The 63,544-nt window shown below is 36.5% G+C and overlaps 2 protein-coding genes across 2 annotated transcripts; both read right to left on the bottom strand.

Annotated features, from left to right (window-relative positions):
* Positions 1-10,140: 10,140 nt before the first annotated feature.
* Positions 10,141-18,937, bottom strand: LOC105980266 (transmembrane protease serine 11B-like). Its single transcript, XM_013009004.1, has 9 exons — positions 18,886-18,937; positions 17,514-17,629; positions 17,356-17,423; positions 15,812-15,972; positions 15,190-15,228; positions 14,361-14,538; positions 12,144-12,403; positions 11,271-11,413; positions 10,141-10,302 (listed from the first exon to the last, which is right to left on the bottom strand). Exons 1-9 carry the CDS (start codon positions 18,935-18,937, stop codon positions 10,141-10,143), a joined length of 1,179 nt encoding a protein of 392 aa, XP_012864458.1.
* A 13,976-nt stretch (positions 18,938-32,913) lies between these two features.
* On the bottom strand, positions 32,914-56,981 carry LOC105980209 (transmembrane protease serine 11E-like). The gene is made up of 10 exons (XM_013008937.1): positions 56,941-56,981; positions 56,400-56,524; positions 50,823-50,944; positions 47,496-47,563; positions 45,507-45,670; positions 41,117-41,155; positions 38,951-39,128; positions 37,553-37,812; positions 36,643-36,785; positions 32,914-33,075 (listed from the first exon to the last, which is right to left on the bottom strand). The coding sequence occupies exons 1-10, from the start codon at positions 56,979-56,981 to the stop codon at positions 32,914-32,916; spliced, it is 1,302 nt and encodes a 433-aa protein (XP_012864391.1).
* Positions 56,982-63,544: the final 6,563 nt, after the last annotated feature.

A 63,544-nucleotide genomic window follows, 5' to 3' on the forward strand; every position in this document is an offset into this window, starting at 1 on the left:
GCTATGGTAAATAAGGCTGCAATAAACATTGTTGTGCTGGTAGCTTTAGTGTGGTCTTGTTTGTAAACATTTGGGTAAATGCCCAAAAGTGGAATTGCTGGGTCATAGGGGAGCTCTATGTGAAGTCTTTTGAGGAACCTCCATACTGCTTTCCAAAGTGGTTGAACAAGTTTACATTCCCACCAACAATGCAGTAAGGTTCCTTTCTGTCCACATCCCCTTCAGCATCTGTTGTTGTTAGAGTTCTTGATTTTTGCCATTCTAACTGGAGTGAGGTGATATCTCAAAAGCTCTCTCTTAATGGCAAGTGCTTCCCTCACATTGATATGTTATCCATCGTGCTCAAGGCCCGCATGATTACTATTTCTACCATCCAATATTCATTCTTGTCTCACGGTCCTGCCTAGCTGCATTTTTTTTCACCAAAGCTTCCTTGTAAATCTTTATTTTCTTTGATCTTTTATTCTCTCTGGTCTCTAACTATATAGAGCCATTGATACCAAATTCAGTTGTAATCATGTACTGTTATATTTATCTCCACTTAAATTATTTATTCCAAGTGCAGTGCTGCATCAGCTTGAAGGCAAAAACTTGTTTTTCATCCTTATGCTAAATATCTGGTAGATGTTAATAAAATTAGCTATACATATCAGATATATGAATAACATCCAAATATATATGTATATATGCCTTCTAACCTTAAGTAAAATACATTCAAACTCAATAATAATGCAGACTGCCAGTGGCTAATTAATGCCTGTAATCTCAGGAGGCTGAGATCTGAGCATCACAGTTTGAAGATAGCCTGGGCAGAAAATACTAAGAGACTCATTTCCAAAAAACTATAAAGATCCAGAAGTGGACATATGGCTCAAGTGATAGGGCCTTGAGCAAAAAAAAACAAAAAAGCTCAGGAACAGCACCCAGGCCCTAGGATCAGCACAAAAACAAACAAACAAAAAAACCCTCAATAATAACTATATGCAGGGTTCTACCAGGGTTCTAGAAGAAATACAAAATATCAATTAACATATATAATTGTGGTTAGGCATCTTTGTGGCTCAATCCTGTAATCCTACCTGAGGAAATTCCGTGAGATGCTCATCTCTGATTAACCACCAAAAATTCCCAAGTGGACCTGTGGCTCATGTAGTGGAGTGCTAGCCTTGAGCAAAATAAATAGAACTAAGGGATACTGCTCAAGCACTGAGTTCAATCCCAGTTTGCACACATACCTGCACGTGTGCACATGTGCGCATGCACACAACACAATAATTGTATAACAGTAATTATAAAAATGAAAATAGAACAATGATTTCACCACTAAAACTACAAGTATTTGCTATTCTATCATTTATTAAGAATGTGGAGAAATGCACTTTCATACATTGATGGTTGGAGATGGAATTGAGTTAGCAACATTGGAGGAAAGTAATGTGGAATTTTCCATTGTCTCTTTTTTTGTTTTGTTTTCTCTCTTTTTTTTTTTTGTTGGTCGTGCTTGAATTCTGGGCCTGAGCACTGTCCATGCGCTCTTCAGCTCAAGGCAAACACTCTACCACTTGAGCCACAGCCCCACTTTTGATTTTCTGGTGGTTCATGGGTGTTCCAGCCTGGGCTGGCTTTGAACCATGATCCTCAGATCTCAGCCTCCTGAATAGCTAGGATTACAAGTGTGAGCCACTGGAGCCTGGCTCAATTATCTCTCTTTAATCAATTATTTTCACTTCTAGTTACCTGCCCTAGCACAGGTACTCCAACAGGAATATATGATGATATTTACAACAAAATTCACAATAGCAAAAAATGAAATTAAATTAGTATTTAGTATAGGAGTAGCTAAAGAAATTATGACATAAGAAATGCTAAGCAGTTGTAAAAAGGAATGAAAGACTAGTAGATCTCATCTTGCCTTCTAACATCACTTTTTATGTTACAGAATTTGAGAAGCTAAGAACTACATTTAGGGTTCCGAATGCAAATTAAATTCTTCTTGTAGAAGAAATTAACCAAGTCAAGTGCCATTCAAAGAAGAAGTGAGGCTATTTGGGGATTTGTCTAGTGGAAGGCCACTGTCATGATGTTGACCTGCAACTGAGTTTACTATTCTTCAGCTTTCTAAAGATGAGAAATTTAGTGTCTGCAAAACTAGGCCAATTTGTGTGAGTCAGGAAACTGCAGTGCTAATAACAGTTATGTGGGATCATATCTGCTGATTTCCACAGATTTTAAGAAAAATTGGAGTTGGATGCCCATGGCTGACACCTATAATTCTAGCTACTCAAGAGGTGAATCACACTTCAAAGCCAGTCTTGGCAGGAAAGTCTATGAAACTCTTCTATTCAATAAACTACTCAGAAAAGCCAACTTGTTGTGGCTCAAGTGGTAGAGTGCTAGCCTTCAGCACAAAGAGGCTCAGTGACAGCACCAAGGCCCTGAACGCAAGCCCCAGGTCCAGAAGACAGATAGACCAGAAGAGAGAGGGGGAGGGAGAGGGAGGAAGGGAGGGAGGGAGGGAAGGAAGGAAGGAAGGAGAGAAGGAAGGAAGGAAGGAGGGAAGGAAGGAAGGAAGGAGGGAGGGAAGGAAGGAAAGAAGGAAGGAAGGAAATTTTTTTAATTGGGTAAGAAATGAGATGCAGAATGATAATACAGTGTGATAACATTGAAAGTTTTCTTAAGGATCTGATCACACAAAATAATATTTATCAAAATGAGCTCCAGGAATGAAAACAAGATGTTCTTTTTTCTCTTTTTTGCTATTTTTGTATTCTTTTATTTTTGTTCTTTTTGTTCATATATGTGTTTTGGGGCGTGTAAGGAGAGGCACAGACATGGAGGGACAAAGGCTGAACAAATGCAGCAATGCTACTCACTGGACACTATGTTGAAAATGAACTATATATCTTGTAGGTGGAGATGGGAGGGAAAGGCTGAGAGAGAGCCAGGGAAGGGGTGACATTGCCAAAAAGAAATGTACTCATTACTTAACCTATGTAATTGCAACCCCTCTGTACATGACCTTTATAAATAGCAATAATTTTTAATTAATGAAGTAGTTTTGCACTATTTAATAGAGTTCTAGTGTGCATAAATTATTTATTTATGGAAATATAAATGTATAGAAAAGATCACAGAGCATCTATAAAATAAGAATTACTATAAAGAAGGAAATAATAAGACTGGAAATAATGATAAAAACTTCCTGGTGATTTGTTATGGGTTTATTTTCTTCACAAGGATAACATGCTCTTCACAGGATAAATTAAATGTACCTATTGAAATAAGTTGTTCTTTATATGATTTAAGTAGAAAAAAAAGGGTTAGAAGTTAGCAGTAAAATATGGAATCTTGGAGAGTTGAGGCCAAACTATCTAGATAAAAAGAAACTATTTGTTCATTGTGTAGAACTTCCTAAGGGGAGATTGTAGCTTGATGATAAATGGCACAAAATTAATGAGAACACATTGCATAAAAAGTCTTGCAGGAAGTAGGGCTCTAGCTCAAAGAGGCAGAGTGCTAGCCTTAAGCAAAAATGCTCAGAAACAGCACCCAGGCCCCTAAATTCAAGCCCCATGACCAACAAAGAAGAAGGAGGAGGAGGAGGAGGAAAGAAGGAAAGAAAAAGAAAGAAAGAAAGAGAGAGAGAGAGGGAGGAGAGGGAGGGAGGGAGGGAGGAAGGAAGGAAGGAAGGAAAGGAAAAAGAGAAAAAGAAAAGGAAAGTATTCAAAAAGTCTGGCAAAGTTGTGACCTGACTTTTGAAAGCATGGCGGGAGTTTAGCAGAAAATAAAAAGTTCAGAAAAGTCTGCCCCAGACAAGAAGTTCACCATTTTAAAAGGCCCAGAATCATATACTTGGGAAACGAAGTAACAAGAGTGGTTGGAATATAGGTAACATGCAAGGGCATGACAGGATATAAAATAGACATAAGTAGCAGTAAGAGCATGATCGCATATTTGTTTTATTCCTTTTTACTCAGTGAGTTACAGGGATTAACCCAATTGAGCTTGCCACAAATCCATGAACACGGAGGTAATAACAAGCCCTTCAGGAATTCATGATCTCAGGAGAGACTCAGATACATAAGCAGTCATTCTTCCCTCTGTGGGAAGTGCAGTGACAGGTGACCGCCCCGGGCTCTCTGGAGTACATGCCTGGAACTGTCAAGGAGAGCTTCCGGGTGGAGATGACACCTGAGCTGTGTTTTAATGATGAGTAGGTGCTGTGAGTCAAGTTTTCATTACGGATTAGCAAGTCATAATTAAGACTTTAGATTTTCTTCTCTAAGGGTATTGACAGGGGGGTGGACCGAAGCATAGAATGTTTTTAAACAAGAGAGATAGGTGCTTGAAGAATAAGTTTCCCTTATTTCTGAAAGAATTCTGAACAATGCCATTATAGTACATTAAGGATAGGCAGGAGTGTCAACCATTTCTTTAAAAGGGGGTTTATTCGGAGTACTGAGTCTTTAAATTGTCTACTCTGAATCATGGCTCCATATGATCCTTACAGTCCTCTGTGTTTAAATCAAATGGTTGCGGGGATGGGGGCGGAGGAGGGGGTAACACAAGGAGAGGTGTTATGCTGTCTACTGATTCCTGTCTCAAGCCTTAGTCCTAGTTGTGTTCAATAACTTCATAAACATAAAGCCAGGCTTTAAAAAGCCTAAAGTATACATGGATAGAAAGTTAGGAACAGTAAAGGAAGGATTGGAAGGGGAGGGATGGGTAAGACTGTTGGAAAGGGTGACATTGATCCAGATGCACTGTATTCATAAACTGCTTAAATGGCAACTCCTTTGTACAACTATTTATAGATAATATTTTAAAAACTTAAAATTTATTTAGTGAAATTCTTATGCAGTGTATATCTCTATGTGTTGTAAAAATAAAGTCTTACTTATTTTAGCTTTGTGTACCTACTGTGACAAATTTTAGATATATATATATATATATAGTTTAATTTTTATGTATGTTCAAAGTATTTAATTTGTAACATTTTTTGAACTTTTATTTTTTTTACTTTCCTTTTCTTTTGCCAGGCCTGGGGCTTGAACTCAGGACCTGGGCATTGTCCCTGAGCTTCTTTTGCTCAAGGCTAGCACTCTACCACTTGAGCCATAGCATCACTTCTGGCTTTTTCTGTTTATGTGGTACTGAGGAATCAAACCCAGGACTTCATGCATGCTAGGCAAGCACTCTATCACTAAGCCACATTCCCAGCCCAATTTGTAATGTTTTTGTTATCCCCTCCAGTAAGAATACAGAAGTGACAGTAAGAAGAAGAAAGGAAATTTTAAGAGTTTTTTATTAGGAATCCGTTTATTTTTGAAATACCAGAGCAACAAAATTTACTTGAGAGTTGCTATTTGTTGGGTATTCTTTTACGTGCTAAGAATACACTGGTAGATAAAATTATAGTGGTCAGGAGCATGTACAATAATGACAAGAGCGCAGTAACTAAGTGAACACAAAATTAGACATTTTAACCTGTGTGTGTGTGTGTGTGTGTGTGTGTGTGTGTGTGTGTACTAAGTCTTCATTCAGGGCCTCATGCTTCTCTTTTTTTCCTACTCAAAGCTGGCACTCTTAACATTCCAGTCACACTTCCATTTATCACTTTTTGGTGTTTAATTGGAAATAAGAATCTCACAGACTCTCCTGTCTGTAGTGGTTTTAACCTTGATCCTCAAACCCTAGCCTCCAATAGCTGGGATAATAAGTGTAAGCCATCAGCACTTGACTTGGCATCTTAAATTTTTGATACATTGTATAAATGGAAAAAAAAACCAGAAAGCTATAGAATAACTGAATAAAGAATAGTTGGGCCGGGAGCCGGTGGCTCATGCCTGTAATCCTAGTTACTCAGGAGGCTGAGATCTGAGGATCTCTTTTCAAAGCCAGCCTGGGCAGGAAAGTCCGTGAAACTCTTATCTCCAATAAACCACTAGAAAACCGGAAGTGGCGCTATGGCTCAAGCGGTAGAGCAGTCGCCTTGAGCTGAAGAGTGCAGGGACAGTGACCAAGCCCAGAGTTCAAGCCCCTCAACCGACAAAAAAAAAAAAAGAATAGCTGGTGGCAGTAATAGTTAGAATGGGTGGATTCTAAAGACTAACTTAACTGTCTTCAAATGCTCCTAATTGGCATATAATATTTGGGATATATATATATATGGAGCATACCATGCAAATTAGATACATGTATATAATGTGCAATGACTAAATCAGGGAAACTAGCATTTCTACCTCCTGATATTTAACATTTCCATGTGTTAGGAATCTTCAATTCTTTTTAACCATATCATAAATTATTGTTGATCATTGTTACCATATGTTGTATACAACACTTAGATGAATCATTACTATCTATATTTCAGGACCCATTACCTCTCTATCTCTCCATTTACATATCTTTCTTACTGACCATTATTCTATTATCTCCTTTACTGAGATCAACATTTTTTTTAAAGACAAGTGTTCAGATTTATTTGGAAATTCACAGTTTCTAATGGTACTACAGCTCCGTAGTTACACATTGGAAATCTCCCTCCACAACACACAGATGGTGTCTCTTCCCCCTCTCCCTCTGTTTGTATCTGGACCTCTTTTCAAGGGCCTTCTATATAATCAGGCCCTTTCGCTCTGAATGGCTAACTTTGCAGACTGGAAAGAAAAAAATTAATCTTCTAAAACATACTGTTCCCCTAAAGCAGCAACTTCATACAAACAAAAAAAAACTTTAAATAAATCACATTAAATAATACCTTGAGAATGGTATTAGACAAGTTAAAAAAAAGTTATTACTAAAATTGCTTAATAAGTTATAACTTAAATCTCACATCACAAAATGTTCAATTCTCTCTCTTTCACAAAGAAACATTTTTCACTCACTGCACAATCACACATCAAGAAATAATTTTGCTCAAACACAGTCACTGTGCACTATTTTTTAAAGGAAAAAATGCAAAGACAGACAGACATACTGACAGCACACACGTGTAACTCTGCACACTGTAGCCAATATAAAGCAAACATCAAGGAATAATAACACCTTTGGACTGCCAAATAGATGAGGCTTGACAAACTCGCCACTGGTCTGTGCATCTACACACAGGCAGTGATTCTGTCATGAGACCTGGTCTCACGTTGGAGATCAACATTTTTTGACAATGTATTTTTTTTGTTGGTCATGGGGCTTGAACTCTGGGCCTGAGCACTGTCTCTCAGCTCTTCAGCTGAAGACAAGTGCTCTACCACTTGAGCTAGCACCACTTCTGAGATCAACATTTTTATTGTTACATTCAAATAGTTGTACAAAAAGATTTCTGCTTCATCTATCCATTTATGTTTACAATTGACCAGAGTCACCTTTTCCATCCTCTCACATTCCATATATAGTGTTTAAGGCAGTAATATGGAAATCAGTATAGAATTATTCTTTCATACAGAACAGTAATATGATTCTTTCTGCAATACCGTAATCACTATAAACTGAAATGTCTTTGACATATAAAAAATGTTTCAAGAGTAGACTCTGAAATTTCCTCATGCCTTGGTATTATAAAAAGAAATCCAGGTTAAAAAAAAAACCTTAAAAGTGGTGGAGTGGGCTCAAAGGGAGAGGAGTGGACAAGTGAAGAGTAGAGAAGGGGGAGAACACAGTCAAAAATCTAAGATATAGCCTACCAAATTAAGAATAATGAGGGAGGAGGTGGGTAGGGGAGGAATGAGTAAGTATGTTGAAAGGGGTGATACACACACACACACACACACACACACACACACACATATAGTATTCATAAACCTCTTTGTTAAATAGCAACTCTTGCACAACTACTTAAAGGTAATTTTTTTAACTTTCTTCAAAAAATTACGTACTGTAATCACTCATAGTCACTAGTACTTAGGACATGTAAGTACATTTAAGACACCAGGCAATGATCAAAAGATAGTCATGTCATGAAATAGAAAATGTACTCCAAATGCATCATCTTGTAACACATTCTTTTAAAAAAGTAAATGAGATTTAGTTATGTCTGTTGGCATATTGGTGTTTAACAATCAGATCTTGGATCCAGGGTCTTAATTCTAAGCAGAGAATTTGGCCTTAAATACATTAACAGCTAATCCATTTTTATAATATACAATGCAGGCATTGGAGGTATGGCTCCGGAAGGTGGGGCCAGCCAAGATGCAAAAGCATCAGATATGGAGTTTAAGCCCTGATCTTGGGCCAAAAAAAAACTCAAACAAAAAACAAAAACAGAAAGAAAGAAATATAGAGACAATAGCCATATATTTGTTATGTGTTCCAAATACATGACTTTGTGAACTGAACATAACACACCAGGAAGTGGACAGTATTCTATCCCTATGTGACATCAAGGAACTGAAGAATATTGATATCAAGTAATTGCCCAAATTCCCACATCTAGTAGACGTGGGGAAAGCAAACACAGGCTGTTTGGCTCCATGGTCCACTTACCTATATTCCTATAGAGAAGAAAGTTGATTGCTTGGTTTTCATAGTAAATACCAGTAGAAATTCTCATCTTACTGATTTCTTTTTTTAAAAAAATTGGTGAAATAATGAGCATGATCATCAAGAGAATGTAGGAGGGAGAAAAGAAATTGCTGAAGTCAAGGAGAGAGGAAGTGAATGAGTTATTTAGGAGAAGGACAAGTTGTGATGAATGGCACAGAAAAATACTCAAGGATACTAGGTTTTTTCACTGCTTGTTTGTTCTTTTCTATCCACTGAAAGTAGAATCCTTAAAGAAAGATACTGTTTCTATTCATGATGGTCCTAGATATATAGATGCTCAATAAATATTTGTGAGCTCCTTGAGTAAAGGATGGGAAAGTCTCCACTTTGTCACCTTTTGGGGTATGGATTTCCAGCAGAGTTCATACTTCACACCATAGAAAGCATGAAAATAGCAACACCACAGACAGATAAAATAATTTTTTTCAGTTTATGCTACCTGCCTTTAAATTTTTGATGCTACATATTTTTTTCATTTGAAAGAACTACAAAAGGCAAATTATTTGCAGGGATTACAAAGTCAACCTATCACACAATTGTACTTTCACCTTAAGGAGAGCTACTGAAATAGGTGTTTTATAGTTGCCTTGAAGGCAATATTTTGGATGAAAAAGGAAATAAACAAAGAACAATAAGATGGATATAATGATTTATATAAGAAAATGTAATTTAGAAATTATTCTCCCCCCAACAAGGGAAGTGATAACAATGATCAACAAGAAATGTACTCATTGCCTTACTCATGTAACTGTAATCCCGCTGTATAGCATCTTTACAATACAATAAAATTTAAAAAAAAAGAAATTATTCTTGGGTGGGCAACTGTAAGCCATTGAATTCAATATGCATTATGTACAAATGAACTCTGCAACTTGAAGATAAGCATGGGCCGGAAGAATGAAGGAGAAGGCAACATACATTGTAGTTACAGCCTGATTTATAGAAGTGTAACCGTCAGTACAATTATTTCATCACTAGAGGAAAGACAAGAGATCATTCTTTATTACTAACACATTTTGGATCTAAACTCAACAGGTTCAATTCACCTGGCTTATCAAAGATGAATAATATTAACTAGTGAATGATTTATTTTCTCTAGGTTTCAGTTTCTTAATCTATGAATGGAAAGAATTCATCTAGATCAACCTGTGACTGCCCTTCTCTCTCCCAACATCTGACTTTATGAGGTACATAGAAAAAAATAAATAAAAATGCAAATTATTTGTCTCCCACATTCCAGCTTAATAAGGTAAAATATAATTTATTTAATATAATGTATTTGATAGATCCTACATACTTGTTCTCATACTTACAGAATGTTTATTTCCTGTTAATTATGAAAAAAACAAAATCTGAACATAATTATAAGATTTAATTAAAGCTAGGTGATTACTAAAAATAGTGTTTGGGCTTTATTTCTTTTCTTTCTGTCTTCTGAATTAGCTAAATAGATAAATAATCAAATAGTGCTCTTGATATAATGATATATAGATATTTGTATTTTGTTACATAATAAAATGATCCATTTGTCATCATTTAAAAGAAAAAGAGGATCTTGATGCAATAGATAAGATATTCAATTTCATAATTACTTTTCTTTCAGAGTCCAGTCTTGGAGATGATCCAATCATGATAAGAAGACACTCGTGTATAGACACCTGGTTTATTCTTTTTAGCACATCCTTCACCCCAGCTTACTATTCCAACAATGTGCCAGATTTTCCTGGAGTCAATATAAGCTAATGGTCCACCGGAATCATTCTAGAAGAGAACAAGTATTCCTTATCTTTTTATAAAGTTTTCCTTTTGCCTCTGTTTTGTAATTTAGCCCCTGGGTAGTGAAACCAAATCATTTTCTTTTAGGATTCTGGACCAACTGGCATTACCAAAAACTCAGGATCATACAGACCACCATATATTACCCTCAGCTACCAAATATTGCATTGGGTAGACCAGAATTTGACTTAAGGGTTAGTCTTAAGCTGGGTGCTGGAGGCTCACGCCTGTAATCCTAGCTACTTGGGAGGCTGAGATCTGAGCATCACAGTTCAAAGCCAGCCAGGACAGGATCAAAGTTACCACTTTGAGCACTAGCCTTGAGCAAAAAGCTCAGGGACAGCTCCCAGGCCCCAAGTTCAAGCCTCACAACTGATAAATTTTTAAAAAATAAAAAGAGTCTTAAAACAAGAAGGCAACTCAGTGCTGTGAACTTGACAGTGTGTTTGTCTCCGTGAAATCCCTGGGGATAGGAACACAAGCTCAACTTTCCACCGTCTCTCTGGAGGAGGCTGCGATGCCTCGATCTGCAGGCTTCCCAAAACATAGGACTGTTTACTTTTATAAATGTCTAAGTACTTTAATTTGTGAGGGTCTTCTTTTATTTTTTTTCTTTTGGTGGTACTGAGATTTGAACTGAGAACCCTGTACTTACTAGACAAACATTCCATCACTTGTGGTATCTCTAAGCCCTCAAAGCATAATTATTTGTGAAGATTCTTACACTGAATACTTTTTGTTGGTAGAAATTAAGCTTATTCCATGAAAGAAGGATTTATGTTTTTCCCAAGCATCTAGACTGTACATAGGACATATCCATAGAACTGATCATTTTCAAGTGGATTTCTCTATCCGGATTAAAAATAATACATAGTGGGGGAAAGATATGTTAACAAAAACTCCCCGTTAATTAGCACTTTGGGAGAAAACATTTGAGTAATAGCTGCATGTACCTGGCAGGCATCAGCTTCTCCTGACAAGTATCCAGCACATAGCATGGTGTCTAGCACCAAGCCAGATAACACATGTGGGGCATTGCAAATTTCATTGTCAATAATCTTCAAAGGAGCTTCTTGGAGTATCACTGGTCGAGGACCTGAAGGGAAGAAAGGTTTGCATTACAGAAATCTCAGCCATGTTGGTTGCAATAAAGAAGATTAGACCCAAAATGGGGCTGTGGCTCAAGTGGTACAGTACTAGCCTTAAGCTAAAAGCTCAGGGACAGTGCCCAGGCCCTAAGTTCAAGTCCCAGGACTGGCCCAGAAAAAAAATTTAAAAAGCCATTTGGCATCATGTAGATTTTTTAAATTACCAAGATCCAGAAGAGACCTCAGATGCACTCACTGGTTCTTTTCAGATGTATATTATTATTGACTGCCTCATACATAATGATTTTTCCCAATTCTATTTCTAGAGATATTTCAGAAATTGAAGATAAGCCTTTGTGTCCTTGCTACTGCCTTGATTATCTTTTTAAAACAATATTTACTGATTAATGGATTACATGAGGGAATGACTAATTTTTGGATTGTTTAAGCTTCTATGATTTTCATTTGCTTGTTTTCGTTGGTCATGGGACTTGAACTTGCTACCTGGACTGTGTCCCTGAGCTTCTTATTGCTCAAGGCTAATGCTCTACCACTTGAGCCACAGTGCAACTTCTGGCTTTTTCTGAGTAATTTATTGGAGATAAGAGTCTCACGGACTTTCCTTTCCAGGCTGGCTTTGAAGTATGATCCTCAAATCTTGGCCTCCTCAGTAGCTAGGATTACAGGTATGTGCTACCAGTGCCTAGCTAGCTTCTCAGTTTTGATGGGAAAATTTACCATTCATAGAAAGTGCTCCCCATCCTGTTACCACAACTTTGTCCTGTTCAGAGAGCTTCATGCTGGCTTCAGGAAGGCAAATCTTCCTAATATACTTCGTAAAAGACACTTCATTAGCCAGTTCTACAAGTGCAATATCATTGTGAACCCCAGCAGATTTAAAATGTTCATGTAGAATGATCCTCCGCACTTTGTGTGTAATATATGGTTTATTTACTACAAGTCCAAAGTTGACAGTCCAATCTTTTAAACTTGTTTTCCTAGAAGACACAATTTAATTTAGATATATTCAGTTTTCTCAACAGTCAAGATCTCTTACCTTGAAGGCATGAAGTTCTCAAATGACACTACACAGCATTTAAATTCTTATTAAAAAGTATTTCTCAACCCTAAAGATGTTATAAGTTTGCAGTTTATAAAAAGAATGCTCAATCCCAGTGAGAGTCGTTGATAGATGTTTCCTGTGCAAATTTAATTCCACTTAGGCTTGTGGGCATAAAATGTTGCACATCTTTCTCATTGAATGCATCTTCAACTGTAATTTAGATTTCCTGATTAGCTCCACTTTCTCACAGAAACTCTCTAATTTAAGGCTATAACCACTCTGTATGTTTTCACCTCTCCCTCAAAGTTTCAGATGCCTTTTTTTTTTGTCAGTGGTGGGGTTTGGACTCTGGGCCTGGGTGCTGTCCCCAAGCTCTTCTGCTCAAGAATAGTGCTTTACCACTTGAGCCACAGTGCCACTTCCAGTTTTCTAGTGGTTAATTGGAGATAAGAGTCGCACAGATGTTCCTGTCCTGGCTGGCTTTGAACTGTAATCCTCAGATTCCAGCCTCCTAAATAGCTAGGATTACAAGTGTGAGCCACCAGCTCCAACCATTTTTTTTTTCAGGTGCCATTTTTTTTTCCTTAAAGCTTCAATGAATCCATGATTCAACAACAGCGGTTCTTTTTTTTTGGGGGGGGGGTCCGATCGTGGGGCCTGAACTCTGGGCCTGGGTGCTGTCTCTGAGCTCTTCAGCTTAAGGCTAGCACTCTACCACTTGAGCCACAGCACCACTTCCGACTTTTTTCTTTTTGTTTATGTGGTGCTGAGGAATCGAACCCAGGGCCTCAGTCATGCAAGGCAAGCATTCTACCACTGAGCCACCTTCCCAGCCCCCAACAACAGTGGTTCTTGCACTTCATTTCCTCCGAGTCAATTCAGGTTCCACTGCAGAGATTTATGTTTCATAAACCCACTGAGTTCTTAAAAGCTCTTTTAAAAAGTTCCCATGTAGTTCATGATCATGGGCTACTTTTTGAAAAAGTACAGTCCTATCAATGTAGTTTGCAAAATTATGTTACTTTCCTAAGTTTCTTATTCATTCTTCAGAGTTGTCCAAATCAATGTAACTAAAATTTTAAAACACATTTTCTAATATTTCATTTTACAAAATCATTTCTCCTTTGTTTATTTTCTGAAGAACACAACTCATGCTGTTCCCTTTCCACACGTTTAAAGAAGGAAGTTTTCTAAACTAGAAATACATGTGATGCCTTCTCATCCACCCACCCTTATCGATCAAATATTATATTCAAGTCAAATCTTATATCTTTATAGCACAGATAGATAAACTATCTTCTACTTTCCATAGTTCTTACTGTGAGTCACATGTGGGATTTTACCACATACCTGCTGCCTTCTATTCTTAGTATATAATGTTTTTGCTTTAATATATATTTTTTTTCTTCAGTGAGACTGAAAATTCCTAAAGGGCAAGACAAATGAGCTCCTGGTAATTTATATCAGATGTACCAGTGTCTGTATTCAATTTCTATCACAAAAGAGCTGTATGGTTTTTGGCAAGTTAACTATGCCAACTTTTCTGAGCTTTTATTTCCTCATCTTTAAATCGGTCAAGTCATATAAGATAGTAATCACTGTGTTTATTGTTGAGAATTATTGTGACTATGAAATAATATAAGTAAAATATTTACAACCCGGCCAAAGTAGCTATTGGGGCAAGTGTGACATTTTTCTGCTCAATTCCTCCCTCCTCTGTTCAAAGTTAAATACTTTTCTTGTCATTTAGTTATCCAGGAAATAATCAATTTTGTATGTTTATAAACTTTGTTTTGTCTTGGTGATCCCTCAAACATTTAGGTTTGCCCACGCACGTTACTCAGAATAAACCTGTACCCCAAATCCTACATTTCATCAAATTTTTAACTTACTTAACAAAGCAGTGAGCAGCAGACAATAACCACCTGCTGCTGATCAGTGAGGCTCCACAGAAGTGTGTGCCCCTCCATTGTATGCTGGCCATCCACGGCCATGCCCCTTCTTGGGCATTTTTCCCATTCACAACCCGGTTGCCAGTTGCAATGCTGTTGACCACTGGTCTTCCACAACCTAAAGAAAAGATTTGTTATCTTTGGTTATGCTTAAAAAGTGTTACCTTAAAAACATTAATTGAAACCCTTCTTCTAAGTGACTCGGCTCCTTTCTGCCATGTGCTGTTACCACATGACGGTTCCTTCTATCTTGCCTGAGAGACTCTGATTTACTCTTTTCCAGTCTTAACCATACTTTAACTACTGCCTTTTATTATACCTATGGGTTAAATTGCAAAGTTCTCTGCAGAATTTTGTCAAGAAGTAGATGTACTTTGCGTACAACATAATACCCCAGAGAGAATTTATTTTCCAAGGTAGAATTGTATTTATAATGGAATAAATATTTGATTTATTTCATCTGTTACATTTTCTTTTCAAAATTATCCTTTTTCACTTCAGTCTTATTAATTTTGTTCTTTACATATGATAGCCTCTACTCATAATTCCATTATTTAGAATTCATTCTCATTTCACCCTTTGTACCAATCTTTATGAATATTAAAGTCAGTCCAATGGTTTCCAAAGGATCTCCAGATTTATATCTGGCATATTCAATAATTTTGAAAAAGTAATGTAAACTTCCACATTAAGATCTTTTCATGAAAAACATTTGTAGAAACTTGTGAACATATTAAAATTTACATTAAATTTAAATTTCTTAACTTACAGTTGTTGACAAGCATGTCAGACTTAAACTTGCTGATTTCTGAAAGTGAGAAATTGGTAAAAAAAAAAAAAATTGTAAAAATATCACCAACAAGTTGATTCAAGTTCAAAAGATAAATACTAACTTTAATGGCCCAATTATGCCCAACATTGAACTACTTAGATTTGTAAATGTGTTGGTTATCAAATTCTCTGATTCTTACTTATCAAAAATCTCTTCAAATCATCATCACGTGATAGAGGAAAAGAGAAAAGGAAATAAAAACAAAGCTCTCCTGTTTGTGATTTGTTTCAAATTAGTTTCTTTGTAATAGATATGTGCACAGTGCCTTTGAATATATTCATGGTCCTCCAGTGCATTTTCATTTTGTCCTTCCCTCTCCAGTCTTCTTGAAAACAATGTGTGGAGGATTTCATTATGTTATTGCTGATGTTGCCAATAGTATTTTAATTGTCATACTTGCAATAAGGCATTCAAAGAAGTTAAAAAGCAGATGCATATATTTGCTGAACGTTATCTACATTTTAAGAAAAAACAATCTTTGCGAATTCCAGAAACTGTTAGTTCATTTTCCTCTACTACTTTTCTTAAACAATTATAAAAACAGAAATCAGTAAAATACCGATAATTTTAATGGAAGTGGGAACTGCTTTCCAGGTTGCCATGTTGTCTTTCAACATCTGCTGTAAGATAGCTCTGATTTTACTCCTCATGCTCTGACTCTTTCCTGGAGGGAACTTGAATGTCATATGTAATTGTACCCTCGACCCATTTGGATGAGGCCTAGAAACAACAGAAATGTTCTAAAATGCCACTTCCCGATTCTTTTTGATAGTTTAAGAGTATTTTGAATGGCCAATACGTTCATTACCACATTTATCTCTTTACATTTATTAACAATAATATGCAGATAATAGCCCAATATAAAGTACAAGTGTTCCTAAAAGTTTTCTGGTACTGTTGGTGAAAGAAGTTATGAACTCACAAATTAGAACTTAGAATTTCAGACACATATGAAAAACTGAATCTTAGCCAGTCAATGATTCTCAAAATTTATTATAATGCAATAGACACCAGAATTTTCATGCAGAATGTTTTTCTGTAATTAATTTTGAAAAAGAAGTCAATCAGGAAGTTAAGAAAGGGCAGGGAAGAATTTTAAAACATACACCCAGCATCTACACTGGAGCTTTTGTTGGCTTCTTGGGCAGGAGTGGTCTGCTCCAATATAAATAAACACTGAGAAAGCTCATTGTAAAAATACAAAATCATAAAACAATCTTGGTTATGTACATATTGTATGCCTATTTATTAACCAGAAAAGAAGCTGATTCAGGAGTTTGAATCCAGGGCCTGGATGCTGTCCTTGAGCATTTTTTTTTTTTTTTTTTTTGCTCAAGGCTAATATTCTACCACTTGAGCCACAGCTCTGCTTCTGGCTTTTTTGTGGTTAATTGGAGATAACAGTCTTGCAGACTTTCTTGCCCATGCTGCCTTTGAATGTGAACCTCAGATCTCAGCCTCCTGAGTAGCTAAGATGAAGGGCATAAGTCACTGGTTCCTGGCCACGAATCACAATTGTTTGGGGGGGGGTCCGGTCATGGGGCCTGAACTCTGGGCCTGGGCACTGTCCCTCAGCTCTTCAGCTCAAGGCTAGCGCTCTACCACTTGAGCCACAGTGCCACTTCCGGCTTTTTTCTTTTTGCTTATGCTGAGGAATAGAACCCAGGGCCTCATGCATGCAAGTCAAGCGCTCTACCACTGAGCCACCTTCCCAGCCTGATGAATCACAATTTTTAAATATGCAATTCTATGTCCAAATAATTTGACTCGCTGAAAGATAACTGAAGGTGCTTGTTTATAATAGGCAAGTTGGTTAGTTGTTCAAATTGGACCTTCTGTTTTGTTGTGAGAGTACAAACTCTCCAAACTAGATGCTGACAATTACCAAATTACAATTTGCTGTCAACTTTTATCATGCTTTCCTATACTCCATACATCTCCCCCTGAATCCTTCCTGCCTCTACCATGACCAAACACATTTCAAACGCATATTTAGGCCAGAAACCCAATTCTGTTTATCTGTCATATGCTGGTTTTTGTCTAAACTCAGGGCTATATCACCTACTTTCTACTCCATGCAATCTTGAATAAAATTGTACTTACAAAAAATTGATGATCTGGGAGCTGACATATTCTTTAAATATTCTAGAATTCTGAAACACAGATAACATCTGTACAAAAAAAAAGGAGAAAACAAAGAGCCACTATGAATATTAAAATCAAGTTTACAGTGAAGTTGGTAAAGGCAATCTCTGACTTACCTTAGCCTCCATATCTCGGCTCAAGTCTGTGTTAGCTTGGGAAGCAGTAGTTTCACAACTGCTATTATATGTGACTCCAGAAATGTGAAAATCACCTTGGTAATAATACATTTTTCCTGTGAAATGAAAACATCACAGTTTCAAAACAGAAAGTGGTCTCAGGTCCCTTAATACCATTGTCTAAAAAAGTAGTAATTAACTCAAATTTTAAATAACCTGAGGGAGAGAATGAAGGAAGGGATAACACTGTATGAAAGAAAATGTACTCTTTACCTGACTTATGTAACTGTAATCCCTCTATACATCACCTTTATACTAATAATAACAATAATAATAATAATAATGTAAATTTCAAAAAAGAAAGGGGTAACAAGTTTGACAAGAAATGTACTTACTACCTTACTTATGTAACTGTAACTCCTCTGTATCTGGCCTTAACAATAAAAAAGGAAAAGAAAAAGACAAAATAAACTATTGTTTATTTCAACTATACATAAAATATTTATATATATATTTCCTGACAAGCCAGGTGTGGTTCAAGCCTGTAAACCTGACAGTTCAGGAAGCTGATTAACTACCAAAAAGCCAGAAGTGGAGGAAGTGGAGCTATGGTTCAAGAGGTAGTGTTTGTTCGCTTTGAGCAAGAAAAGTTTAGGATCAGTGCCCAGGCCCTGATTTCAAGCCCCAAGTCCAGCAACACAATTAATGATAATAATAATAATAGAGAAAAAGAAGGGAAATGAAGAGTGACTCAGCAACCACACGGCATTCCCATCTTAGCGATTACTGAAAGGCTCAAGCACAAATTTAAGAGCTTATATATTTGAAAGGTAAAAATAAATTGGAAAACCAAACTTTGTAAGTGTACTGTTACTAACAGCAATTTAAAAATATTATATTTGTATAAACATTAAGCTATTTTTGACCATATTTAACCACCTACAATTAGGAAACTCATTTCTGGATTATCCATTGCTACTTATCCATTATATCTTAATAACCAATAGACTTGAGAAAGAAGAAAAGGGATCTCTACAGTTTGAAGTATGTTTACTAAAGGATATAAAGATCCAGCTATAAGCCCACAGCACAGCTCCTTTGTTGAAAATTAACATTGCCATCAAAGTATTGAACATTTCAATACTGCCCATATTGCCATAATTAATTACATCATGTATGAGGAACATCTAAACAAAATTTGAAAACCTCAATGCCAAATAATGAAAATATGATGTGGAAATAAAATAGTAAGCAAATATGAAGCAAATGAGAAACCTTCCTAGAAGAAAGGTAATATTCATCCTTCTCTTATGTTCTAAAGTAAAGGGACAGTCACTAATATAGATTAAAGCCGAAAGTAGTAAATACTGACCAACTGCCAGAAAATGTACAAGGAGACCAATAGTTACTCCCAGGATTACCATTGTTCCAAGAATACTAAAAATTATCCATAGTGGCCAAGATGTCCTCTGGAAGGATATGTTGGGTCTGTGAAAATGGAAAAATAAATGGTTTAAATTAGACAGTAGACATTCCAAATCCACCTAGCTCTTATTCAACTCATGTACCTTGATTTGTAAGTTAAGCATTCGTTACTTTAAATCAGAGACAACTCCAATCAAGGTAAGAGAGCCTAATAATCATTCACTTAAAAGGTCATATCTGAGCACCATGTCAGCTTGGGCTACATGAAGTGGGCAAAAGTAAACATAGTCTCTGCCGTCATGTTGCTGAGAAGTTGACTTTTCTTATTTTGTAAAACTCTAAAGCTGATAGCAAAATATTCAGGGTGGTCCTTTCATATTTAGGAAATTATAGCCATATCATGTAGATGGATATATAACAATTCATAGACTCACTTAAATATAGTAATATGACATCATTTGTAGGTTTAATAAATGTGGAAAACGTTGTCAACTGCAGTAATCCCTATTATAGATTACTTTCTTTTCTATTTTTCTTTTTTTGGTGTCAGTCCTGGGGCTTGAACTCAGGGCCTGGGCACTGTCCTTGAGCTTTTTAGCTCAAGGGTAGCACTCTACTATTTGAGCTCCTACTCTGGCTTTTTAAATGGAGATAAGAGTCTCCCTCAACTTTCCTGCCCAGGCTAGCTTTGAAGTGTGATTCTCCTATCTCAGCCTCCTGAGTAACTAGGATTACAGACAGGAGCCACCAGCTCGAAGTCTCTTTTCTATTTAATTTTTACTCAGCTATGTTTTATAGCTTTTGGATGTTGGACTATGCATATGCAATATAAATTGTAGCATATTTAGTTGTTTTATCATTAAATAAACAATTAAATGTTTAACAATTAAATAAAACAGTATCAGAAAAAACGTGACTTATTCTATCTCTACAGATAGAATCGCTTATGGTTATGAATAGATGTTATGGATACATTGAACATAGTTTATACAAGGTTTGAACTCCAATTATTTTTGATAGCTTGAAAAACATGATGCCATGTAATTTGCCCATTTAAAAAAGGATATATAGCCAATTTTTTTTACCTTTCCAAACAAGTGCAGGTGTTTCCTCAATTTGCATTCTGTATCACCCTGAATAAAGTTTTAAAATAGAAGTCTACAATCCAGGATATATTCTTCGCTGTTAATAAATTAATATTTCTGCTTTCTTCCCCTCTAAAACAGATAGGTAAGGTATTTTCTTTTTTGCTTTTTGTTCTTCCCTGTTTTTACCATTACTTAAAACCACAACGGCATGACTCCACCTAGTTTTATTTCCTCTTCACTATGTCCTCTGTTCTTAATCCTACCTCTCCCTTATACCTGTCGCTTTTAATGATGTGTTATTATTTCCCAGAAACATTATTCGTCAAAGCTCTCCTAAGAAACTCCCTATCTCAATCATAGTCCAGTTCTGCTTTCATAGTGGAGTTCTGTTTAATCACATTCTCCAAGAGAAAAATGCCAGGAAAGATGTGTCTTCTACAATGTTTATTTACTAATATTTGGTAACATGTTTTCTCTAATGACTATAAAATGTGTACTATGATAGGTCTCAAGTTTATTTAGGATTAGTCACTTCACCTAGTCCAGTAGCTTTGTCTTTCTGAGCTCCATCTGCATATTAGTCAAATGTTAGGTAGTCTAAATAATGACTTTAAATAAGATGATTTCTATATTAATAATCACTACTCCACAGATCAGAAGAAAATATTTTCCTAAAGCCACCTTTGGATGCTGTAAGAAACTGTATCTTATTTAATAGCATGTAAATCAAGTTGTAACAACTAAAAAGTATGTTTTTGTGTGCTGTATGGTTTCCTTGCTAAAGAACCACCAGAAAATGGTGATGAAGAAATCCAAAGTAGAAAGTGGCATCTGTCATGGACACTCAGGGTAAAATTATAAGTGAAGTTGATGCTTGAATATTGTGAATACTGTATTTACTGTAACTTTTGCAATCAGTAGATTGCATAGAATTGATAAAAATTTTTCTCCTTTACATGTCTATTCTCCTCTTGCCAAAATAACAAAGGAATTTCCTGTATCTAACAGATAACAGCAGTTTGGGAGGGATGGGTGAGAATGTTAAAAGGAATGACATAGATCCAGACACACTGTCTTCATAAACTGCTTTTTGGATTGGAAGCTCCTTTGTACAACTATTTAAAGATAATTAAAATATACTTTTTAAATAAATTTAGAAAAAGATTGCAGTGATTTATGATTAACTCAATCTTTCTTAGAGTAAAGGTAATACATAGATTCTGGGAATAATAGATGAAGTTTTGATATTCTAAACATAAATAGTTCTATTCATGAAATAATTTACTTTTTCACTTACAAAATTCACTTGCAATCACACTTTTCAGAAACTTGCATTTCAAGATGAATTACTTATTTGACAGAAGGAATGGTTACAAACAATTTTCTATCAATTCAAACTAATCCACATGTTTTATAAAACTAAAATTGATTCCCTTTTGGTCTGAACCTACTCCAAATAAGATTCCATTGTTATTTTGGCACAATTAACCTTATTCAACATGTAGTAATACTACTGATTGCAAAAGTTACAGTAAATACAGTATTCACAATATTCAAACATCAACTTCATTTATAATTTTACCCTGAGTGTCCATGACAGGTGCCACCTCCTACTTTGGATTTCTTCATAACCATTTTCTGGTGGTTCTTTAGCGGTGAAACCATACAGCACACAAAAGCATACTTTTTAGCTGTTACAATTTGATTTACAAGCCATTTAAATAAGATACACATAAATTCTGCTATATGAATGGAGAGTGTTAAAGCATGTGTCCAATATAAAATTCCCCAGAGATTATACAATAAGCAACCCTACTTCCTGTCCATTGAGCTTTTCAGTCACTAGAATGAAAGCTGGAACAGAAAGCAAAGAAACATATTAATTGTCTTCTACCTCCATTTTCTCCTGGGATTCTGGGCAGCAAAAATATCCTACAAAAGGAAGCCATCTGGAAATTTGTGATGTTTGAGAAACACCTAAATTTTACCAGCTGCTAATTCAAGATATATTGCTAAAAACATTTTCCTATTTTTACAAAATTTTCATTTATTTACTTATAAGAAAAAATACCATACACAATTCTGTCATTCTATTAATTCTTTTATATCATAATGTCCTTTATTGGTGAGCCATGAAAAATAATGCTATGTCTTATTTCTGTAAGGCTTCAAGTCAATTGTAAGTTTATATTCTTTTCCTATAAGCAAAATCTTGCTAAATTCGGTTTTCCTAACTTTTATTTTATTTTTTTTACTTTTTGAAAAATTTTCAGGAACTTTAACAACCTTTAGACATCAAACAGTAGCATAGGTTGACAGGGCCTAGAAACAAAAATTAAATTATAAAAAGCAACAATTGAAAAACCTAGAAGATAATTCTTGTCTCCTGGTTAGATTTTTTCATATCTCACCTCCCAAATAAAATCCCATTTACCTGTACATAATGTTCTGACTGTTGAGGTGATATCAAGGATAATGTGGTGAAGATGATGAGGCTGATTATAGTGGTGACAGATATAGGAACCTTCTGGTATAGTATTTGATTTATGTGTTGAATCCAGTATTGGTTGGCTGGATTTTTTTCTGGGCTGGGTGAAATGTAAAGAACAGGTAAGATAAAACTTGTTTGACTTGTGCTCATGACAGTAACATCTTCAGTGCTTTCGAGACAGGAGTCACACAAGGAAGGAAAATTTTTCTTGATTTACTAGTAAGAAAAATAATAATAATAGCCCAGCATGGATTTGTCATCCAAGAGGTACACCCAAGAAATAGCTTTGTGATAAATTAGGATAATCCTAACCCTGTGTTTAACCAATTCTATTAGTCTGGCTTGTTCTTCCTCAATAAAAATCACCAGGAAGAAACTCTGGGCAAATGACTTTTGACAATATATGAATTTTAATGTAACTAACCTGCCATCATTCTACTACAAATGGAATTCTATTTAACTGTGATTTCTCTTTGTTTTATCTGAGAATAAATATTACTTTACATATTTGAGAGAAATTTGGATTTTTCATTTCTGAGATTTGCTTATAAGCTTATCCTTTTTTACCATTAGGTTATTAATGTTTTTGTCCTTATTTATATATTGTGGATATTATCAGCTATGTTCATCTATTTAATAATCTCAGAGAACATATACAATTCTTAGGATATAGCTTGACATTTTATCATTTAATGGGATCTTTTCACCCACAGGAATTATTTTATTCTCATATTCTTACTGGCGTAATTGATCATTATCTTTCTTTTTGTGTTTTATGTGAAGCATAAAATATTAAGAATTTTTATATTAATTTCTTTAAAATACTTTGTGATGTTTTTATCTAAAATGTATTAGCTCTTTTTAAAATATATTTTATTGAGATTAGGTGATTATATAAATTTCACATATTTCACAGTATTGTGAAATACCGACACTCAGTTAAAGTCACCAACACACTTCAACCTTCACAAGGTCAATTGTCACCATCATGGTCCATAAAGTTTATGAAGGCTATGAGCTCTGAAATACAACCATTTCTTCCACATCCAGTGATATTTACATTTCTTTCCTTTTGCTTAGTGTCAGCTGTTCCCTCTTTCCTTCTCATTCCCTCCCTCCCATCGCTGCCTTTGAGTTGCTTAGTTCATTTTCATCAGTGTCCAGTGCAGCTGATGGGCCTCTCTGATTCTGTGTCCTCCTCCTACCTTCCCTCAGATGTCCTATTAGCTCCTTTTTATTCAGATATTTATAAAGCTTCAAGAATTATTGAAATAACTTAATTTCATGCTTTAAATTTCTTACTATCCATTTCTTATGAATAGCTGACTCCCTTACACCTATTACTAGAGCTGATCCTTTATCCAGTGGTGTGTGAGGCCTCCTCTGTCATGTCCAAAGCAGCCTCCATTCCTTAGTTCTTCGTCCTGTCACGTTGGCCTACTTAGCTTTCATTTGTCAGTGCTACATAGTTTTAATAATTCCTGTAGACCAAATGTTGCCAAGTATTTTCTGGAAGGAGATGAATCTCAAATGTTTGAGGCTCTGCAGGCCATATTGTCTCCATAGTATGGTTCCAGTCTATAGCAAGGTTTCCCAGAAGCATCTACTATAAACAGTCATGTAAAAATGCCAAGTAGGAGGCTGAAGCAGGAAGATTGTGAATTTGAACATGGTCAGGGCAAAGTTTGCTGACCTGTACCTCAAAAACATAACAAGAACAAAAAGGCTCAGGAATGTAGCTTCAGTTACAGAATGCTTCCTAATGAACATGAGTCTCTAGATTCAATTCTCAACACACACACACACACAGAAAGATAAAAAAAAAAAAAGAAACAATCATGCTTTTTTAAAATGTCCCGATTGTTACTGTAAGGGTAATATACAGAGTAGGTACAGTTGCATAAATCAGGTAATGAGTACATTTCACCCCTTCCCTTGTTCTCTCCCAGGTTTTCCCTCCCATCACTATCCACAAGTTGTACAATTCATTTTCAATATAGTGTCTAGTGACTACCACTGCTGTATTTGTTCACCTTTTGTCCCATTTCTGTGCTCCCCCTCTTACCCTCCCGAAGACAGACAAATGGACAAACAAAAGGAAAAGAAAGCAAAAACAGCAACAAAGAAAGAAAACCCTCTTGTTTCCATTTCCTGGAGTTCATTACTAATAAATCATGATTTCTGAAATATGATCTTTCATTTTTTTCTTTTGGTTTTTGGATTTATATTGGTAAGTCTTACCTTTCTGGCTATGATTTAGCTAAGTGTGCCCCAGATCCTCACGTGGTACTGGATTAATGTTGAGGTGGCATAGACTGTAAGATGCAGGCAGTGGCAGGTTCTCTAGTTGTGGGGAGGGAGGGACACACCTTTGAAAGGACTACAGGGATGTAGCTCTTTGCCCTTCTCCTCTTTTCACATCTCAGCGCAGGAGATGAATGATTTTTGCTGCTGTCATAAAGCACTGCTTTGCCTCAGGCCGCAAAACAACAGAGCCAGCCAATCATAAACTGAAATCCCCCAAGCTATCACCCAAAATAAACCTTTCCTCTTTGTAAGCTGATGTGTTCACTTTTTGTTTCAATAACACAGCTGATACACTTCCATTCTGCTGTATCTTGGGAGATTAATTTAATCCAATTTTATCATTAGAAAGGAAAAGTGAAACATTTAACTATTTTGAGATTTTTTTTAACATGAATTCTATTTATCCCATGAAATAGCTGGAAAACTTCAACCTTTTTGTTATCATGATGATTATGAGCATGACTTATCTATACAATCTTGCCTTCTATGAAGTCACTTCATTTTGTAATTTCAAAATGCAATAGGGGACATATGTTTGGCTTTTTTTATTATGTAGGGTTTTTCTTGCCAGTCACTCTCCAGCAGAAGTCCCTCCCAGTGCAGGGCCTTCTTTTCACTGATCAACTTTCCTTTGTTTCTGCTTGTTTGTAATCACCTTCTACTGACTTCACATAGTTGGTTTTCCCAAATTGTATATTATTAGCTCTAGGATGTCTGAATATTAATTAGGCATCCATTACTGAAAATAGAATGCTTTACTGGAAGTTTTTTATTATTATTTTTTTGGGGGGGTCCAGTTGTGGGGTCTGAACTCTGGGCCTGGGCGCTGCCCCTCAGCTCTTCAGCTCAAGGCTAGTGCTCTACCACTTGAGCCACAGCTCCACTTCCGGCTTTTTTTCCTGCTTATGTGGTGCTGAGGAATCGAACCCAGGGCCTCATGCATGCAAGGCAAGTGCTCTACCACTGAGCCACCTTCCCAGGCCCTGGAAGCTTTTTAAAAGAACAATATCTTTTTTTACCCAGGTATCAGAGCTCATGCCTCCTAGATACTAAGGAGGCAGAGATCAGGACGATGGTCCAAGAATAGATGAGAAAAAATTCATGAGACACCCACACATACACCTCACGAAATAGCTGACAATGGTGGTCTTCGCCTGTCACTGCAGCTATGACAAGAATCATAATTACAACTGCAATCCAGGCCAGACTAGACAAAAAGTGATAGCCTTTCTCAAAAATAACCTGACCAGCCAGGTACAAGTTGCACATGACTATAATCTTAGCTTTTCAAGAGGATATGATCTGGAGGATTGTGGTTCAAAATCAGTCCTGGGCCAGGCACCAGAGGCTTACACTTATAATCCTAGCTACTCGGGAGGATGAGATCTGAGGATCACAGTTCAAAGTCAGCCGGGTAACAACGTCTGTAGGACTCTTATCTCCAATAAAGTACTAAGAAAAAGCTGGAAGTGGAGCAGTGGCTCAAGTGATAGAGTGCTAGCCTTGAGCACAAAGACACTCAGGGATAGCACCCAGGCCCAGACTGGAAAAAAAAGAAGCATGAAAAACAGTGCAGGCAGAAATGTCAACAACATTACAATTAAGCAGCAAAATCTTAGTCTAGAGATGTAACTCAGGTGGTAAAGTGTCAGTTTTAAACTATCTAGCCAAGAGATGATGTAACACACTGTTCAAGACTCCAAACCACTGAATTCAAGCCCAAGAACTAGCAATCAATCAATCACCAAACCATGGTTTGGTGACATGGCTCTAGCATTCATGAGGCCCCAAATTCAAACCCTAATCTCCTTAATAAAATAGTATTTTTTAATTTTCATTTAAATGCTCGCTTTAAGGTTAGCATGTTAAGCATTTGTGCATGTAGTATAAGAATTACCTTATTTTTCATTGTCTTCCATGTTTTCTTCTAGAAACTTTAATATGCTAGCCTTTGCACTTAGGTCAACAATTCACATAGAACTGACTTAGAAATGGTAAAGGTCCTTACAAGAAACCACATTTGAGACTTTACATAAACTTGAAATGAACCCTTATCTTGCCAATAAATTGAGTGCAAACTTTATCAGTAGAAATATCCAATAAAACTATTATTTTTTAAATATGTTTTTATTGTAAAAATACTGTACAGAGGGGTTAGTGTTACATGAGCAGGGTAATGAGTACATTTCCTATCAAGCATTGTTACCTCCTCCTTTGTTTTTCCCCTACCTTCCCTTCCTTCCCACGTCTACAAATACACTCCCCTCTCTTACTCCCTCCCCACCTAAATTGTAAATTTTTTTTTCAACATAGTGTCTTGTACAGCTCATTGTTACAATGGATCAACCTGTATCCCTATTTAAGCATTCTGTTTTTTCCCTTCCCCTCCCCAAGCTAGAGAAGTATATATACAAGATGTAGGGCACTGACATCAGTGAAAACAGGGATTATACCATGGGGAAAGAACAATCAAAAGAAACAAAAAATCACATGGTACATTATAAATACATTAGAAACAATAGCAAGAAAGAAAAAAACCACTTGTGTCCCTATGTTGGGGTTCATTTCGCTTAACATCATCTTATCTGGTCATATGTACGTAGCTTTTGAACTTTTCTACTTGTCCCAGACATATACTAGTTATTACAAATAAGGGAAACCATGGGACCTATGTTTCTTTGGGCCTGGCTTACTTCACTTAATATATTTTTTTTCCAAGTCTTTCCATTTCCTAATGAATGGGGCGATGTCATTCTTTCTGATGAAGGCATAGAATTCCACTACTGAGGGACATCTGGGTTGGTTCCATATCTAAGCTATGGTGAATAATACTGCAGTAAATAGAGTTGTGCTGGTAGCTTTAGTATGGCCTTGTTTGTGATCATTTGTGTAAATGCTGGGTCATAGGGGAGCGCTATGTGGAGTCTTTTGAGGAAACTCCATACTGCTTTCCAAAGTGGTTGAACAAGTTTACACTCCCACCAACAATGCAGTAGTGTTCCCTTCTATCCACATCCCCTCCAGCATATGTTGTTATTAGAGTTCTTGATTATAGCCATTCTAACTGGGGTGAGGTGGTATCTCAATGTTGTTTTGATTTGCATTTCTTTTATGGATAGGGAGGTTGAGTACTTCTTCATAAAACTATTATTTTAAACTAATATACATGTTATTTGAAATTTTTAGCCATCAACTTTTTTGTTTGTTTTGTGAAACAAGGTCTCATGGCTTTATACTAATTTCTGTGAATCCAATGTTCCTTACCAGCACATAGGTTGAGGGATCTTACAACACAGAAAGAAAAACCACTTTTCTCTATATAACAAATCTATATAACAAATGATTCTTACTGATATTGTTTGCTTTTTCATTAGTGATGATGAATTTTAGGTAGTCTGGATAAAAAATTAACAAAGACCACTTTTTAATTTTATTACATTCTAATGTTTCATTTTAATGTTTTATTTTATTTTTCATTTTTATTTTATTTTATTTATTTATTTTTTCCAATAGTGGGATCTGAACTACAGCTTGCTTAGCTTGCTTGTTCAAGGCTGGTGCTCTACCACTTGAGTCATACCTCTGGTCCTTAATACTTCATTTCTATGATAGATAGAAATAGAGTTAACTGAATGACAGACAAGATGAATAAGTTATATCATTGGATAGACAAGATCATAAACTCATCCAAAATTGAAAATATTTTCAGGAAAAAAATGCCCTTAATATATCTCACCTACCAGCAAGGAACATGATAAAATATCTATTGCTTATGATTCCAGCCACATGTCTGACTAAGAGCTGGGACTCCTAGATACTGTCCTGCATCAATAGAAAACCCCATATTGTATATTACTAGTTGGAAAAAGATTAAAAGTTGAAGTATGATATATTTAATATATTCTACTGAATATATATTGCTTCCAGACCATCATAAAGCAAAAAATAAAAGAATCACAAGTCAAATATTCATAAGCCAGGAACTGGCTAGATGGTAGATGATAGATAAGATGGAGGATACATACATGCATGCATACATATATACATACATACATGCATACATACATACATGTAATATAAGATAACAAATGAAAAGAAAAATTTATTTTTAGAGATTGGTTCACTCAATTTCTATGCTAAAAATTTTCACCCTCCATCGTGTGCAAGCTGAAAAGCAGCAAAGCCTGTAGTATTATTCAGTCCAAGTATGAAGGCCTGAGAAGCAGGAGAATTGTCAATATCAATTCCAGTCTGAGGGGAGAAGAAAACAGGTGAGGTATACCAAGAGACACATTTCTGCTCCTTCTGCTTTCTGTTATGGTCAGGCCTTTAAAAGATTGATGGCATTGTACCTTATTGAGCCTCTGATTCAGACGATAATCTCATCAAGAACATCTCACAGACCCACCCAAAAATCATGAGGATCTGGGAAACACTGTGACTCAAGTTGACACATAAAGTTAGTCTTCATAAACAGTTTTGTCAAAGATAGAGAAGAGAGCAGGAGTAGCCATGCTGTCCAGGCTGAGAGGAGCAGCTGGTAAAGGACATGGAATCAGATTACTCCTTCACTTTTGAAGATCAAAGCAGTGACAAAAAGAAAAGTTGCCCATAACTGTGCAGGAGAAGGAGAGAAGAATTTCTGGAGTGGATTTCTTAAGTAGATGAAGGGTCTGGCATGGAGACTCCATTTTAGATCAGAGCACCTTGGTAACAGGTAGGAAGGCAGTATGCAGGTTCAGCTCATAGAAGGTGAGTAGAGGTGCAAGAGGGACAAGAATCCTTAAGTTTTCTTTCCTTATTTTTTTTTGAGAGACGGTCATTTCTCAGAAGCCCAGTAGCCCAGTCTGGCCTCAAATTTGCAGTTTTCCTGTCTCTAACTTCCAAATACTGAGATTACAAGTATGTACTACCACACCTGGCAAACTCAAAATGTTTAGCATTACCATTGCCAGAAACTAAACAGCATAAAGAAATAGTGTATAGTGTATCTCACTACTGCATGTAAACCTCATCTATACTCACCTGAAAATAAAAAATATTCTCAGCAGTAAAGAATTTCAAAAGAGATTATCTCCTACTTGAGGAAGCAAGAAAGGCATTTATGGAGAAGGAAAAATTCAAATATACTTTAGATCTCTCATTACAATCTAATCGCTCTATGGTCAAGAAGATTTATCATCTTTAAAAATAAAAAAAAGACACAAAAATAAACCTTCAGAATGAGAACATATCTTGACAGATATGCCTGGAAAGATCCCAATGAATCTTTTGCTTAATAAGGGTTTATATATTGACATAGTGTGTTGAACTAGTTATTTCTTCATTTCAAAACAATTGTGTTCAATCTACTATTATCACACCACACCATATTGGTGAAAACAAAATATCAGTTTCATTTCAGCAATAGTTACAACAGCCACCCTCTCTTGAGTGACTGCTAGGTTCTAAGAACTGGGATAAGCACTTTGCAAACAACTCAGTTTTAATACAATAACAATTATTTGAGTAAATATTAGCCCTGTCTTATAGAAGAGTGATTTAGACTTGTGCTATTTAAGTTACGTTACACAGGTAGTGTAAAATCTGGGATTGTATTTTAAGTCAGTGCGTAGCTTTAGCTATGCAACATTTCTGATCGGTTGCATTCTAAGAAAAGCATCGTCAGAAGATTTCATCTGGTGAACATTGCAGCCCTATATAGTACAGATCAGTCACTAGACACGGGTATTTGAGGCTGCTGGAAACATAACATGGTATATGTTTTAATAGTGAATTTATTTTTAAAAGTTCATAGACCATACTCTAAAATGTACAGTCCATAAACCATTAATATATTTATTGCCATTACTCATGATGATGATTAATATCTCTTTATTATATTTTATTGTCCTTACCATTACCATTCAATAAATCCATTTATAAATACAAAACATCTTGATAAATGTCACCTCTTTCATCATTAAATCCAGGTGTGTTTTGTCCCTGTGTATTCCTACAGCTGTCAGATGCCACCTAGTGACCAAAGATTAGAATATACTTGGAGCACTCAGTTTAATAGAGCACTGAACATAGTTTGGATCAAAATGTTCTTGTTTCTGAAAATTCACCATTTGCTTAACTTTTCCCAAGAAATTTTATTACACAGAATAATAATAACAATGATAGTTTGGGTCTGGAAATGTGGCTTAGTGGTAGAGTGCTTGTATAGCATGTATGAAGCCCTGGGTTCAATTCCTCAGTCCACATGAACAAACAAACAAACAGAAGCCTGAAATGACACTGTGGCTCAAGTGGTAGAATGCTAGCCTTGAGCAAAAACAAGCTCAGGAAGCCAAAGCAAGCTCAGGGACAGTGCACAGGCCCTGAGTTCAGTCCCTAGGACAGGAAAGAAAAAAAAACACCAACAACAAAATAATAGCTTGTGTGAAATATTTAACACTATCCATTCCTGTCATTTTTTTTTAATCTGGCTTTCAAAAAGCACCTAAATTTTATCACTTCATGTGCTGGTATTACTTGATTAAATCAAAGTCAAACTTTTCCTGATAATAATGGTTTTCAAGGTGGTTATGGTAGAGTATAGAATAATAAGGAAAAGGAAACTGAGAGACTTCATTGTTATATGCCATGGCACTTGTCCTAATTTTAGTATATGTTCAATATTTGAAGTTTAGATACATTCAATATTATGTCTTTCATGGCTTAGGAATCATTTTATCAAAACTAAAATTACAAAAAGTTATCCAGTGTCAAGCTTTCATTCTTCAGTCTTATTTCCAAGACATCATCAATACCTACTATACTAAAGGCAACAGAAAGACAGCCTCCATCCTCCTCATGGTACCTCCTCCCTCAGACACCATCACGGACTGCAAACAGCAGCCAGGAAGACACATTTACAGCCAACTCACAGTGAAGGACTGAGCGCCAGCTCCAAGCGCATGATTACGGGCACCCACTAATGCCTGTAACTATTTCCTTCAGGTTCTACTGTTGGGAAAGCTTGTTAATAATCCCACTTGGCAATAATTTGGAGTGATTCTCTTCATTCTTTACCACTCAATTACACTATTATTTTTGCCATATAGGTGATGCTGATTATTCTTGAATAAACTGTAGACTAAAATTTGAAGTGTTTTCAGTAAAGTTAAGGACAATTTTTCCCATTTTTCCCATCTTCCCCTTTTTACATAAATTATCATATTCCAGTGTGCTGCGTTATTATATATTAACATCTTCAGTAATGCAGTGGTAAATATTGTTTTCTTGCTAGAACTTGTTCAGAATAAGCATGTTGTATAGGGGTTTTGTATTTGTTGTAGTCACAAAAAAATTGAATTCTCACTGTCATCTTTTCAGTTATTTGACTTAAAAAAATAAAGCAGCATCTTGATTTCTCCATGGGTATTTGTAGTTCTTTTTTCTGGTACTGGGGTTTGAATTCAGGTTTTATGTTTATTCCGCTGCTTGCTTGACCAGCACTCCACCACTTGAGCTCCATCTCCAGCTTGGTTTTCCCTACATTCCTTTAACATCAATTCCATTCTTTCTCTTCATGAAGAGTTAAGTAGTCAGATGATTCTGTTTGTTGGACCTTTTATAATGTGTTTACGTTTCCCTTATACTGCAAAGAAAAAAATACTGCACGCTTCTCTGTTTATAGAATGTTGAGGGTCGTTTTTTTTCTTTTTGTATTTTCCTCTTACATCCTATATCTTGAAATTTCCTGAGATGACAGAAACTGATTAAATTAAATTAGGTATTGCTTCTAATTTTGTATGTACATATATGTGTGTGTGTGTGTATATATATATATATGAAGAGTTTATGTCAATAAGCCAAAATTTTGATGACAGAAAACTTTTGTAAAACATGTGAATGCAAGTCATACAGAGTCCATCTGGCAGAAAAAAAAAAGATGTTCATGTGTTCAGCGAGGCTTGGAAAGAAAGTCACACATCAAACAGCTGAGCGAAATGGGTCAGATCTGGGTGCTTTGTAAGGCTTCTTCTGAAATTCTGTATCTCTATGGGTGGCTGACACACACACTCACACACAAAAAATTTCATCCCACTGAGTTTTTCTCTTAGATGCCAGTATGGTTAGCGATCCAGTCCCGGACAGCAGTCACTCGAGTATACACCCCAGGCTTGTTGGGTTGCCCACATTCATCTCCCCAGCTCACTATTCCAGCAAGGTACCAGACATCTCTAGCATCTGAACTGACAAGTGGTCCTCCAGAGTCGCCCTAAAAGAAAAGGGAAAGGTGAGCAGTTCAGAGTTCAGTTCCCCACAGAAGGCATTATTCTAAGTTAAGAATGTAATGAATATGGTGATTTTCAAAAGCCTTCAGTGTGCCTGAACACAGAAGTGTTTTCCTTTGTGTATGTCAGCTGTATAAAGGAGGAGGTCAGACACTGGAAGGATGGACTCAGTCTCAGGGTTGAGTATGCTGAGACTGGAGAGCAGTCATCTTAATTTATCTGACTCATCAGATAAATAGCTCCCTATATAAGATGCCTCCTGAATAGCACAGCATTATTCACCAGAACAGGATGGATTGCTGATAAGGAGCACAGACATTAGAGTCAGACACCTGTTTCAATATTTAGTTCAGTCTTTCCCAGTTAAGTAAAGCCTTTAATTTACCTATCTATAAATGTTCTGAATAATATGTGTAATGACTATCATGAAGTTTTAGTACCACACTGAATGTAAAGCTTAGCACAGAGCAAAACCTAGAAAGTACATATATAAACCCACAGATACCAGTATTTTCTACAGGTCATAAAACAAGGCACTATCTGCCCATCTCACAAGATCCTAGGCCTTAAGGTACTGACCAGCCACATGTATTTAGAATTCTATGAAGCTCTTAATTAATTAACATGCTGTTGCATGAAGTTTTGAACTCAGAGCTTGTATTTGCAATGTAAACACCCTGCCATTAGTCATACCCCCAGCTCTGTTTTTGTTTTTTTATTTTTTAATCTTTTGTTACATTTTTTGGTTTAGAGTCTTACCCTTTGTGCAAAAGCCAGTCTCAGAACACAATCTTCCTACCTATTCCTCCAGAGTACCAGGGATTTCAAGAAAGTCTGAAATCCATGACTGACCCTCATGCAAATCTTTCAGCAAAACATAGAATTAAGGTTGTATTTTTTCCAGGTTATCAGTAAAGAAATTGAAACACAGAGAAATTAACAATTTATCTTAGATCAGTGGCAGACCCTGGGTTGGAATCCAAACAGTGTAATTCAAAAGTTCATGTTTTCCCCACACACATTATACTGATTTCCTGGTAAAAATTTCTCTTACTCTTTTAAAACACTAATACCATCAGTAGATGAATGTGAAATAAGATGTTTGTAATTTCAAAATAAATTAACTGATATACATTTGCTGATACCACTATATGATGTGGGAAATATAAAATGAGTATAAGCACATGGGCCTTGATTTTAGAGTCTATGCTCTACTTACCAGAAATAAGATGTACCATATAAAGCAATTTTGCAGTAATAATTTTGATCATTAGAATCCAAACCCATATAGGGGCATAAAGAGAAAATTCAGAGAAAAGAGTTTCCAGATAATGATTTAAATGGAGGCAGCACTTCCCATCTACTGAACCATGTAGAAGAAAGAGAAACTATAAAACTACTTCTTTGAGTTGCTAGGGAAATTAGAGCAGGTGACACAGTGGTCTCCATTCTCCCAACATCTCATGGTGCTTCTCCTGTGCACCATCTTGAAAATGATGCAGAAGGACCCTGAGAGAGATTTTAGAGGTTGCAGGTTATGTACACACCAAGTGCATCATCAGATTCCCCAGGAGAACGGGGTAGAGTAGTAGAGTATGAATGACTGGGACTGCTTCAGTCCTAGCTCCCTATAGGAAACTTCAGTGGCAATGTGGAAAACAAACAAAACAAAACAGAAAGCCTGGAAGAACCCCAAAGATATGGTTGACTCAAACTCACTCTAAGCTTCTTTTCTCTAAGAGGAATTAAGGACAGGACCCAGCACTTGAAGCACATTCCTCTCACAAGATAATGAGAAAAGAAAAAAGTATCAATCCTGTCACTACCTAGATGTACCTAAATATTGAGAAATCAACTGAGTATTTAATCAGAGGGGGAAAAAAGTTGATGCAGAAATCCCAAACTAGAACTATTAGCAAAATAAAGCCACAAGGAAATATGTCTCCTGTAATGGCCAACAATTTTACAGGCATAAAACTGAATGGACGAAATCTTTAATGATGAGTTCAAACATCAATCACAAGAAGGAAAAACAAAATTAAAGACCAGGGATTAGAGGCATGGCTCAGAGCATAGAGCACCAGCCCATGAGTGAATAAGCAAGCATCAGATACCGAATTTGAGTCCCCGCCTCAAACAACAATAACAACAACAACAACAATAAAATACTCAACAAGAAATGTACTCATTGCCTTCCTCATGTAACTGTAGCCCCTCTGTACAGCATCTTTACAATAAAATAATTTTTTTTAAAAATTGAAGAGATGTATAAGCACCTAGCTGAAATCAAAGAACACACGTTAACCACTTATTGAACTCAAAGAGAAGACCAAAAAACAAGGGATGAAATAAGGGAAACATACAGAGAGTATAAACAAATAATTTGACAAAGAATTTAGAATTCTGAAAACAAAAATCAAGTTGAAATTCTGAAACAGGATAAATCCAAACAAATTTATACCAAGACAAATCATAAAATTTCTGAATTCTGAAGTCAACAAAACATGTTTGAATATGGCAAGAGAAATGGCACCATCACCTGCAGGGGAAAAAATAAATCCAACAGAAGCAGAGTCAGCTCAGAAACCACATAGGACATGATTCTAGAGTTGAAAGAGAATTGTCTACCCAGATTTCCATAGCTAGCATATGCTAGCTAGCATATGCTGCAGAAATTAAGAGGAAATAAAGACTTTGACAGACAAAGGAAACTTATTAGGAGAATTTTTCCCACTACCAATCTATAGAAAGTGAATAGTAAAATGAAGCTTTTAATGCCATGAGAAATTAAAGTGTTTATGAATAAAATATTTAAAAATGAATCATTAGGGCTGGCAAGTTGGCTCAGTGGTAGAGTGCTTGCCTTGCATGCATGAGGCCCTGGGTTCAATTCCTCAGAACCACATAAGCAGGAAAAAAAAACAGAAGTGGTGCTGTGGCTCAAGTGGTAGAGTGCTAGCCTTGAGCTAAAGAGCTGAGGGACAACACCCAGTCCCAGAGTTCAGCCCCCACGACCAACAAAAAAATAAATAAATAAGTCATCAAAAAAGGAAAACTTTGGATAAACTTTCCCTTTCCTTCTCAAATTTCTCTTTAAATTATGTACAGCAGTTGAAATATAAGGTTGCCTGTGTGGTTCTCAAAATATAGAGTAAAATTCAATATTTATATTTGTTAATAGTTCTATCAAAAGGGAAAGGGAAAGAGACTTAAGAGAAGGCAAGTTTTCTATTCTACACTCCACTCAAGCTAGTAAAATGTCAATACTATTAGACCAGGATAATACGTATGTATAGATTTGTGTCCATGGAATAAACTTTGTTTTGACTGTAGTGGCAGTTAACACAAATCCACATTTTGCACCACTGTCCATTCTCAGATTTTTTTAATGTATTGTGTTTATGTAAGGTGTAGAGATTGAAAACAAAACTGAACAAAGGCTATAGATGTGACTCCTTGTTGATAGCATCACAATTTTCTGTAAGCCTGTCATTATTACTAAAAAAGTAAACAGAACATTGCATATCATCCTAGAAGGCAAATCCACTCACCTGACATGCATCTCGCTTTCCTTTTAAGGAGCCAGCACATAACATTGTGGGGGTTATGACACCATTGTAAACTTGGGGTTGATTGCAGGTTTTAGAGTCAATGAGTTCAACTTGTACTTGCCAAAGGTGATTCTGACCATAACCTAAAAGGAAGAAAGTCTTTGTGTTCATAGATAGACATACACTTTATAATTTGAAGAAATTCTTTTATTTATCCAAGAAGATGATAATAATGAATCTTAGAATAATATGTGTGTTCCACACACAGTAATATTTAGGCATAAGTTTATTTTCTTAAATAGTGAGAATAAATATTTAGGTGCCTAGGAAAGAAGATCAAGCAAGTTTCACTCCATTAAAAATTAAATGAAACTGGTAGCTCCCAACTGTAATCCCCACTACTCAGGAGGCTGCGATCTGATTGCAGTTTGAAGCTAGCCTGGGCAGAAAACTCCTAGTGAGACTCTTATCTCCAATAACCAAAAGCCAGAAGTGGGGCTGTGGTTCAAAGTGATAAAGTGCTAGCCTTGAGCAAAAGACCTCAGATACAAAGTTCAGGCCCTGAGTTCAAGCTCCACGACTGACAAAAAGAAAAAAAGTGAAAAGAAAAAAATTTGAGGTGGGGAATAGTGGCCTTATGATATCTTATCTTCACAACTCATCTTCTAAGAGGTTTAATCTCCTAACTAAAAGTTGAGTGGCTAGGTATCATATTTGCTCTTTCAGATAACTTAAAAAACATGATTAATATAACAGTGATGATGTAATTGATAGTAGATTACCACAGGAAAGATGAATGCAATCTCTAAATAACAAGAGTCTGATTTACCCTTGGTCCATATGACCAAATAACCAACATAGATGGGTATAGAAAATTTACTATGCTCTGAGTTGCTCCTTATATACCCACCATCATTTTGCAGTGCTCCAAACCCTGTCACAAACATCTCTTCCCCCGGGGGGAACTCGTGGGTTGCATCAGGGAGACAAACTCTGTGTATTTCATTTGTGTAGGGAACGGGCCTAGCAAGCTCTGCAAGTGAAATATCATAGTCATGTGATGGATATTTGTATTTTTCATGGACAATTATCCTTCGGAGGCCTGTTTTCATTTTTGAAGGTTTTATTGTTACTCCAAAGGAAGCAGTCCATCTGGTTGGATCCTTGTACCTGGAGAGAAAAACAATAAAGAATAAATTCTAGTTTACCATGCTACCAATCTGATGATTTACATGAAATAATTTTGCCTATAGGTGTCAATATGTTTTTCTTTTATTCTTTTTTTGTGTATGTGTCAGTCCTGGGGCTTGAACTCAGATCCTGGTCAGTGTCCCTGGGCTTTTTGCTCAGGACTAGTGCCCTACCACTTTGAGCTACAGTACCACTTTCAGTTTTCTGGTGGTTAATTGGAGATAAGACTTTCTGCCCAGGCTGGCTTTGAACTTTGATGCTCAGATCTCAGCCTCCTGAGAAGCTAGGATTACATGTGTGAGCCACCCGCACTTTGCCACATCTTCCTTTTTAAAATAATAGTTTCTACTGACAGAAGTAATTATTTTATAATCTAAGAACCATGCTCATGGTTGGAATTCTGTTAGGTTATGCATACTACTTTACATGACAAGCCACCTATTCCAAAGCCTGGGTTTTTTGGACATTTGGGGACATGAATGATTACAAGGACATATGGAAATACGATATTGTACAGAATGAGAAAACTAAATATAGTCCATTCACTTATATCCTCTACCAAAAGTCTTAAATTTTTTTCTTTGAAAAATAGAGGCCTCAGAACAATTTAACAAAGTGTTTCTACTGTATGCACTGGAGATATTTGGCACTGGGTTGAAAATCTACCATTCCTTACAATAATACTAGCTAATCTAGTCACTTGTATAACTTATCATTTCTAATTCCATCATTGTCTAACAGGGAATTCCCCACTGAGATCAAACCTACAACCGCCAGCCTTTATTTCTTACACAGATAGTAAGTGAATAATGAACTCTTCTCATTCACATCAAGCTCCAAAGGTAACTTTAAAATTCTCACTTTCTTTGACAAATTAATGTGTGTATGACAATGTGCATTACTGTTGAATAATGTGCATTGGTACCACCTCAAATCGAAAGCAGAAAACCTCTCACTAAATTTTCTGAGAGTCCCCATTCCCTCTGTGATAAGCATGTGATCTTCATTTTATGTTAAACTCACCCGTCTCAAAATTCTTAACATATTTCATAAACATATAGTGGAAAACACAATATACTTTGTTCACCTCGAGTCCTCCTCCAGGTGTAGGACTTACGTTCGAAAGCAATGAGCAGCGCTCACAAGCCAGGTGTTACTGATTAACGTTGCTCCGCAGCGATGGGCCCCATCCCATTGCAAGCTGGCCTGCCAAGGCCATTCTCCCTCTTCTACCTGCGTCCCACCAACAATTCTGAGACTTTCTTTGGTAGATTTACTCCTCCTGGTCCCACAGCCTGCCATCGACAGATAATGCATTGACTAGCAGTTGTTTCAAACATCAATTTGTTATTATATCATAAATTCTTTTGTTATGCTCTTATAGGATCAAACATTTCTATGTTTCCTTCATTTCTATAATCCCTGACATTTAGTTCGTTAACTCCTATTCATCTTGGAAAGGTTTAAATTACACATTATCTTTCCAATGATATCTCCTTTATTTCCCTGCTTCTAAACTGCATTACTTATGCCTTCCTTGATGCAATAATAATAATAATAAATACAAATTTGCTGTGTGTGGTTGTGTGTATGCATTTTGTCCTCAAATTTTTTATAGTAGAGTTTCTCAATCTTGGCACCATTGATATTTTGAGCCATACAATTCTTTGTTGTAGGCTGCTGTCCTGTGCATCATAGAATATTTTATAATATGCCAGGTCTATAAATGCTAACATTCTCAAATACAATCATGACAAATCAAACAAACAAAAACACTGCAATAAGGCATGGTACCTTGTGTGATAAAATAGCCCTTAACTGAGCATCATTCATTTAGAATTGTGTGCTTGTGCTTACGTCTCATAGTGAGTAAACTTTTGTAGGAAAGAATTATATCTAATCCATTTTGCATGTTGCATCCTTATCAACTCTCACAGTAAAAGAACATGGTAAATTTCCAATAAATATTAATGGAAATAATATATGCTATTTAAATAATGGAATTATACCTTAGCTCCATGCTTAGTTAAGATTTTAAGTTGATCAACGTGTTAAGGTGGTAAGCAGCACATTCCCTTCCATGTTTTAAAGCCAGGTATAGTATGTACTGATTCTGCAAGTATTAATGTATTCTTTGCGACATGGGGGCCGGGGGGGGTGGGTGGGAAATGTTCTGCTATAGAAGAGGGAAGGAGTGTAGAGTCAGCACTTTTGAAAGATTGTGAAAGATATTTTCTGGGCCCTCTGTAAAGTCATCAAAATACTTCAATCCTATAACTCCCTGAAATTTCCACATTTTAAAATTGATAACATCAAGATTTTATTTAGAGTAAACAACAGAAGTTTTTGACTGCAGCTTAGAATTATATAGACATACAGAGTACTTTTTTAGTGGTGGTGATAACAGAACTGGGGTTGAACTAAGGGCCTGGGCACTGCACCTGAGCTTTTTGTTGTTGTTGTTCTGTCTCTCTCTCTGCTTCTCTGTCTGTCTCTCTGTCTCTCTCTGTCTCTGTCTCTCTGTCTCTCTCTCTCTGTCTTTCTCTGTCTCTCTCTGTTTAGTGCTCAACTGAACCACAGCTCCATTTCCAGCTTTTTGGTTGTTAATTAGAGATGAGAGTCTCATGGACTTTCTTGCTAGGGCTGCTTTCAATGATCCTTAGATCTCAGTCTCCTGAGTGGCTAAGATTACAGGTATAAGTTACCAGTATCCAACAAAAGTATTTTTCTATATCTTTATGAGATACCATAGATATCTGCAAGTAGGAAATTAAATAAAAGAGCAATTACACCTCTTTTTTAACCAGTTGATCATCTTATTTTCTAATATTCATGGCCACAGACACCTGCACATCCACTCTGGAATTTTCCCAGTTTTGATAGTTTTGTGTGTATGGGTTAATATTGGGGCTTAAACTCAGGGCTTTCCTGCTCTATTGCTTAAACTATACCTCCAGCACAGCTTTTTTCTGCTTAATTAGAGATAGAGTTCATGGACTTCTTGGCTTGAGCTAGCTTCAAAGCAAGATCTTCCGATCTCAACCTCCCAAGTAAGATATAATTATAGGCATGTACCTAGTACCCTGCCCAGTTTTGCTGCTTTTAATGTTCAGTTGTGCCTGAGAGAAGAGCTAAAGCACCATGAGCTGTACACAAGCTGATCCAAGTTTATTCTGTCTTGTGTGTTATTGTGTTACAATAACACAAAGTACGTGTATATTATAAACAGTGTTTCCTTTTATACATTCAGGAAAAGCAACCTTAATAAATATTTTTAACTTACAATTGTTGAGGTACTTGTCTGTTTCTGTCCTGTTGATTTCTGCAACATACGGAAATAGTAAGTAGAAGAAAGTTAGCCAATCTGAATTAGACTAAGAAAAACTGAGTTTTTCAAATACAAATAGTTGCCAAATTCTGTTACAGTATCTCTGGGTAGTGTGGTAAGCAGTATAATTAGTCATGGACATAGTAGTTTCATTTTTCTAGGGAGGAGAGGCAACAATAAACAGAGTGGACAAGAGTCATATAGGAAGCATATGGATAATGTAAAATATGGTGACCTTTCCCAATAATTCTGATACACTAATTTTGTGTTGACATGCAAGAATATGTACTGTACACCAAGAAATAAGTACAGGTAGTCCCCTTACTCTTTGGGGGAAAATATTGGTCTAAACTGTAGCGTTGGTTCCTAAATGTAATGATATTTTATTAGCCCTTACTTCTAATTATTTTATTAAGCTCATAAGCATCATCTCACTTGAATTAGCCCTCAATCATATTTTATAAATCATGGTATTCCTAGCTCTTACTGTTGAAAGACGTAATGTGCTTTCAACGTACCATGTAACTCGAGCCAATGACTCTAGCATTTTACCTTCTCAGCAGTCATATCCTAGTCCTATACAAACACTACTCCAAACAAAAATGTAGAAAACTATTAAGTTCTCATGTTTCCTGAATATTAATAGATATCCAATAGGCAACACTATTATTTTTGAACATGTATGGAACAATGAATGTCCTAAATGAAAAACTATTTATATGATAGTTTATCTTTTAGTATTTACTAGCATTGATTTGCTAGAAATTTGTATTCTAGAAATTCTTCTTTCTAATCTTCTTCATCTAGCTATTTGTGAGGAAAAGGACAAACATGAGGAAGAATTGATCATGTAGCTTCAGTTACTATTTAAGAGACTTAATAGTCTCTACTTCAAGTAATCTATCATATTCTTCTCTACCTCGTTTTCATAGAGAAAAGTCTGGCTTAATATGTTAATTCTTCTCCCAAGGAAGCAAGGTGCAACCCAACTGACTCACACTACCCATATTTTTGAACTTCATTGTTGCTGCTTTAAAATTCCTAATAGTTTATCTTGTTATTTATTTACTTACTTATTTATTGTTGATCATGGGGCTTGAGCGAAAGGTCTGGGTGCGCTTTTTCACTCAAGGCTAACACTCTACCCCTTTGAGCCACAGCACTACTTTCAGTTTTCTGGTGGTTAATTAGAAATAAGATTCTCATGGACTTTCCTGCTTGGTCTGTCTTCGAACCTGGATCCTCTGATCTCAGCCTCCTGAGTAGCTAGGATTATAGTCATGTGCTACTGTACCAGGCTAAGGTTATCTCGTTATCTAATGTTATCAAATGTAATCTTGCTATCTAATGTTATCTTGTGATTTATGTTTTGAAAATGTTGTTCAATAGGCTATGGTGTGAGCAGTGGAAGCACATGGTCTTTGTGTGTCTACAGTTATTAATCATACCATTTGCATACGCCATTCATGTAGCTCTTCAAAATAAGGATCTGGAGAACCCATAATGTGTGGCAGCATAGCCACACAGTGACTAGAACATAAATGTGATACACCTACCACTCAGCAGGGAGGGGAGGGGAGTGAAGGGAAGGGAAAAGGAGAGGTGGGGAGGGGACACTGACAATTCCAGAAGGTCCTGTTTTCTATCTGTACCCAGAAAACAGCAAAGGCGTTCTTACCATTGCCTTTCTCATTCTTATGTGTACTATGTATATTAAGGAGTGGTTTTTTTAACTGAAAATGACATAGGCAAGGGAATACTAACAAAATACAGAGTTCCTTTTCCATTCAGTCCTTTCCTGCTCATTAGTAGTTTGGAGTTAGTTAAGGTAGAATGCACCTAAATTGAGACGATACATAAAAATAGACAACTTAGCTCTCTGAAGTATTTTCATTGCCTGGCAACAAAAATAATATACAATTTTCTTTTTAACATCTATTGGAGATAAGTCCCAGGAAACCCTGTGGATACTAAACTCCATTGATGATCAAAAATGGTTTAGTGTTTGTATATAACCTACAGTGTCTCTCCCATACACTTTAAATCATCTCTAAGTTCATTGCAACACCTAATATAAATGTAAATGTAAATTCTATATAAATTGTTGTTATACTATTAAAGAAAAATGACAAGAGTCTGTACATGTTCAGTACACATGCATTTTCCATATTATATAGTATATACACTTGTGTATATACATGTACATATACATATATGTGCATTTATTATATACATGCATGTATATATACTATATAGACATACATACATACATATACATATATACATACATATACATATATTTGAACTCAGGGCATTCTGCTTGCTTTGTTTGCTTGCTCCGCTGGCACTCTACCACTTGAGCCATGCTTTCTGCTCAGTATTTTTAATGGTTAATTAGAGTTAAGAGTCTCTCAGACGCTTCAACCTGGGCTGGCTTCAAACGTGAGTCCTCCAGATCTCAGCCTCCTCATCTCCAGGATTATAGGCATGAACCACTGGCACCTAGCTTCCATATTATTTTGTTTTCAGATATATTTATTTGAGTTCATGCATGTGAAAGTTCTGAATGAAACAATTTCATGCCTCTACAAACAAGTGGAGCTTGTTTTCATCTGCTTTTAAAATTGTCACTGGAAGGTGTAATGTTGACCAATAAAACTGTGCTAGTGATTTTATACTTAATTTTTTTTCACTTTGCAAATTAGTGAATAAAATTACTTTGATTAGCAAATGAAAATGTTGAAACGTTGAAAGGCCAGGGAAAATGGAAAATATCTTTTGAATAGTACTACAGTACTATTGCGGACGGGGGACAGAGGGTTGGATACAATACCTGACATTTTCTTTTTACATTGGAAAATGCAACCTCTGTAGTAAACAAAGCAAACCCCTACTTCAGACTTTGCAACTCTAGTTGTAAAATATATCAGCTAGAAAGTACAAGTAGTATTTTTTCATTGACAAGTGTTCTAAGAGAAGCTATAAACAAGGTATATTAATGGTACTCAAAAATAAGTGGGTGAGTGGCTGGCCCTTTTCATTGATTCTGCTCTCAGAACATAACATGGAAGCAACAGCAAAAAGAAGGATATGCAAAGCCTGATTATGTTAGTTTCTGTAGCCCAAGTCTAAAGTCCAGTATAGAACCTTCCCAGGAGTTCATGACAAGCTTACTTAAGAGGCATATGCTAGAGCACTTAGGAGCAGGGTCTCAAACCCATAATCCTAGATATTATTGAGGAGGCAAAGATAGGGGGATTGCCATTTGAGGCCAGTAAGACATAGAAGTTTGTAAGACTCCATCTCAACCAGTGGCACACACCTCTGAAATACAATGACAATGTGTGTGTGTGTGTGTGTGTGTGTGTGTGTGTCATCCCCAGTGACACAGGAAAGCACAAGTTAAAGGATCATAGCCCACAATGGCAGAGTATAGATCCTACCTTGAAAACAATCAATTCAAAGAGGGGCTAGAGGTATGACTCAAGTGGTAGAGCACTTGCCTAACAAGTGTGTGCATTGAGTTTAATCTCCAATACCATCAACAAAATGACAAAAATTAAAATACTTCATTTGGAATAATTCAGTTTCAAAGCAATGACCTGCTAATAGTAATTTTTTGTTGTTACTGTTGCTGTTTTTGTTGTCTTTTCCTTTTGTCATGTAGTGTATTTGTCTTTGCAAGGGTAAGTGAGGCACAGAAAAGGTGGGACAGAGGGTGAACAAATACAGCAGTGGTAATCACTAAACGCTATGTAGAAAATGAACTGTACAAGTTGTAGGCAGATGTGGGAGGGAAAAACTTGGAGAGAGTGAAAGAAATGGTGACATTGTTCAAGAAGAAATGTACTCATTATATGACTTACATAACTACAACCCCTGTGCACATCATCTTTACAAGAACAATGAAATACATGTTTTAAAATTTTTAGATTCAAGTAAGGTAGTGTACACCTGTGATTTCAACTACTCCCTACTTAAGAGTCAGAGATTTTGAGGATTATGGTTTGGGGCAAATCCAGAAGAAAAAGATAGTAAATCTTTACATGGTGTTATGAGTAAGTTTTGTATGGTGTTATGAGTCTATAATCCCAGCTACAATAGAGGCATAAAATCAAGGACCAAGGCCAGACCTGAGTAAAAACACAGACCCTATCCAAGAAGTACCAAAGCAAGGGGTAGAACTTACAAGTGGTAAAAAATTATAGGCTCAATTGGTAGAACACTTGCTTAACAAGCACAAGACCTTAGTTTAAGCCATCAGTACTGGGGGAAACAAAGTCAAAAGTAAAATGAATGCCCAAATCTAACATAGAAATAGACAAAATTTAAAAAGGAAACTTACTTTTAATTTTAACTGAGTCAGGATGAACTTCAGGAGGTCCTTCAACATTATGCAACTTTTCATGTAGAATATATTCAATAATTTTATTTACATTTTCAGGATCCTCAGTAGAGCGAAATCTAAATATCAGCAGCATATGAGCCACCACGCCATGATTTTCTTGACTGAATCAAACAATAAAAACAAGAAAAGAAAAGGAGAAAGGAGGGAAAGAGAGAGAGAGAAAAGGAGGAAATGAGGAACTTGATCACAACCGAAGGTTTTTTTTCCTTTATCATTTATTTGAAAATGCAAACAAAGCCAAATACATTTTCTGTAGTCCTGATGTTTCCTATGTACAAAACCCCCAATTCAAACACCCTGACAGAAAGGTAGCATGTTCATTCTCTTTCCACCAAAAGATTAATTTTAAAAAAAGATGTGTATCTTGTCAAATAACATATAATAATATATTTTATGCTCTTTATGTACTTAACATGTATATAAAAACAATGTATTTATATATATATATATATATATATAGTATTCTAAAGTTGTATATTTAGTGGCAGATCCTCTTAGCTACATATTTGGGGCATAAAGATATAGAATAAAAAATAATGAGGGGTGATCACTTCGGCAGCACATATACTAAAATTGGAACAATAAAGAGAAGATTAGCATGGCCCTTGTGCAAGGATGACATGCAAATTCGTGAAGCGTTCCATATTTTTAGACCAGACTAAAGCTACCAGCACAACCATGTTTATTGCAGCATTATTTACCATAGCTAAGATATGGAACCAACCCAGATGCCCCTCAGTAGATGAATAGATCAAGAAAAGATGGTATATATACACAATGGAATTCTTTGCCTCCATTAGAAAGAATGACATTGCTGCATTTGTTAGGAAATGGAAAGACTTGGAAAAAATTATATTAAGTGAAGTAAGCCAGGCCCAAAGAAACATAGGCCCCATGGTTTCCCTTATTTGCAATAACTAGTATATGTCTGAGACAAGCAGAAAAGGTCAGATAAGACGATGTTAAGTGAAATGAACCCCAAGATAGAGACACAAGTGGTTTTTTCTTGCTTGCTATTGGTTCTAACATATTTATAAGGTACCATATGATTTTTTTGTTGCTTTGTCTGTCCCTCCCTTATGGTATAACCCCTGTTTTCACTGTATTTAATATTGGTATAATTTGGGGAGGTGAAGGGAAAAAGCAAATTGTTTAAATAGGGATACAGATTGACCCACTGCAACAATGAGATGTACAATATGCTATGTCACAAAACAAACTTTACAATTTACGTGATGGGGGGGAGAAGGGGTATGGGGGTGTAGCTGAGGAGGTAAGAGGACAGGGATGGTAGGGGAAAAACAGAGGAGGCAACAATGCTGGATAAGAAATGTACTCATTATTTTGCTCATGTAACTGTAACCCCTCTGTACAGTATTTTCACAATAAAAAACTTAATTTAAAAAATTAAATGTAAAAAAAGAATTAAAAAGCAAGTATAAATTTTGAAGCATTTCTAATTCTAATGATTTATAAATAAAACAAGAATAAGTATAAAATAAGAAATAATGTGGGGGGAAACAGGTGAAAATGAGGGAGAGGGTAACACTGTTCACAAAGTAATATACTCATGACTTTACCTATGTAGCTGTAACCCTTCTGTACAATACCTTTACAATAAAATTTAAAAATAAATAAATAAATAAATCATGAAAACGTATAAAGAGGTGAACCAAGAACTAAAGACAAATCTCCTTTACTAAGCTACTTTCCATAGAGCTAATTCACTAAGGGATTTCTGTTAGATCCCTATAGCATGCCTTTCCCTAGCCAGTATCTTGAGAAATGCTTACTTTCCGATTTATACAATGAGTGAAGCACATGGTAACAGAGAGCTTCATATTTGTCAGATGAATTTAATCATGTCATGAGCTCTTGAAAATGTGTGCATTACTGGCCATATGAAGATATTTTAGGTCTACATACCTGAATTTGATTATGTGAGACTTCACAAGTTCTCCTTGTAATGGAAATCTAGAAAATGCATTTTTCACCTGTTCAAAAAAATACCCAAAATAAGTCAGTAAGAAGCAGTATTCTGAAATTTGCAAGTTAATTCAAAGCCCAAGGGACAACGATAATAGGAGACAAAAGTGAAAAGCACTGACATTGCACAATGTGTTGAACTTCAGGAATCTTTCTTGGCAATCGACCCAGTGTTGTGAACTGAACTTCACTTTAGAAATAAAGGACCTGGGTAGTCAAATGAAGTGAGGGAGCAATACAATCACTAAAAATCCCAATGAATATTGTACAAAATTAAGAAAATTGAAGGTTGGAAAGGCTGGGGAAGAATGTTGAAAGGGGTAAACTGTGATCAAGATGCGTTGTATTCTTAAGCTGATTTGGTGAATGGTAACTCCAACTCCTTTGAAGAACTACTTAAAGATTTAAAGATATTTTAAAAAACAAACATTGTACATAATAAGGAAGGAAAGAAGGAAGGAAGGAGGGAGGGAGGGAAGGAAGGAAGGAAAGAAGGGAGGAAAGGAGGGAGGGAGGGAGGGAGGGAGGGAGGGAGGGAGGGAGGGAGAAAATGGAGGGCCTGGAAGCCTATGGGAACCCACAGGGCCACCTGCTATTACCACTCAGAAAGACATCAAAGAAAATGAAGGAGCTCTCTCTTAACAAGTCAGATTAAATTCTTGGACCCCAGAAATAGAGAGTCTAACTGCAAGTATCTAAAGGAAATGAGATATTTCTTGAAGGAATAGCTGGATTGTAGAAACAAGCACACAGAAGTGTCACATGGTCCTAAAGGCAAACTTGCTGAATGTCCTAACATGTGACCCAGCTCAGCAGTGCAAATGCTCTTAGAAGTGCCCATGATAGCCGGGCACCAGTGGCTCACACCTGTAATCCTAGCCACTCAGGAGGCTGAGATCTGAGGATCATGGTTCAAAGCCTCCCTGGGCAGGAAAGTCTGCGAGACTCTTATCCCCAATAAACCACTCAGAAAACCAGAAGTGGTGCTGTGGCTCAAGTGGTAGAGTACTAGCCTTAAGCTAAAGAGCTGAGGGACAGCATTCAGGCCCAGAGTTCAAGCCCCATGGCCAACAAAAAAACAAAGAAAAAAGAAATGCCCATGATTCAAGGTAGTTAACTGCATCTCTGAAGTTCATCCTAGTAAAATGAGGGATATATTTTGTGATAACATTTATTATTGCAATAAATACAAATTTTAGTGAAATTAACTTTTATAGATAGGAGTTCCAGTAAGCAAATATTTCAATGGTTTCTTGTTTTCAGTGTGTGTGGATGGTTACTAAACACAGTTGCTACAAGCTGATAATTGATTAACAGAGAAATGAGTTTTTTTATTCCTTAATATTTTATTGTTTCCTAAGCCTTCATGCCCTGAAACAGACCTTATAACTATGAGAAAAATCAACACATTACAAATAACTCCTCTAAATAGTTATTTTCTTGAATAGTTATTTTTATTTCTTGATATTTATTTATTGAATAGTTATTTTACTTAAACATGGATTTTTAAAGTCATGACTTTAACTTAAAATAATTTAAATGACTTTTAAACACATTTTTGAAAGTAGTGAAGAGCCCTACCTATTATATTCCTTTAGATTTAAATCAATCAGGATATTATAAAATTAATTTTGACAAATGTACAAAGAAAAAGGGAAATGGCAGCATTTTTTTTCTTGACTTGTTAAGTCCCAGTCCCTTTCTTTACATTAGATATGTATCTAGTCCTAGAGGAAAGCTTTTTTATACATTTATCTGATTTGCTGTCTGCAAGTGCAAGTATAATCAGGACTTGTCCTCCTCCTCAGCAAGGTAGCCAAGCTCTCCGGCTCCTCATTGCAGTTTCTAGAAGAATCAATTTCTGGAGAGCAGTAGCAATAGTGCTCTGGATTCAATCTGGTTTGAATGTCTCCAGATGCTTCATGCATTGAAATTTGATCCTCATGGTGAGGTATTCAGAGGGTGGAAATTTAATCTGATTATGAGATTTGAGGTGAGGCATTTAAAAGGTGTTTAGGATTAGATAAGGTCTTGAGGGTGGAGCCCCATAATTGAACTCTGGTGACTACATAAGAAGAGAGAGCAGAGGAGGCTCACGTACACAAACACACACACACACACACACACACACACACCCTGTCTTTGCTCTGGGTCATCTCAGGAGTCTCTCACAAAGAAAGCCATCAGAGCTAGCTGTTTGACTTTCCACCTCTAGAACTTTGAACCACCATAAACCTCCTTTGCTTTATAAAATAGCCCAGATATGTCATTATAAGAAGGGGGGAAAACAAGAACAATACAGACTTCTTCCATTCTGCTCTGCTTCAGGATATTAGACTTGGAAAATAATTTGTAAATTATATAATTTGACACCTTAATTTTCATATAAGGAAATTTATTCAGAATGATAAAATGATGTGCAAAGTCAAATTTAAGGAAAAAAACGACCACTAGTTTGTAGATGGTGTTAGATTAATCCCTGATTCTTTTCTTATAATATAAACAAATTATTATGAAAATTACCTGGAAATTCCAGCTACTCTTTAATCTGATAATAAAAAGACTTCATCACTCAGACACTTGTTTGGGGGATGGGCACACTGCTAATTTTTTTCAAATTTCTTAAATATTAGATTCATCTTCCCATAGAAATGTTGATGCTGGGGCTGGGAAGTTGGCTCAGTGGTAGAGTGCTTGCCTTGCATGCATGAGGCCCTGGGTTCAATTCCTTAGCACCACATAAGCAGAAAAAGCTTGGCGCTGTGGCTCAAGTGGTAGAGCACTAGCCTTGAGCTGAAGAGCTGAGGGGTAGTGCCCAGGCCCAGACTTCAAGCCCCACAACTGACCAAAAAAAAAGAAATGTTGATGCTTTAAACCTAAACATGAATCTCTTGTAGCCTCATGAACCAAGAACTGGTTCAGAGTTATAAATTTGTAAAGCTAAAATACAATTTATGTAAGTAGCAAACAGTTTCGATCTTGAAAACCTTCTGCTCCAGATCTTTAAGAAGCTAGGAGACAACCACCTATTTTTGCAGGGGGGAGGGAAAGGGGGTGGCATCCTCACATTCCCAGAGTTTATGAACTTGACTGATCAAGAACATTACAAGCACTTTGCAAAGCACCTTTGCAAAGTATATTCTTCTAAGTCATGTATTGTCAGTTTGGTTTTAAATCCCTAAAAGATGGCCTCTTACTTTTTGCAATGATCATCAGTTGGATGGACATGACAGAAAATGCCCCAGGCATAGAGAAGCAACTACTTACCATGGATTCAATTCTATGGCTCATTTCTGTGAAATTTTTAGAAGCCTCTCTTCCAAACTCAGCATATAATTTGTCACTGGTAAATGGCAATGTGCTGTAGAAATTATAGGTCTTCCTTTGATCTTCAAGGAAAAAGACAAAAACCCATCATAATCTTTATTAGCACCCTTATTATTCCATTCGATGTTTTCTAGGCAGACAAGAAGAAATACCACTACCCAGCTTCTTCATCCTCCATCAGGCTTCAGAGCTATTGCAAAATAAAAGATGCCATTCATCATCCTATGATTTACAGTCTAAAAGCTGGAAGAAATAAATGCCTGGTGCTCTAGGTGTATTGTAAATAAATATTACACTGGAGCCACAGGCTGATTAGCCACAAGAGATAACAAATCTTGCCATCTGAATAAATAAACAGGGGTGAATTCAGACGCTTCCCTGAGTTGAATGTTGTTTCTTACATTTAAAAAGTACATTCCCCCTTCCTCCTAGCTCAATAAACGACACCAATTCTGACCACAAAGACTCTAGAATAAGAGCATTTTTTTGGATGAAGATGGAGAGTAAGAATTAAAATGATAGTAAGAAAAAATGTTAATATTTTTCTAGATCTGAATTTAGAGAGCAAAAATTGTCACTGGGTATAACTGTCAAGGGACACTATGTACCTTCACCTGGATCTCCTGGCATTCTATTTTTTTTCTTTCTTTCTTTCTTTCTTTCTTTCTTTCTTTCTTTCTTTCTTTCTCTCTCTCTCTCTCTCTCTTTCCTTCTTTCCTTCCTTCCTTCCTTCCCTCTTTCTTCCTTTCTTTTGTCACCATAGGGCTTGAACTCAGGGTCTGAGTGCTGTCCCTGAGCTTATTTACTCAAGGCTAGTGCTCTATCACTTTGAACCACAGTGCCACATCCAGTTTTCTGGTGGTTAATTAGAGGTAAGAGTTTCACAGACTTTCTTGTCCGGGCTGGCTTTGAACCACCATCCTCAGATCTCAGCCTCCTGAGTAGCTAGGATGACAGGCGTGAGCCACCGACTCTTTGCTTCCCTTTGCTTTCTCACACAGCTGAGCGGTATCTTCTCTCTCCTAAACCTGCATCCAGTTTAAGCAGTGTACAATTTAAGCCTACTGAAGAGTTAATGCAATATACTTTTAGCTCTACTATCTGACACATGAAGCAGTCACAGAGCCCTCAGAGGCTCATTTGTTCATTCAATGGACAGTAATGCTAACTACCTTTCCTAGGAAACTCTGTGCCAAGCATTAGGATTGGAACAGTGATGAAGAGAGTTGAATGTAGTTTTTTTCTAGGAAAACAGACAATGCCTCGTCCTATCTCAATCTTTCTCCTCTTCTTCCTTCATATTCTTTTTCTTTTCACAGAGATGCTAGAGGAGAAGGAAACTAACACTAAGCACCAGTGTCCAGGCATGTTCATCTATCTCATTTAATCTACAACAACCCACAGGAAAGCAGTATTATCCACATATAGGTGGTTCCAGACTCAGAAATGCAAATAACTTGTACCACCGCCACGTGACATGGGCAGAAAAGACAGAACTAAGTTTCAAGCCAAGCCCTAACTCCTAAAGCACAGATTTCTTTTATATGTAGCTTCTTGGAGGAAGGGAGGAAGGATGGGAGGGAGGAAAGAAAGAGAGAGAAATGAAAGAAAGAAAGAAAGGAAAGAAAGAAAAAGAAAAAGGAGGGAGGAAGGGAGGTAAGAGAGAGAAAAAGAAGAAAGAAAAAGAGGAAGGGAGGGAGGAAGGAAGGAAGGAAGGAAGGAAGGAAGGAAGGAAGGAAGGAAGGAAGGAAGAGAGATGGTCCTGGGGAGCTTGAACTGTGGCCTTAGACACTGTCCTTGAGCTTTTTTGCCCAAGGCCAGCATTAAACCACTTGAACCCGAGCATCTCTTCAGCTTTTTGGTAGTTAATTGTAGATAAGAGTCTCATGTTCTTTCTTGCCCAGACTTGCATGAACCATGATCTTCAGAATTTAGCCTCCTGAGTGGCTAGGATTATAGACAGGAGCCACCAGCACTCAGCATGCTCTGTAGTCCTTTAAACAGATAAGATTCCCACTTTCTAAAATGATAAGATATGTCCAGTATAGCAGAAAGATGTTACCAGGAATATTCACAGAAAAGTAAATAAATTATAAGTGAGTATTAATTTTTGGTTATTTTTCACAACAGCTTTGTGATTCATTTTTATCATTATCATCTTTAAGTAATTTTATAAAGGAGTTGCCTATTCAATGAAGCAGTTGATCAATACAATGCATCTTGAGCAATGTCTGCCCTATCATCATTTTCCCCCCTCCCTCACTACCCCCATCCCTTCCCTCAATTTTCTTAATTTTGTAGGACGTTCATTAAATTTTATGATTACATTCTCCCTCACTTCCTCTCTTCATTCATTTACCCTCTCCTATTGATCCCACTTCTCTAAGTACCCTTTTCCTCGTGTTTATTTTGCGGGACTCTAAGTTAGCCTTTCTAAGGAATTATATCATTTGAGTTCTCCCCCCAAATCCACCCTTTTTCAGTTACGCTTATGTCCACTTGGATACTATCCCCAAAGTGTTTATTTGTATATTTATAATTAATTTTTGGTTCCACATATGAGAGAGCACAAGTATCCTTTGTCTCTGTGAGCCTGACTTAACTTCATTTAACATGATTTTTTTCCCAGGTCATTTCTTTGCAAATGATGTTGTATCATTCTTTCTAGTGTATGAGTAAAATTCCACTGCATATATATATACTACATTTTCTTGATCCATTCATCCATTGACTGGCATCTGGACTGAGTTCATACCTGGGCTGTGGTAAATAGTACTTCAATGAACATGGTTGTATAGGTGGTCTGTCTGTATCTTACTTCGTAATATTTTGGATAAATGCCCAAGAGTGGAATTGCTGGATCATAAGATAGTTCTGTGTTTAGTTTTTTGTTTTTGTTTTTGGTTTTGTTTTTGTCAGTTGTTATTGAACTCGGGGCCTGGTTGCTGTCTTGAGGTCTTTTGCTAAAGGTTAGCACTCTACCACTTTGAGCCACAGCTCCACTTCTGGTTTTTGAGTGGTTAATTGGAGATAAGAGTCAGAGGGGTACTTTTCTGCCTGGGCTGGCTTCAAACTCAAATCTCAGCCTCCTGAGTAGCTAGAATTACAGGCACAGACATGAGCCACTGGCACCCAGGTGTGTTTACTTTTCTGAAGAACCTTCACACTGCTTTCCAGAGTGGTTGAACAAGTTTACATTCCCACCAACAGTGGTGTACTAGGGTTCTTTTTGTCCACATCTACACCAGCATCTGTTATTGTTCAATGAAATTGCTCAATAACAGATTTGTTGTCTGACATCTAGATTACAGAGGCCCATAAATGGAGCCCCCAGTGACCTTAGACCCAAACTACACACAGAAATCTACTCTCCTAAGCTTTGCAAAATGAAGTGAAATGTGATGTTTTTCAGAATCTGATCAGCTTCACCTTTGCCTATTTCTGTAACAGATTTGTTTGTTTTGTTATGCTATCTCCTAAATGCTCTTCATTATAGCTACTCTGTTGTTAGTTTATATCTCCAGAGAACAAGTCACAAATATGACACTGCTGCATACTGCAATAAACATTGTTTATTCAGGTGTACTGTGTGGGCAGTGGAAGTTGTGTGCTCTGTATTTCTGAACTGATCATTGAAACAATAGGACACAGGACTAGGTAACTGGAAAAATATTATCAAGTTTTTCATTGTTCATGTATGATTAAGGCTTTAAAATCTTATAAAAAATGGCTTGAGACAAGACAAGAAAGAAATACTAAGAAATTTTCTTTGTCCAAAGAATGAAGCCAGAAAATCCTAAGAAAATGTCACAGGTATGAACCATTCACCTGTGTTACTCAGTATCCACAAATGTTGATAAGGTACCTAATATATGCCAGAATCCAGAAAACAAAAACAAAAACAAAACATAGTAACATAAAACTGAATAAACTAGTCGTGAGTATACAAAGGGGGAGAAATAAGAATTTTTTTAATGATAAAGCATATTTGTAACAGGCTTATAGTATTATAGAAATTATTTTACCAATTTCTTTTTATTTAAAGCAGGCTCCAGAGAAATGAATAAAGTTACCCAAATTTAAAGTGATATGTGGGCAAATTCCATTTTTTTAAAAAAGTATTCTCTGCTTTAAAATGCTTTTTCTTTAAATTACCCAGAAGTGACCTAACACATTTCAGAAATTGAGATAGGATTTGTGTTGATAATTGATGAAGATAACTAGATTTCTAATTCATTCTTTCTCTTTACAAGAAAGGACCTTCATCAAATTCCCAATTAAATTAGAATCAAGTGATTAGCTTTTATGGTTTTAAGGCCCTTGAACATCAAAGAATAATCTAGTCACAGAGGGAGATATTAAACTAACAGGTCATAGTTGAGTCAACTAATTAAAACCCAAGGAAGAGTATAAGGAAACTTCAGAAGAATAATTCTAAAGTGCCCTGGGGACCTTTCTAATAACCTAGTGAGTAGCGATTCATCTGGCAGTGAGATATATGATAACCAGAGAGTAAGTCTCATTATAATTAACCTTCTCAGCACACCCTGCCCTCTGTAATCACTTACAAGGGATACTTGAGATTTTTTTTTTGGTGGGGGGGTCTGGTCATGGGGCCTGAACTCTGGGCCTGGGCGCTTTCCCTCAGCTCTTCAGCTCAAGGCTAGCGTTCTACCACTTGAGCCACAGTGCCACTTCCGGCTTTTTCCTTTTTGCTTATGTGGTGCTAAGGAATCAAACCCAGGGCCTCAGGCATGCAAGGCAAGCGCTCTACCATGAGCCACCTTCCCAACCCATATACTTGAGATTTTTTTTCCAGTACTGAGGTTCAATTCAAAGTGTCACACTTGCTCAGCTTCCTTGCTCAACTGGTGCTCTACCATTTGAACCATCCCTCTAGACCACCCTTTTGTTGATTATTTTAAAGATAGCATCTCTGGGTCTTTTTTGCTAGAGCTAGCTTTGAACCATAAGTCTCCAGGATAACAGATGTGAGCCATCAATGCCTGGCTCCAAGATGAGATGTTAACTAACAGGAAGAGATGTTAAATAACAGAAATATTCTATTATGAACATTTCTCTGTCTTTCTGGTATAGACCAGAACCTCCATTTCTAAGATCTTTAATTGTGTAATTGACTTATTGGAATGTCATGATTTCTATAAATTGTAATTATTTTAAATCAAGTTGATTGCCCTAAGACCTCAAAGAACTCAAGACACTGGATTCTAGCTACCTGTGGTCTTGCCCTATTTAAGACCCCATTACTAGTAATCAATTAATATGTAAACTAGCATGATATTCCCAGCAGGAAGCATTGCTACAATCAAGGATAGAAGAATGAATTCTCTGGTGGGGATTAAATGAAAGACAAAGACAAAACAGGTAAAGGCATCTTTGTCTCCATTATGCAAATGAATAAGTACTGCTGAGCAAGTTGGAGACAAATCAAAACAGGAAGGTACAGGAGGAAATATTTGGGGTGAACCACCTGACACCAGGGTGGTTCATACTTACTGTATCTCACATAGTGAACTGTGAGTCCAATGCATACTGCCAGCACAATCAAGGAGACAAAGGTAATAAGGCCAATAACCCAGGGCTCCAAACAAGTTCTTTTCCTGGTCTTCACCACAGCCGGCCTGAGAAAGAATGTACATAGATTATAGCACCACATCCACTTCCTAAGCAAAACTGAGGAATCAAGGATATTCAAGTAGTAGTTTACTGTTATGGTTTAGAACATATCCTGGTACCCATCCAATTGTGGTTTTACTATGCCTGGCTTTAGACAAACTATCTAACGTCTCTGTGCTTCAGTTTTCTTGTCCTATAAAGAAGATGATGTTGACAATACTTATGTCATATGATTGTGGTAAAAATTAAATAAAGTGCTTCTAATAGTTCCTGGCCTATGGAAAGTGCTGTGTGAAATGCCAGTGATTACTTGTTGAGCCAGTGCTGTACGAACTATAGCATGAGGCACTCTAGATGCTACCTGTTTTAGCACTGTTGAATTATAAACACATTGTGATGCATATTAAAGCTTGAACCTTACCTTGTGGCAGATACAGCATCTAATTCTACTTGCTTTCTCATTATTTCCAAATCAGTATTTGAGGATACACACAAGAGATTACCAGAGGCCCCCTTCTAAGAGTCTGAGTCTTTGAACTAATATTAACCACAGGTTTAAGAGATGTTACAGAAAATCTACATGAGATTACCTGAATTTCTTCATTATACTTTGCCTCTAAAAACCCATGTTAGAAAAACATGTAGCTCATCCTGGTTTTTGTTTTGTGTGTTTTTCATGCTGGTACTGGGCTATGAACTCAGGGCAGTGGCACTGTCCCTTAGTTTTTGTTTTTTTGTTGTTGTTGTTTTGTTTTTGTTTTTTGTTGATCGTGGGGCCTGAACTCTGGGCCTGGGCGCTGTCTCTCAGCTCTTCAGGTTAAGGCTAGCACTCTACCACTTAAGTCCCAGTGCCACTTCTGGCTTTTTTCTGCTTATGTGGTGCTGAGAAATCAAACCCAGGGCCTTATGCATGCAAGGCAAGCACTCTTCCACTGAGCCAACTTCCCAGCCTTGTACCTTAGTTTTGTTTGTTTGTTTGTTTGGTTGGGTTTTTTTCTAAGACTGGTGCACTACCATTCAAGCTACAGCTCCATTTCCAACTTTTCGGTGGGTAATTAGAGATAAGAGTCTCTTGGGCTTTCCTGCCTGGACTGGCTTTGAATCTCAATTCTCAGATCTCAGCCTCCTGAATAGCTAGGATTACAGGTGTGAGCCAAGAGCTCCAGCCTCAATCTAGTTTTTTTGTTGCTCCTCTCTTTAGACTATTATTCTTTCACAATAACCAATTCTTGCTTACAGGAATTAAGAAGACTCATTACCAAAGGATATACAAGTAGGAAGAGATACTATATTGTTCCCTGACACATCATTATTACATCCTGACCATTCTGGGCAGCAAATACAGAACAGTGACATATAAACAAATGGTGTGATCATGTCTCTGGGGACTCTGCCCCTGCTTAAGTCACTGGGATGTTGTGTGACAGGCTCAAGGGACTGCTAGATCTCCTCCCTTGTTCCTGCAACTTTCCCAGGAGGCAGTAGCCAGGGAAACTTTGTCTTCCCCTCCCCAACCTCTTCCATTTCTCCCTTGAGTAGGATTCCAAACACCTGTTGCTAAATGACAATTACTACAATATAAAAATACAAGTCTAGAAGGAGTTTATTCTTCTCTATGCAATTGTGCCTAAGAAGCTCCCCAAACCAAATCCTGTTGCTTCATTTCTGAATGCTCGCTATTCATCTGTTGCAGAAAAAGGGAGATGCCTACAGCAGACGTAAGCAAAACTTCAGGGGAATACGGGGAGGGATGGATATAACAAATGCCAATGTGTGTCAGCTGAAGAATATGAATTCGTGCTCATAGGGAGTATGATGAAAGTATAGGAAGTACATGATTGCTCTATAGAATTGAGTGATGTTTATTCTATAATAATGTTTGGTCAAAACAGAAATGTAAACAGTGCAACCATTAAATTCATGAGAATAAATCTATAGTTATTAACACAAAAAGACCAGTGATGCTTAATCATAAACTTTTTCAGGATAATATGTATCCTATATCCTAGCTTTTAAAAATAATAAAACCATATAAATGTATACATAGCCAAATATTTAAAAAGAGACTGAATTATTCATTGGTAACAGAAGGAATAGAATTTTAAAAATAGCAGAATCATTTTCATTTATGTAGTTATTGATTCATGATAGGTTGAAAAAAATAACAAGCATTGTATATTTTTAATTAATGTGTGTGACATATGGAAAGAAGCTTTAGAAAGAATACAAAATAACTGAGTAAGATTATACATGTCCCTTAATAAAGTTCACACCACTACCATGTCTGAAGTGCTACATGCATTTGTCCCCTGATTCTCCCCTCCCACAATTCCTTTGTATTTTAAAGATAAGCCATCTTTGGTGGCTTAGGCAAGAAGGATTTTATGGGGGAAAGAGAGAAAAAAACATATTGCATAAACAATAAAGAGAACTAAGAGAATATTTTTTTGAGCACTGCCACCAGCTTGTTTGCTCTGCCGTGTTGTACCAGGAGATTCAATTCTCTCTTGTTTTCTCTGTTTGAAAAATCAGGCATCTTGATTCCATTCTCCTTCTAATCTTTCTGTAAAAGTAAAACTGTTGAAGAATGTTAGCAATTTAAACTCCCAAGTGAAAAAGAAATCATTGTACAAAAAGCAGTAGGCATAGTTATCATCATAATTATTTTAATTACTAGCGATGATGGTAATAGCCACATTTCTGAGATGTTTGACATTTGAAGCACTGTCTCTTCCTTCACCATTTTGGGGATCACTCTTCTGGCTCTCTCTCTCTCTCTCTCTCTCTCTCTCTCTCTCTCTCTCTCTCTCCTCTCTCTCTCTCTCTCCTCTCTCTCTCCCTTTTTTCTATTTTCTTACCTTTACTGAGATATAATTTACCGTTTCTTAATTACTTTGTTTTTCCACAAGTGATTCAATGTGTTCCAAATCAGATATGGTTAGAAAACACTCCCATAAAAACCTTAATATAATCAAAATAAACGCATTTTACATACCAACAGACATACGGGTGATTAACACCTCCCGCACATAAACCAACACTTCTTCAGACATTATATTCCTGTTGCAACTTATCTAAACTTCCTCATTGAAATTCCTAGATCAATTGAATTCTAACCCTTTTGTGGTATTCAATTGCTTTCTTACTATATATACAGCATATCCAATTGTTTTCATATAGATGTATATATATATATATATGTAATTTAGGAAGAAGTATAATTAGTGACAAGTCATATATATAATTTGGGAACAAGTATAATTAGTGACAGGTTAGATGGACACAGCAGTTTAAATACAGGTTCATTTTATTAGCACTTCTAGATAGTCAAACAATTGCATTTTCATTAGCACTTCTTAATGTGTCATACTTTATGACGAGTGCTTTAAAAAAAGCAGCAAAACAAAAAGGCAAAAAGAAACATATAGTACTGCAAATGTACAATGTTTGTTAGCTCGTAGCAACATGGAAGATGGTAAGTCAGGGCTCACAGTTGCCTCCACTAAGGCCCCGTACATCACCACAGTAAGTACTGGCCAACACTGGTTCTCTAACTCCTTGTTCATTCTTTCTGTTTAAAGAATATTTTTATTATCTCTAAGTAGTTGCACAAATGAGTTGCCATTCAACACAGGAGTTTATGAAGACAATGTGTCTTCATAATGTCACCCCTTCCACATCTTCACCCATCCCTCCCCAGACAAACCCTTCCCTCGCTTTTCTTAAATTTTGCAGGATATACATTGGGTTTTTTTACTTCAGTGTCCCCCATTCTTATGTTCAATCCTGTACTCCCTACCCCTTAACCCCGCTCCCTACACCTCCAGTATTGGTTTCCAGGTATTTATTTTGTTGAACCGTGATTTTGCCTTTCTAAGGAATCAGTGTTTGAGTTCTCCTCTAAATCTACAGTATTTCAATTAGTACATGTATGTACATTCAGTAGTGCTAGTATTCTCAGGTCCCGTGTTTCATCAGACTGGTACAGAGGAGCTGTTTACATAAGCACGTTCATTAAATCTGTAGATACACAATCTGAACTGACATGAGATTTGGCCATTATAAATAATTACTATTAGCTTCTTAAACCAGTGTTCGGCCACTGTCCAAATAAAAGTCCACATCACAACTCTTTGTAGGCTTTCTAAACTTTACATTCTTTGATGGAAATAGTCCTGCAACTGTAGTACAAATCCAGCCATAGCCAACATTAAAATGAGAAAGGTTATGTGCTACCACAACTTCACTTCTAGAGACTCAAATTTAAATTTCCTAACATTCTTGCCTGTCACAAACGATTGTATTCTGATTTATTTCCAACCACTTAAAACTATAAGACCCAGACATAGATCGAAACTCTGTATCAAAGCACCAGGTAGTAGACCAGATTTGGACCTAAGCCAAGGTTTCCTAATGGCTAATTTTTGTGATAGTCTGAAAGTCAATGCTAATTATGTTGGTCTGAGTTCTTGTGGCAAATGTGATGTGATCTTTTTTCTGATTTCCCTTGTTCTGAAAGTTACTACTAAAAATTGTCCTATAGATTAATCGCAGCTTTCTCTTCTGTCTCAGCAGTCTATGAGACATTCTCCATTAGAGTAAGCAATCTTTCTGGACTCTAGACAATAATTCCACTACCTAGAACCCAGTTGTATCCCCCATTAGCTTCTCCTTTTGTTCCATTGTGTCCTATGTAGAATGACAGAATCTGTTCTTTGCTTGCATTATAATAATGTCATGGAGTTTAAGAGTCAGTTTAAAATTCCTTTCTATTCTGATTGGTCTGCTCACCCCTATGTATCACAATGGAGTATGTATCACAATGAAGTGTGTAATTTAAGCTAGTTAGGTATAGAGTCAGAGCTTTCTATACATGCTCTCTTATCACATAAGAAATGTTTGCAGAAAGAATTGAATCCAGGTTAACTAAACCAAGTGGAACCTATAATTGTAAATACTGTATTGTGGTTATGGATCTCTGTCAATGTACTTAGAGTCTACATTAGTTCTGGAAAAGAACTTAGAATGTTATACACAAGGAAAGATAAACTAGATTCTGTGAAGAATAAGTGCTATTTAAATAAAGTATAACTTCAATGAAACACTTGGAGTAATGACCAAGATTTAACCTGTATATGATTTCCCAATGTATATTCTATCTACTATATTTTATCTATACTATAGAAGATTCTATCTACTATATTCAATCTACTATAGAAGATACAATATCCATTTCTGTGCTGTTTTCAAAGCCACAGAAAATGGGAAATGCAAAAGAAGGTATTAATTTGGGGATATGCGTATTATTTAGGGGCACTGAATGTCTGTATGCTGCAATATTAAACAAAAGCAAAACAAATAAACATCAGAATGCTAATGCATGTAAAGTTTCTGAATCAGTGCTTAAGATACAAACATCACTAACAAACATTTACCCAATATTTATTCGTATTAGATACTAGCTTCACTCATAGGATTGTGTCTGAATGTCCTAAACACTTAAATGCTTCAGCTGCATTCTATTGGTAGAAAACTCATACCAACAGATTCTGGTGTGACATTCCACTCTTACACTCTTATAGAAGATCATGAAGCATTCAAACTAGAAACAACATAAATATAACCTTAACTCAGGCCCCAAAATTAATGACCTTCTATCAGCCCACTCAAAAACAAAACTAAACAGCAAAAACAAGCTAATTCTGTTCTAGTGCCTTCTTCATGATACCCAATAGAGCAATTGTTCAGCAGCAATAAAATTCTTAGGCTTTCATAAAAAGAATACTATGTAATATAATCTCTACTAGTTTTTTGTTGGTGGTGGTTTGTATTTGGGTCATATGCTTGTTAGGCAGACACTAGTCCCTGCTATTCTCAACAAAGTAACAAAAGCTGGCTTCCTAATAATGGTATTATGTCTCTCAACACTGGCAAATACCATCATAGCCTTGTGATATGACTGGGCTGTGTGAAATTATTCAGATACAAACCACTACTATAATTTTAAGAAATATATCTAAAATATGTATCTATAAGTATTATCAAAATGCTCAGAAAGTATTATTTTATTGTAAAATGCCTAAAGATGATTGAAATGGTAGGCATGAACTTGAATTTTATTGCTTAATAAAACAGTAAGTCCGGGGCTGGGAAGGTGGCTCAGTGGTAGAGCGCTTGCCTTGCATGCCTGAGGCCCTGGGTTCGATTCCTCAGCACCACTTAAGCAAAAAGAAAAAAGCCGGAAGTGGCGCTGTGGCTCAAGTGGTAGAGCGCTAGCTTTGAGCTGAGGAGCTGAGGGACAGCGCCCAGGCCCAGAGTTCAGGCCCCAAGACCGGACCAAAAAAAAAAACAAAACAGTAAGTCCTTAATAATTACTGTGACAGAAAAACCTACCAGATTTTAACTGTTAACTTATGGAAAAAACATGGTTTAACCATTTCTATTTCTAAATACCCAGGTTGAAGTATTTCTTTTCCTACTTACTTTAAAAGAAGGTTGAGAAGAGTGCATATGACGTCATGCTTTGGTAGATAGATGTGTTATATAAATGTTGGTGGTAATGCCATAGTAAAGAATGGCTCTCGTCTTTATGATGTTATTATCAATATCTTTATTAAGTTCTTTACCAGATATGGTACAGTGCAGTTTACTTCAAATGACATTTTGCCTGACCTTCTGAAAGTTATAATTAAAACAGATGCAAAATATAAATACTACTAAGTAATTGATAGGACTTTACAAACATATAAATTGGGTTCCTGTAAGCCCAATACATTAATACACTAATGTATTTGACTTTCTTTTCTCAAACTTTTCCATTTAAGTAATAAACTAGCTTGATCTGAGTGAACAATTGTAAAAGCCAGTTTCCCAGCACAAACTTAACAAAGGATGTCACTGAAGGCAATCATAAGAAATTGTACACTTTGGGGCTGGGAAGGTGGCTCAGTGGTAGAGTGCTTGCCTTGCATGCATGAGGCCCTGGGTTCGATTCCTCAGCACCACATGAGCAAAAAGAAAAAAGC

The sequence above is a fragment of the Dipodomys ordii genome, unplaced genomic scaffold, assembly GCF_000151885.1.
Source record: "Dipodomys ordii isolate 6190 unplaced genomic scaffold, Dord_2.0 Scaffold8, whole genome shotgun sequence".
NCBI classification, from domain to species: Eukaryota; Metazoa; Chordata; class Mammalia; order Rodentia; family Heteromyidae; genus Dipodomys; species Dipodomys ordii.

Excerpts from the sequence above, each read along its gene's own strand:
- LOC105980266 (XM_013009004.1), bottom strand. The coding sequence starts at position 18,937 with ATGGTAATCCTGGGAGTAACTATTGGTCTCCTTGTACATTTTCTGGCA. Across the intron at positions 14,539-15,189 it reads TGACATGCTTGTCAACAACT|GTTGTGGAAGACCAGTGGTC; the intron begins GTAAGTTAAGAA and ends TCTTTTCTTTAG. Across the intron at positions 11,414-12,143 it reads GGGAGCACTTTCTATGAATG|GTCCTCGACCAGTGATACTC; the intron begins GTAAATTTTCCC and ends TCTTCCCTTCAG.
- LOC105980209 (XM_013008937.1), bottom strand. The coding sequence starts at position 56,981 with ATGAGAAAGCAAGTAGAATTAGATGCTGTATCTGCCACAAG. Across the intron at positions 47,564-50,822 it reads GCCATAGAATTGAATCCATG|GTGAAAAATGCATTTTCTAG; the intron begins GTAAGTAGTTGC and ends TTTTTTGAACAG. Across the intron at positions 33,076-36,642 it reads GAAAGCGAGATGCATGTCAG|GGCGACTCTGGAGGACCACT; the intron begins GTGAGTGGATTT and ends CTTTTCTTTTAG.